This window comes from Vombatus ursinus, unplaced genomic scaffold (genome assembly GCF_900497805.2).
Source record: "Vombatus ursinus unplaced genomic scaffold, bare-nosed wombat genome assembly UNPS02014832.1, whole genome shotgun sequence".
In the NCBI taxonomy this organism is placed as follows: Eukaryota; Metazoa; Chordata; class Mammalia; order Diprotodontia; family Vombatidae; genus Vombatus; species Vombatus ursinus.
In genome coordinates this window covers 22319817-22391905 of record NW_020954610.1, presented here as the reverse complement: position 1 = coordinate 22391905, position 72089 = coordinate 22319817, and positions in this window count along the sequence as shown.

Here is a 72089-nt window from a genome sequence, read left to right as displayed (position 1 = left end):
GTCCTGATTACTGTGTCAGGTGGGGATCATACTCTGTGGTCAAAACACACACACACACACACACACACACACACACAATTAGGGCAGCTAGAGGGCACAGTGAATAGAGCTCTGGTCTTGGAGTCAGGAGAACCTGAGTTCAAATCCAGCCTTGGACACTTAACACTTACTAGCTCTGTGACCCTGGGCAAGTCACTTAACCCTGAGTGCTTCACCAAAAAGCAAAAACAAAACAAAACAAAACAAAACAAATGTACAAAAGCATCTTCAAAGATGATCCCATTCACCATTGGCACATGGAATGTGCACACACTTATAACAACACAAAATACAATAGACTTGAGAGAAGAACAGCACTTGTTGCAAGAGACCTCAGCAGGTATCACATTAAAATAGCAACCCTGAGTGAAACAAGACTGGCAAATGAAGACCAGCTTATGGAACCTAAAGCCAGACTCACACTTTTTTTCTGGAGTAGCCACAGTGAAGGGGAGCACCATGAGGCTGGTAAAGGTTTTGCAATCAGACCTAATCTAGAGAACAAGGTTATATGCCTAACAAAAGGAGTGAATGACAGGCTTGTGACAATGTGATTTCCACTTGCAGGAAAACTACCATCATCAATGCCTATGCTTCCACTATGATGAGCCCTGATGTGGTCAAAGAAAAATTTTATGGAGACCTGAAGACATTTATCATCAATATGCCAAAAGGAGACAATTTTATAAATCTGGGAGACTTTAATACTAGAGCAGTATCAGACTACCAGATTTGGCAGGAAGTCCCAGTGAGGAATGGAGTATGAAACCGAAATAGCAATAGTCACTTACTATTGAAGACTGATGTATCTCATGATCTTCTCATCACCAACACTGTCTTCTATTTACATTAATGCAATAAAACTTCTTGGATGCACCCTCACAGCAAACATTAAAATTTAATAGGCTATGTGATTGTAAAGAGAAGAGACAGACAGGATATGATAGTGACAAAGGCAATGTGTGGCACAGAGTGCTGGACTGGTCATAGACTTATCCTCTCCAAGTTAAATATTCACATTCAACAAAAGTGACAGCTCCAAGGCAAAATGACTACCAGAGGAATTAATATCTACACATTAGAGCTCTTCTCTGAGTGGGAACAGTTTGTTGCTAACTTGGAGGGAAAGTTAAGCCAACACACAGTTGGCAAGAGTGGAGCAGAAAAGGAGTGGGAGGCTTTCAGAGATTTGGTGCACAGCACTGAATTTGCTCATTTGGGTCAGAATACTTGCAAACATCAAGACTGGTTTGATGAGAATAATGGAGAAATTGAGAAACTGCTAAATGAAAAATGAGAATTCCACAAGGTTTACCAGCAAGGATAGTTCTTCCATTTCTAAGAAGGCAGCATTTAATTCAATCAAAAGAATAGTATAAGCAAAGTTTAGAAAGATTCAGGATTCTTGGCTCAGTAAGAAGGCAGATGAAATTCAGTTTTATGCTGATAGTAAGAATCCAAAGCTCTTTTATGATTCCCTGAAAACTATTTATGGGCCAAATGTCTATGGAATATATCATCTACTCAGTGCTGATAGAGCTACATTGATTAGCAATAAGGATATGATCCTGGATAGATTAGTTGAACACTTTCATAGTGTTCTCAACAGACCATCATCAATCAATGCTGAAGCCACTGACCACTTACGTCATGTTAAAGTCAATCCCTCTGTAGCTGAAGAAGAGGTTTTGAATGCCATTAGGCTCTTTTTGTGTGGCAAAGCAGGTGTTGATGATTCTATTCTAGCTAAGATTTACAAGGTAGGGGGTCCACTGCTCATACAAAAGCTGACTGAAATTTTCCAGGTTATATGTCAAGAGGAGGTTATCCCACAGGAGTTCAAGGATACCTCCATTGTTCATCTCTATAAAGGTAAAAGAAATAGATTTTTCTGTGACAATCACAGAGTGGTCTCTCTCTTAGTCATTGTTGGCAAGATTCTTTCCAGAGTCCTCCTTAATAGGCTGATCCTTCACCTGGAAGTTGGTCATCTACCTGAGAGCCAGTGTGGCTTCAGAAAGGGCTGAAGAATACTCAATGTGGTGTTTGCTACCTGACAACTCCAAGAGACAGGCCAGGAGAAGAACGGATGTCTGTACACATTTGTAGATCTGACCAAGTCCTTTGATATTGGGAGGGCTTATGGAAAATTATGTCAAAATTTGGTTACCAGAGAAGTTCTTCGTCAATGTATGTCAATTTTCTTGACAGAATGTTTGCCCATGTTCTGGATAATGGATAATGCTCTCATACTTTCCCCGTCACCAATGGAGTGAAAAAGGGTGTGTGCTTGCTCTCATGCTTTTTAGCATGATGTTTTCAGCCATGTTGTCAAATGCCTTTGATGAGGAAGAACATGACATCAAGGTCAGCTACCATACTGATGGTAAATTCTCCAACTTGAATAGACTAGAAACCAAGACCCAAGTTAAGGGATTGTTGGTGCATGATTTTCTGTTTGCAGATGTCTGTGCACTTAATGCAGCCTCTGAAGCTGAGATACAACAAAGTATGGATTGATTCTCTGCTGCTTGTAATAATTTGGACCTAACAATTAACACCAAGAAAACACAGGTGCTCCATCAGCCACCACCATGCCATTCATCCATTGAACCATTGGTTACAGCAACTGGAGAAGTTTTGAATGCTGTGGAGAAGTTCACTTACCTTGTCAGTGTACTTCCCAGGGATGTATACATTGATAATGAGGTTGAGGCATGCATTAACAGAGCTAGCTCAATGTTTGGGAAGTTCTGAGTGAAAGTGTGAAAGAGAAGAAGTATTATACTGCCTGCTAAACTGAAGTTCTACAGAATCATTGTGCTGACTTCACTGCTGTATGACTGTGAAACCTGGACAGTATACCAGCACCATGCCAGGAAACTGAATTGTCTTAGGAATTTGAGTTGTCTTAGGAAGATTCTAAAGATCCCTTGGCAGGTTAAGATACCAGACACTTAGGTCCTTTCTTGAACTAAACTGCCAAGTGTTGAAGTTCTACTGCAGAGAGAGTAAGCATGATGGGCCACATTGTTTGAGTACAAAATGTACACTTGCCAAAAAGACTATTTTATGGAAAACTCACAGAGGACAAGTACTCCATTGGTGGTTAGAAGAAGCAATATAAGGACATTTAAGGTCTCTCTTAAGAACTTTAGAATTGAATATGTGACATACAAGATACTGGCACAGGACCATTCTATGTTGGGCCCTTTTTGGCAAAGGTACTGTGCTCTATGAGAGAGCAGAATTGAAATATCTAGCATACTGATGTCATTTTGGTCCTCTTTGATAACCAATAACAACACCAAAAAATCATTGCCATCATACACTTTCTCTTGAAAAAATATGGTCATTTCACTCTTCTGCTCAAAATCCTTGGTCATGCTCTATTATCCAAATCAAATTCCAACATTCAGATTCTTTACCAAATAGTCAAGGCCCTCCACAAACATGCCACCCCAATTTTCATGCATTCTCTGTTCCAGCTTAATTATCCCCTAACCACCCACTGTGTTGTCATGATTCTTTACCTTCAGGCACTCATTACTGTACATCCAGAACACCTTACCTCCTCTTCTTTGACTAATGCATTTCTGTCATTTCTTTGAGGTCAACCCAAATATCATCTTTTCTATGAACTTTTGTGGATATCTTTGTTGCTAACAAACTCCTCTTCACTTAAATGTCACTTAACCCTTTGGCTTACAACATTCTAATGAATTTAGGTAAAGTTAATTATAGAACACAATAATTTTCTAATGTCTATAAGTTCATAGAAGATAAAGGCTGAATATTTTCAAAATATTTCCCCTCTATTCCCTAATACAGTAGTCTCCCCACAGAGGAATGTTTGATAAGTTTCTTGTTTGTTACATTTCTCAGTCAATCACCATGCTATCAAGGAGAAATTGAACTGAAGATGTCTCAAGTATGAATCTATCAGATTTCTAGAGATGAGGTCAAGATGTTGGAATAGAGGAAACACTCAGCTAAGTTTTCCTAACATAACCATCCAAACAGCTTTAAAATAATGATTCAAATTAAATTCTGGAGTCAACAAAAGGTCAGCTCTAGACATTCTTACAGTCCAAACAATGTAGGAGGTCAGAATCCAAGATCTGTGATATGGGAGTGGGGTTGCTCCAGAGTTTATGTGGAAGAAATACCTGGTAGGACAAAGTGCTGCTCTAGAAGGAGCAGCAGCTTTTGGAGCTCTCAAGCCAGAGACAACAAGGGAACATATTAGAGTGCACTCCTTTTGTACCACTGGATGAAGGATCAGGTGCTGTTTGGCAACTCTATTGTCTATACCCAGTTCTGGGTTACAGTTCAAGAACACAGAGGAACAGTTTCAGTCAAGAGGGAGCAGAAGCCCACTGAAGCAATATTGCTTGAAGTTCCAATGGAGCAGGGATCTTGAGAAGCAGTATCAATTGTAATCCTATGGGATCAGGGACTCTTTCTGGATAAAGAGCAGAGTACAGACCAAAAGAGAAATAACCACACCTCTCACCATATCATATCACCTTAAAAACAGCAAAAACTTCCAAATTCCCAAAACTAGCACTTAAAAGAAAATTGTGAAAAAGCCTAAAACTTGAGATAGTTCCCCTTCCTGGGTCACCCCTCCCCCTTCAGGAACAGAGCCTAATTTTAACATAAAGTTCCAAGTGAAGAAATTGTCTGAAAAAAAGAAACAATGAAAAATAACCAAATCATAAAAGTTACTATAATGTCAGGGAAGATCAAAGCACACTCAGAAGAACACAAAAATTAAATAGCTACAGGCAGAGTCTCAAAGAAAAAAAAATCCATGCATAGGACATAAGCTGAACAAGAATTCCTGGAAGAACTGAAATTTATTTTCAAAATCAAACAAGAATGCCAGAAAAAAGGCGGTAAAAGAAATTAGAGCAAGGGAAGAAAATGATGAAAAAAATTAACAGCTCGGAAAGAGGCATAAAAACATAGAAGAAAATAGCACTTTAAAATATCGGTTAAATGTAAAAAGCAATGCAAAACTTTACTGATGAAAAGAACTTCTAAAAAACTGGAATTGAAAAAAGAGGTACACAAGTATACTGAAGTAAATAGTTCCTCAAAAAGTACAATTGTACAAGTGTAAACTATTGACTTCATGAGACACCAAAGAACAATAAAACACAAATAAAAGAATAAAGAAGAAAATGTGAAATTTCTCATTGGAAAAAATACCCTGGAAAATAGAAGAAAAAAATTAATAATTATTGGACTACATGAAAGCCAAGATCAAAGAAAAAACCTAAACATCATGTTCCAGGAAATTATAAAACTGTTCTGATATACCAGAACTAGAGGGTAAAGCAGAAAAGTGCAAGTAATATTATAGCCCAATCCAAAGCTCCCAGATCAAAGAGGAAACAATTCAAGGAGCCAGAAAGAAATAATATAAATATTGTGGAGCTATAGTCAGGATCACATAAGATTTAGCAGGTACCAGGTTAAAAGAGAAGAGGTTTGGAATACAATAATCTGGAAGGCAAAAGAACTGAGATTACAAGCAAGAATAACCTACTCAGTGAAAATGAACACAAGCCTTCAATAGAAAGAATGGATATCTAATGAAATAAAGGAGTTTTAATCAGTGCTGATGAAAAGACCAGAGCTGAATAGCAAATCTGACTTTCAAGAGAAGTATAAAAAGGTAAACATGAAAAAGAAATCATAAGGGACTTAGTATGGTTAAGTGCTTTACATTGCTATATGGGAAGATGAGGTGATTTCTAAGAACTTTCTAATTATTAGAACAGTTAGAAGGATTCTGCACAGAGAGGGCATAGCGATAAGTCAATTATATTGGGGTGACATTAAAAAATGATAGGAAAGAAAGTGGGATGCCCCATGAAAAGGGGAAAGAGAAAGAATGTGGAAGCATATAAAAGAGGCATGCAAGAAAGAGGTTTTTACAGTGGAAGGGAAAATAGTTAAGGTGGGGTTAAGCAATATGATCCTCATTTTCATTTATATATTTAAAAAAGATTTTATTAATTTATTTTGATTTCTCAAAAATCACTTCAATTTTGAGTTTTAAATTTTTCTCCCTCTCCCTGCCCCCTTCCCTCCCCAAGACAGCACACAATCTGATATAGGTTACATATACATTCCCATTAAATATATTTTCACATTAGTGATGTTGTAAAGAAGAATTACAATCAATAGGAAGAACCATCAGAAAGAGAAAACAAAACAGAAGAAAAAAATAACAAATAGAATGCTTCAATCTACATTCAAAATCCATAATTCTTTCTTCTTTGTGGATAGCATTTTCCATCAGGAGACCTTTGGAGATGTCTTCGATCTTTGCATTATTGAGAAGGGCTAAGTCTATCTACATTAGTCATTGCACAACATGGCTGTTACTGTGTATAACATTCTCCTGGTTCTGTTCACTTCACCCAGCATCAGTCCATACAAGTCTTTCCCGGTTTTTCTGAAGTCTGCCTGTCATCATTTCTTATAGCACAATAGTATTCCATTACATTCATATACCACAACTTGTTCAGCCATTCCCCAATTGATGTACATACTCTCAATTTCCAATTCTTTGCCACCACAAAAAGAGTTGCTGTAAATACTTTTGTACATGTGGGTCCTTTTCCCATTTGTATGATCTCTTTGGGATACAGCCCTAGAAATGTTATTGCTGGGTCAAAGGATATGCACATTTTTATAGCCCTTTGGACACAGTTCCAAATTCCTCAGTAGAATGTTTGAATCATTTCCCAACTCCACCAACAATGTGTTAGTGTTCCAATTTTTCCACATCTTTTCCAAAATTTATCATTTTCCTGTTTTGTCATGTTGGCCAATCTGATGGGCTAGATGTGATACCTCAGAGTTGTTTTGATTCACATTTCTCTAATCAATAGTGATTTAGAGCATTTTTTCATATGACTATAGATGGCTTTAATTTCTACCTCTGAGAACCACCTGTTCATATCCTTTGACCATTTATCAATTGGAGAATGACTTGTATTTTTATAAATTTGACTTAGTTCTCTATATATTTTAGAAATGAGACTCTTATCAGAGATGCTGGTTGTAAAAGTTCTTTCCCAATTTTTTACTTTTCTTCTAATCTTGGTTGCATTGACTCTGTTTTTGCAAAATCTTTCCAATTTAATGTAATCAAAATTATCCATTTTGCATTTTGTAGTGTTCTCTACCACCTGTTTGGTCCTGAATTCTTTTGTTCTCCATAAATCTGACAGGTAAATTATTTCTTGCTCTCCCAGTTTGCTTATAGTATCAGCCTTTATATCTAAATCATGAACCCATTTTGACTTCATTATGATATATGGTGTGAAATTTTGGTCTATGCCTAGTTTCTGCCATGCTGTTTTCTAGTTTTCCCAGCAGTTTTTTTTTTTTCAAATACTGAGTTCTTATCCCAAGAGGCTGAGGTTGTTGGGTTTATCAAAGAGTAGATTACTATAGTCATTGACTACTATGCCTTGCATACTTAACCTATTCCACTGTTCCACCATTCTATTTCTTAGCCAGTACCAGGTAGTTTTGATGATTGATGCTTTAAAATACAATTTAAGATCTGGATCAGTTAAGCAACCTTCTCCTGCATTTCATTTCATTAGTTCCCTTGATAATCTGGACTTTTGTTATTCCATATGAATCTTGTCATTATTTTTCTGACCTCTATAAATAATTTTTGGTAGTTTGATTGGTATAGCACTGAATAAATAAAGTAGTTCATATGGAATTGTCATTTTTATTATATTAGCCCTGCCTACCCATGAGTAACTGATTTTTTTCCAACTATTTATATTATTTCAAAGATGCTGGAATAAATATATACAAATTCAGTATGCTATAGAATTTTAGCTTACCCAAAAGTGAAGTGCAAGTGGAAGGGTTTCAGAGAAAGGTGGAAGATGAAACAGAAGGTGGATAAAAGAGGAAAGCAGACAGAAGCAAAACAGACTGAAGATAAGGGAGAGAAAGAGAAAGAAGGATAAGCAGAAGGAAATAAAATGAAAGAAATGCACAGTTAGTCATAATAACAGTGAATGGGAATGGAATGAATTTACCCTTAAAACAGAAGAATATAGCAGAATGGATAGAAAATAAGAATCTAACAGTATGTTGTTTCCCGAAAAAAACATGACTAAAACAGAGAGACAGGACAGAGCAAGGATGGTAGCAAAAAGGCAGGGAATCACTTGAGTTCTCCCAAATTTCCCTCCAGAAAACTTTAAATAATGAGTGAGAGAGCCCAAAAAAGAAGAGATTGAAATAGTTTTCCAACTCAAGACAACTTATAAGGTCAGCCAAAAATGCTTATTGCATGGGTTTGAGAGTGAGCACAGGCTTTGCCAGTAGAGATGGTATCCAAGCAAACCAATGGTAGTTCTTGAGGCAAATGAATCAACAGCCACAGTAGCTGCTTCAGAGCTCTCAGTGCATAGATAACAAGAAGTCAGACAATTGATCAGAAAGAGATTACAGGGTCCCTTTGCTGAAACTGGGTGTAGAAATCTGTTGCATTGTCCATACTCAGATCTGAGTCACAGTCCCAAGTCACAGTTCCAGGGCAGGGGAAGCATTACCATGCCAGAGCTTGTGGCTGAACCCACATCTAGAAACTCAAAAGTGAATATGAACTGGTCCAAAGCCCAAAAAGCATTCTTAGAGAGCTCAAGAAGTATTTTAAAAGTCAAATGAGAGAGGTAGAAGAGTTCTTAAAAATACAATTGGACAACTGCACAAAAAGTAAACTGAAGAAAACAAGTCCCTAAAAAATACAATTGGCCAAATGGGGAAAAAGGTACAAAATCCAATAGAAGAAAACAATTTGTTAAAAATTAGAATTGGGCAAATAGAAGCTAATGACTCTATAAGAGTGCAAGAATCAGTCAAACAGAAACAAAAAAATGAAAAAAATACATGAAAACATAAAATTCCTCATTGGTAAAACAACTAACCTGGAAAATCAATCCAGGAAACACAATTTAAAAATTATTGGTCTACCTGAAAATCACTATGAAGAAAAGAGCCTGGACAGTATCTTTCAGAAAATCATCAAGGAAAATGGCCCTAAGGTCCTAGAACCAGAAGGCAAAATAGCCATAGAAATAATCCACAAATCACCTCTTGAAGGAGATTCCAAATTGAAAACACTAAGGAATATAGTAGTCAAATTTCAAAATACCAGGTCAAAGAGAAAATCTTACAATCATCCAGAAAGAAACAATTTAAATATCATGGAACAACAGTCAGGATTACACAGGAACTAGCAGCTTCTATATTAAAAGACAGTAGGTCATGGAATATAATATTCCATAAGCAAAGGAGCTTGGATTACAACCAAGGATCAACTACCCGGTGAAAATGAGCATGATCTTTCAGGGGAGAAGATGGATATTTAACAAAATATGGGACCTCCAAACTTTCCTGATAAAAAGACCAGAGATCAATAGAAAATTTGATCTTCAAATACAAGACTCAAGAGAGACATAAAAAGGTAAAAGGGGCAGAAAGATACAGTATATTGTTAATAAGGGCAAACTCTTTACATCCCCACAAAGGAAGATGACACTTGTAACTCTTGAAAACTGTATTGTTATTACACCTTGTTAAAGGGGTACACATAAAGGGGGTGGATATGAGTTGACTTTATTGTAATGATAAAAACAAAAATCTAATCAAGTGGGTTAAATGGATCCAAGTAAGGGGATTAATCTGATCTAAGAAAATGTACTGAGAGAAAAGGAAAGGAGGAGGCAGACAAGGTGAATTACATTATAGGAAAAGACAAAAAAACCTATTAAAGCAGGGGGAAAGAAGGGAGGGGGATGAGCATTGTTTGAACCTTACTCTCATCAGATTTGGCTCAAGAAGGAAATGAGAGAATCAGTTAGCTATACAAATCTAACTTGCCATATAGGCAGTAGGAGGCAAAAAGGAAAAGAAAGGGGTGGGGGGATAAAAAGGAAGGAAGAAACAGTAAGGGTAAAGGGGAAGAAAAGGGAAGGGGCTAATAGAAGGGAGGCAGGACTCAGGGAGGTGGTGGTCAAAAGCAAAACACTAGAGAGGAAGGATAAGGAGAAAGGAGAAAGAAAATCATTAATGGGGGGAAAAGGATGGAGAGAAAGACAAAGATAGAAATCATAACTGTGAATATGAATGGGATGAACTCTCCCATAAAATGGAAGTAGATAGCAGAATAGATTAAAAATCATAATCCTACAATATGTTGTTTACAGAAAACACATTTGAAACAGAGGAACACACACAGTATAAAGGTAAAAGGCTGGAGCAGAATATATTATGCTTCAGTTGAAGCAAAAAAAAAAAAAAGCAGGGGTAGCAATCCTGATCTCAGAGAAAGAAAAAACAAAAATAGATCTTATGGGAGGAAACTACATCTGGTTAAAAAGCACCACAGACAATGAAGTAATATCATTACTAAACATACATGCATCAAATGGTATAGCATCCAGATTCTTAGAGGAGAAGTTCAGGGTGTTACAGGAAGAAATAGAAAGCAAAGCTCTACTAGTGGGGTACTTTAACCTCCCCCTCTCTGAACTAGATAAATCTAACCACAAAATAAACAAGAAAAATATTAAGGTGAACAGAACATTAGAAAATTTAGGTATGATAGATCTCTGGAGAAAACTGAATGTGGATAGAAAGGAATATACTATTTTCTCAGCAGTACATAGCACATACACAAAAATTGACCATGTACTAGGACATAAAAACCTCAAAATGCAATGCATAAAGGCAGAAATATTAAATGCATTCTTTTCAGATCATGATGCAATGAAAATTATATGTAATAAAGGGCCATGGAAAGATAAACTAAAAAATAATTGGAAACTAAATATCTAATCCTAAAAAATGATTGAGTCAAACAATAAATCATAGAAACAATCAATAACTTCATTCAAGAGAATGACAATAATGAGACAACATACAAAAACTCATGGGATGCAGAGAAAGCAGTTCTTAGGGGAAGTCTTATATCTCTAAATGCTTTCATAAATAAAACAGAAAAAGAGGAGATCAATGAATTGGGCATACAACTAAAAAAACTAGAAAAAGAACAAATTAAAAATCCTCAATTAAAAAACAAATTAGAAATATTGAAAACCAAAGGAAAAATTAATAAAACTGAAATTAAGAAAACTATTGAATTAATAAATAAAACTAGGAGTTGGTTTTATGAAAAAAACAATAAAACAGATAAAATTTAGGCTAATTTAATTTAAAAAAGCAAGAAGAAAGCCAAGTTACCAGTATCGGGAATGAAAAGGGTAAATCCACCACCAAGGAAGAGGAAACTAAAACAATAATTAGGAACTATTTTGCTCAACTCTATACCAATAAATTTGACAATCTTATTGAAATGGATACATATTTATAAAAAATATAAATTGCCCAGATTAACAGAAGAGGAAGTAAAATACTTAAATAACCCCATCTCAGAAAAAGAAATTGAACAAGCCATTGCTGAACTCACTAGGGAAAAATCTCCAGGGCCAGATGGATTTATAAGCAAATTCCATCAAACATTTAAATAACAATTAATTCCAATACTATATAGACTATTTGGGAAAATAGATGAAGAAGGAGTCCAACCAAATTCTTTTTATGATACAAATATGGTGCTGATACCTAAACCAGGAAGAGTCAAAACAGAAAGAAAATTATAGACCAATTTCTCTAATGAATATAGATGCAAAAATTTTAAATAAAATATTAGCAAATAGATTACAGCAACTTATCAACAAAATAATACACTATGATCAGGTAGGATTTATGCCAGGAATGAAGGGCTGGTTCAATTTTAGCAAAACTATCAGCATACTTGATCATATCAACACTAAAACTAAGAGAAACCATATGATTACCTCAATAGATGCAGAAAAAGCTTTTCACCAAATACAACACCTATTCCTGCTAAAAACACTAGAGAGAATGGGAATAAAGTAGTAAATAGCATCTACCTAAAGTAATAAATAGCATCTACCTAAAACCTTCAGGAAGCATCATATATAATGGGGACAAGCTGGAAGCATCTCCAATGAGATCAGGAGTGAAACAAGGATGTCCATTATGATCACTGTTGTTCAATATCATACTGGAAACATTAGCTTTTGCAATAAGAAAAGAAAAAGAAATTGAAAGTATTAGAATAGGCAAAGAAGAAACAAAGCTATCACTCTTTGCTGATGATATGATGATATACTTAGAGAATCCTAGAAAATCAAGTAAAAAACTACTTGAAATACAACATTAGCAAAATTGCAGGCTATAAAATAAACCCACATAAATCATTAGCATTTCTATACATTACCAGCAAAGCCCAATAGTGACACAGAAAGAGAAATTCCATTTAAACTTCCCATAGACATTATAAAATATTTAGGCTTCTACCTCCCAAAACAAACCCAGGAACTCTATGAACACAATTACAAAACACTCCTCACACAAATAAAGTCAGATCTACTGAGCTCAAAGAGATTATACAAATGGGAAAAGGACCCACATGTACAAAAATATTTACAGCAGCTCTTTTTGTGGTGGCAAAGAACTGGAAATTGAGGAGATGCCCCTCAATTGAGGAGTGACTGAAAAAGTTGTGGTATATGAATGCAATGCAATGCTATTGTGCTATAAGAAATGATAAGCAGATGAATTTCATAAAAACCTGGAAAGACTTACATGAACTGATACTGAGTGGGGTGAGCAGAACCAGGATAATATTGTACACAGTAACAGCAACATTGTGCATTGATCAACTATAAGAGGTTCAACTCTTTTCAGCAATACAACTATTCAAGACAATTCCAAAAGATTCATGATGGAAAATGCTCTCCACATCCAGAGAAAGAGCTATGGAGTCTGAATGCAGATAGAAGCATACTATTTTCACTTTGTTTTTGTTTTCTCATTCCTTGAACCTAGTGTTAATATTCTACTACTTTCTGAACTGAAGGCTTCAATACAAACAATTATTAAAAAAAAACAAAACAACCTAAATAGAACTTCATAAAGAATAGAAAGTATTACAAAACTTTGTACTACATATGTAAAAGTCCATGGAATAACCAAGCAATTGGTACCCAAGTAGATTAGTTCATTGATATTTTATCAGACAAGTAAACTAATTTGTTGATATAAGTTCATTATGAGGTTAAGAAATAAATCCATTTACAATTCTATATTAATCTGTAGGGAAAGAAGTCAACCATAAGATATATGTGAACATGACCAATTTTTTTCAATTATTTCATATATCTCTCAAGGTTAACAGTAAAATTTAAAAAAGGAGGAGAGGGTGTGGATATAGGCAAAAATTGTGTTTTTCTTTAAAAAAGTAAAAAGACATTTCTTTGGTCCTCACATGTGGACGCTAGATATATCATTTCTTACCCCTCCATCATAGAATCCCATCTTCCTTCAACATGACATTCAATCACAAACTTCTACTTGAAACCATTCCTAATCCCTCCAACTGTTAGTATTCCTCTTAGTCTTTGAATACCTTTTCTTCATTCTATTTATATTTATTATATGTATATGTGTGTAACTGTTTTTCCCAGTAGAAAGTATACTTTTTACATAAGGACTGTTTCATTCATTGTATTTGTATCCCTAGTAAATACCACATGATGCCTAGCATATAGAAGATACTTAACAAATATATTTTATTTGTTGAATTTAGGAGAGATAAATGTAAAGAAACATAGAGCTTGTATTTAGAATCCACATTTGAATTTTTAAATCCTTTAACGAGAGCCATGATTGCTTTAAATCACTATTATAATGTGGACAAGATTATATTTATTATCATAAAATAATATTCTTTGATTTAACCACTAGTACATTACTTATATTAGAGCATCTAGGTGTCACAGTTGAAAGACTGTGAGGCCTGGAGCCAGGAAGACATATTTTCCCAAATTAAAAATCTGGTGTCAGACACTTACTAGCTGTGTAACCCTGGGCAAGTCATTGAACCTTTTTTGCATCAATTTCCTCATCTGTAAAAAGAGCTGGAGAAGGAAATGGCCAACCACTGTAGTATCTCTGCCAAGAAAATTTCAAATGGAGTCACAAAGAGTTGGACATGACTGAAACAACTGAACAACAATACTGTTAAGTTGTTATGGTAGCACTGAAAATTTTACATGTGTAAATTAAGAAAACTGTATTTTATCATCCCATCAAATATTAAAAGAAAGCATTTTTACCTAAAATCATACTTTACATAGAGTTATCTTTCTCTGACTATGACAAGAAAAATGCTAAAAGGTAAAACAAAAAAAAAAAGAGTTAATAAAATGAAAGTTTTTTTAAGCCTCTGAATTTCTACTAAGTACTATACTTTATGTACTTTACGGGCACATCAAATTCAATGAGGAATGAGTAGTGTATATTTTCTATATTAAGATCTTTTTTTTGTTGTTTTACCAAATTGGAGTCAGTTTTTATATTTCCTATTGCAGATTCAAATAGTTAAAAATAACAAATTCAAATATATCTAATCTCTTAAGAATTTAATCTCTGTGATAAATGAGGAAATGTTTACTCAAATAGTTTCTGCCTTGAGGTTTATAACACAATCAAAGAAGAAAGGGATAGTTTAATATACAAATTTTAAAATGACAACACCCCAAACAAGTAGAAAACAAAGAAACATTTAGACTTACTTTCAACTGCATATATGTGTATACCTATATATATACACATCACTTCACATCACATTTTTTATAAATTTAAATTATAGCCAATTTTCTACTGCTGACATTTCTTCTTCCATTTTCTAGATCTGTAAATTTAATGAACTTAATAGAATTTCAGTAAAAATAAGAATAAAATAAAATTTAAAATGCTTTGTGTATCTGCTAATAGAAGATGAATGGATAGATAGAAAATACTGTAAATATTAGTCAACTTCTGATTACATATAAATTATCCATCCTCCATGTCAGTGGTCTCCAAAGTTTGGACCTTAGTCTCCTGGGGAGGAAGGTGTATGTAGCATGACTCCACAAGACATGTGTTCAACCAAAGAGGTGGAAGAGGGAGGGGCAGAGCCAGGATGGCAGAGTAAAAGCAGTGTCTCCCTTGAGCTCTCCCTCAAACTCCTAGAAATACCAGGAAAAAAAGACTCTAAACAAATTCTAGAGCAGCAGAACCCAAAAAAAGACAGAGTGAAACAAATTTCTAGCTAAAGACAATCTGGATGGTTGATAGGAAAGGTCTGTTGCACTGGCCTGGGAGAGGGACACAGTTCAGTGTGGTCCACATGGGCAAAAATGGGTCACCATCCCAAAAAATATTGAAGAAAATAACACCTTAAAAATAGCCTAACCCAAATGGCAAAAGAGATCCCAAAAGCCAATGAGGAGAAGAATGCCCTAAAAAGCAAAATCGGCCAAATGGAAAAGGAAGTCCAAAAGCTTACTGAAAAGAAAGTACTTCCTTTAAAATGAGAATGGAGAAATTGGAAGCTAGTGACAATTTGAGAAATCAAGGTACTGTAACACTAATCCAAAGGAATGAAAAAAAAATAGAAGAGAATGTGAAATATCTCATTGGAAAAACAACTGACCTGGAAAATAGATCCAGGAGAGAGAATTTAAAAATTATTGGACTACCTGAAAGCCATGATCAAAAAAAGAGCCTAGATATCATCTTTCAAGAAATTATCCAGGAAAATTGTACTGATATTTTAGAACCAGAGGGCAAAATAGAAATTGAAAGAATCCATCATCTTTCACCTCCTAAAAGAGATCCCCAGAGGAAAACTCCTAGGAATGTTGTAGCCAAATTCCAGAATTCCCAGGTCAAGGAGAAGATATTGCAAGCAGGCAGAAGGAAACAATTCAAGTATTGTGGAAACACAATCAGGATAACACAAGATTTAGCATCTTCTACATTAAGGGACCAGAAGGCATGGGGTAAGATATTCCAGAGGGCAAAGGAGATAGGACTACAACCAAGAATCACCTACTCAGCAAAACTGAATATAATCCTTCAGGGGAAAAAATGGTTATTCGATGAAATAGGGGACTTTCAAGCATTCCTGTGGAAAAGACCAGAACTGAATAGAAAATTTGACCTTCAAATACAAGACTCAAGTGAAACATGGAAGAGGTAAACAAGAAAGAGAAATCATAAGAGACTTATTAAGGTTGAACTGTTTACATTCCTGCAGGGAAAGATGATATTTGTAACTCATGAGTCCTTTGTCAGTATTAGAGTAGTGGGAGGGGAAAAAATTATATGTATGTATAGATAGATAGAGGGCACAGGGTGAGTTGAAGATGAAGGGGTGATATCTGGAAAATAAAATTAAGGGGTGAGAGAGGATTATACTGGGAGAAGGAGAAAGGGAAAAGTAGAATGAGGTAAAATATCTCACATGAAACAGACAAAAAAAGGCTTTTACAGTGGAGGGGAAATGGGGGAAGGTGAGAGGGAATGAGTGAATCTTATTCTCAAAGAATTTGCCTTAAGGAGGGAATAACATACACAATGGGGTATGGAAATCTATCTTACCCTATAGGAAAATAAGGGGGGAATGGGACAAGAGAGGAGGGGGTTGATAGAAGGGAGGATAGAGTGGGGGAGGGGATAATCAAAAGCAAACACTTCTGAGGAGGGACAGGGTCAAAAGAGAGAATAGAATAAATGGGAGGTAGGATAGGATGAAGGGAAATACACTTAGTTTTTCACAACAGGACTACTATGGAAGTGTTTTGCATGACTACACATCTATAACCTGTATCAAGATGTTTGTCTTTTCAATGAAGGGTGGGTGGAAAGGGAGGAAGGGAGAAAATTTGTAACCCAAAGTTTTAAAAACACATTTTAAAAATTAAAAAAAAACCATTTAAAAAATGGGTCTCCAGCAAACCTGAAGAAGGTCTTAGGAGACTAAATCAAGGGCAGCTGTGGCAGATTCGAGACTTTTCAATGCACAAATGCCAAAGACCACTTTGAAGGTCAGTGGGGAAAAATCTGTCTGACCTGGGTCAGAGAGGAGCACCATCCAGTCCTGGCTCCAGTGCAACCCTTGAGTGGTAGCTACAGTGGTAGCAGTTGCTTCAGGAGCTCTCATCCCACAAATGGAGAGGGGCATTGAGTGGCTGATCAGAGGGTGATTATAGGGATCTCTTTGCTGGCACTGAGACAGGATTCTCTTGCTTTGCCCAAGCTTGGACCTGGATCACAGTCTTGGGGTGTAGTCCTAGGGCAAGGAAGAACCCTGCTGTGGTGTAGTTTGTGGTGGCAGTTGAGAGGGAATCCTCATAGTTCCAAGGCCGAAAAGAGTGCTTATGATCACTTATAGACCAGAGCACAGGGCAGGAAAGGAATAAACACCTCATCTTTGATCATACCACCTTGGAAGAACTGAACATTTACAGGTCTTTAGAAGTATCTCTGAAAACAACTGCGCAAAACTCCTGAAGCATGGGACAGTACACCCTCCACACTGGAAGCAGATCCCTACCTTAACAAAGATTTTAAAAGTCAAGTAATTGACTGGGAACATGAGCAAACAGTGCAAAAAAAACTCAGACTATAGAATCTTACTTTGGTGACAAAGAAGATCAAAACATACAACCAGAAGAAGAAAACAAAGTCAAAGCTCCTACATCCAAAGCCTCCAAGAAAAATATGAATCAGTCACAGGCCATGGAAGAGCTCAAAAAGGAGTTTAAGAAGCAAGTAAGAGAAGTAGAGGAAAAACTGGGAAGAGAAATGAGATTGATGAAGAAAATCACAAAAAACATATCAACAGCTTGTTAAACGAGACCCCAAAAAGTGCTGAAGAAAATAACACCTTAAAAATAGCCTAACCCAAATGGCAAAAGAGGTCCAAAAAGCCAATGAGAAGAAGAATGTCTTAAAAAGCAGAACTGACCAAATGGAAAAGGAGGTTCAAAGCTCACTGAAGAAAATAATTCCTAAAAAATTAGCCTAGAGCAAATGGAAGGTAATGACTCTATGAGAAATCAAGAAATTATAAAACAAATAGGTGCAGGAGAAGTCATAACCCTTCCCATCACACAATAGGCAATGATAGAGTATATATCCAGCATAATCATACTTCTCCTTTTCTTAGTTTCTCTCAATACTAATTCAATCTATCCTCTCTTGCCTCTGAAAACTCCTGAACTTTACCATTCCACTACAGTATTGAACTCTCACAACAACTGTAACCTCAGAAAACTCAGAGGTTGTAAATAGTGGCTTTGTAGGTATAAATGGGAAAAATCCTCTTTCCCCACCAAGCATGCCCATTCCTGTTTCTTAGGCTGCCTAGTGGCTATGGAAAGAACCCCTCAGAGAATGGACTCTCTACTCTAAGAGAAAAGACAACAAATACTACTGCTCCTATTTTTCTTGTTAGGATAGACAAAGTGAGTGGCAGAATAGTCAAGAAGAAATGAACTGTGCCTATCACAAATATTACATCATCCCTTGAGGGAGGCAGTGGTCAAAACCAAAACATTAGTGAGGAGGGAAAGGGAAAAAGGAGAAAGAAAAGCATAAACAGGAGGGAAATAGGATGGAGAGAAAGATACAGATAGTAATCATAACTGTGAATGTGAATGGAATGAATTCTTCCATTAAATGGAAAAGGATAGCAAAATAGATTAAAAACCATAATCCTACAATATGTTGTTTACAGGAAACACATTTGAAACAGAAGGACATACACAGGGTAAAAGGTAAAAGGCTGGAGTAGAATATATTATTCTTCAGTTGAAATAAAAAAAAAAGAAAAAAAAGCAGAGGTACCAATCCTGATCTCAGACAAAGCAAAGGCAAAAACAGATCTTATCAAAAGAGATAAGGAAAGAAACTACATCTTGCTAAAAGGCACCATAGACAATGAAGTAATACTGTTACTAAACATATATGCTACAAGAGGTATAGCATCCAAATTCTTAGAGGAGAAGTTCAGGGAGTTATAGGAAGAAATAGCAAAACTATATTAGTGGAAGACCTCAAACACCCCACCTGTCGCCCCAATATAGAGAATTCTAAACACAAAATAAACAAGAAAGAAGTTAAAGAGATGAATAGAATATTAGAAAAGTTAGATATGGTAGACCTCTGGAGAAAACAGAATGGGGATAGAAAGGAATATACTTTTTCCTTGGAGGTACATGGCACATACATAAAAATCGACCAGGTACTAGGGCATAAAAACTTTCCAAGCCAATGCAAAAAGGTAGAAATATTAAACGTATCCTTTTCAGGTCATGATGCAATAAAAATTATATATAATAAATGGCCATGGAAAGATAGACTAAAAATAATTGGCAAATAAATAATCCTAAAGAATGAATGATTCAAACAACAAATAATAATAACTTCATTCAACAGAATATAAATAATGAGAAAACATACCAAAACTTATGGGATGCAGCAAAACCAATTCTTAGGGGAAGTTTTATATCTCTAAATGCTTACATGAATAAAATACATGAAGAGGAGATATGAATTGGACATGCAACTAAAAAAATATAGAAAAGGAACAAGCTAAAAATCCAAATTAAATATCAAATTAGAGATACTGAAAATCAAAGAAGAGATTAGTAAATTGAAATTAAGAAAACTATTGAACAAATAAACAAAACTAAGAGCTGGTTTTAAGAAAAAAACAATAAAGTAGATAAACATTTCCTTAATTTAATTTAAAAAAGAAGAAAACCAAATTACCACATTCAAAAATAAAAAGGGTGAATTTAAGAGGGAAGGAGAAAACTGGAAAAACTTTTACAACCAGTGTCTCTGAGAAGTCCTCATTTCTAAAATATGTAGAGAAATAAGTCAAATTTATAAGTATACTAGTCATTCACCAACTGATAAACAGCCAAAGAATTTGAAGAGGCAGTTTGCAGATGAAGTAAGCTATCTATAGTCATATGAAAAAATGCTCTAAATCACTATTGATTAAAGAAATGAAAATCAAAACAACCCTGAGGTACCACATCACACCTATCAGATTGGCTAGCATGATAAAACAGCAAAATGAGAGATGTTGGAGAAGATGTGGGAAAATTGGAACACTAATGCATTGTTGATAGAGTTGGGAAATGATCCAACAATTTTGAAGAGCCATTTGGAACTATACCAAAGGGCTATAAAAATGTGCATATACTTTGACCCAGCAATAGCACTTCTAGGACTGTATCCCAGAGATCATACAAATGGGAAAAGGACCCACATGTACAAAAATATTTATAGCAGCTCTTTTTGTGGTGGCAAAGAATTGGAAATTGAGGGGATGCTCATCAATTGGAGAATGGCTGAACATGTTGTGGTATGTGAATGTAATGGAATATTATTGTGCTATAAGAAATGATGAGCAGCAGACTTCAGAAAAACCTGGAAAGACTTGTATGGACCGATGCTGAGTGAAATGAGCAGGGCCAGGAGAACATTGTACACAGTAACAGTCACATTGTGCAATGACTAACATTGATAGACTCAACCCTTCTCAGCAATGTAAGGATCTAAGATATATCCAAAGGTCTCATGATGGAAAATGATATCCACATCCAAAGAAAGAACTGTGGAGTCTGAATGCATATCAAAACATGCTATTTGATATTTTTTTCTGTTTTATTTCATTTCCTCTTTCTGTTGGTTTCTCCTATTGGTTGTAATTCTTCCTTAGAACATTACTAATGTTAAAATATGCTTAATAGGAATGTATATGTATAACCTATTTTAGATTGTGAGCCATCTTTGGAAGGGGGGGAAGGGAGGGGGAAAAATTTAAAACTGAAAAGCTTATGGAAGTGATTGTTGATAAATTAAAATAAATTTAAAAAATGAAATGATGAACAGGTGGACTTCAGAAAAAACCAGAAAGAGTTATGTGGGCTGATGTTCAGTGAAGTGAGCCTAACCAGGAGAATGTTATACACAGTAACAGCCACCTTGTGTGATGTATAGCTTTGACAGACTTAGCCCTTCTCAGTAATGCAAGGATCTAAGCCATCTGCAAAAGTCTTATGATGGAAAATGCTATCCACATCCAGAGACAGCACTACGGAATTTGAATGCAGATCAAAGCATACTATTTGTTCTTTTTTTCCCCTTCTGTTTTGCTTTGTTTCCTCTTTCTTGTGATTCCCCCATTGATTCTAATTCTTCCTTACAACATGACTAATATGAGAATATGTTTACCATAAATGTATTTATAGAGCGTTTATCAGCCAGTCAGGAGCATGCCTTGGGGGTGACTGAATCACCGGTGGCAGCAACAGCTGATGTTTCCTGAGTTCTCAGCCCACAGACAATAAGGATGTTGAACAACTGGTCAGAAGGAGATTACAAGGGTCTTTTTGCTGGCACTGAGGCAGGATTCTGTTGCATTGTCTGCACTTAAATTCAGTTCACAGTCCTGGTGGCAGTCCTAGGGCAAGGAGGAGCACTAGCAAAATAGAGCTTACGTTAGCAATGGAGAGGGGAATCCCCCTCACAGTTCCAGGGCAAAAAAGAGTGTTTGTGGTCACTCACAGAGAAGAACACAGGTCAGGAGAGTAGTAAACACCTTTTCTGGGGCAACTAGGTGGCACAATGAGTAGAGCACCAGCCCTGAAGTCAGGAGGACCTGAGTTCAAATCTGGCCTCAGACCAATCACTTGACACTTACTAGCTGTGTGACCCTGGGCAAGTCACTTAACCCCAATTGCCTAAAAAGGAAAAAAAAAAGAAAAAAAGGAAACACATTTTCTTAGATCATATCATTTGGGAAGAACTGAAAATTTACAGGTCCCTAGAAGTATCTCTGAAAACAACTTCACAAAATCCTTGAAGCTTACAACAGCACACCTTCCACGCTGGAAGCAGAGCCCTACTTTAACAAGGAGCTAAAAGTCAACTACGTAGCTGGGGAAATGAGCAAGCAACAGGAGAAAAAAAAAAGCTCTGACTGTAGAAAGTTACTGTGGAGACTAGGAAGATCAAAACATACACTCAGAAGACAATGAAGTCAAAGTTCCTACATCCAAAGCCTCCAAGGAAAATATGAATTGGTCTCAGGCCATGGAAGTGCTCAAAAAGTAATTTTGGAAAAAAAAAAGTAAGAGATATAGAGGTAAAATTGGGAGGAGAAATGAGAGTGATGCAAGAAAATCATGAAAGACAAGTCAACTGCTTGCTAAAGGACACACATACACACACACACACACACACACAAACGCACAAAAAACTGAAGAAAATAGCACCTTATAAAACAGATCAGGTCAAATCGTAAAAGAGGTCCAAAAAGCCAATGAAGAAAAGAATTCCTTAGAAAGCAGAATTGGCCAAATGGAAAAGGAAGTTGAAAAGCTCACTGAAGAAAATAAATCCTTAAATATTAGAATGGAACAAATGGAAGCTAATGACTTTATGAGTAATCAAGAAACAATAAAACAAAACCAAAAGAATTTAAAAAAAATAGAAGACGATATGAAATCTCTCATTAGAAAAAAAACTGAACTGGAAAATACATCAGGGAGAGATAATTCAAAAATTATTGGACTTCATGAAAGCTATGATAAAAAAAAAGACACTGGGGATTATCTTTCAAGAAATTATCGAGGAAAACTGCCCTGATATTCTAGAACCAGAGAGCAAAATAGAAATTTAAAGAATCCAATGATCACCTCCTGAAAGAGATCCCATGATGAAAATTGCCAGGAATATTATAGCCAAATTCCTGAGTTCCCAGGTCAAAGAGAAAATATTGCAAGCAGCCAGAAAGAAACAATTCAAGTATCATGGAGCCACAGTCAGGATAACACAAGATTTAACAGCTACTACATTAAAGGATTGAAGGGCTTGGAATATAATATTTTCGAGGGTGAAGGAGCTAGAATTACAACCAAGAATCATCTGCCCAGCAAAAATGTGTATAATCCATGAGGGGAAATAATGAATATTCAGTGAGATAGAGGACATTCAAGCACCTTTAATGAAAAGACCAGAGCTGAATAGAAAATTTGACTTTCAAATACAAGACTCAAGACAAGCATAAAAACGTTAACAGAAAAGGAAAATAGTAAGGGACTTATAAAAGTTGAACTATTTGCATTCCTACATGGAAAGATGATATTTGTAACTTAAAAGAACTTTCTCATTATTAGGGTAGTTAGGAGTATATATAGACAGAGGGTACAGGTGTGAGTTGAATTTGAAGGGATGATACATAAAAAATGAAATAAAATTAAGGGTGGAGAGAGCAATGTATTGGGAGAAAGAGAAAGGAAGAGTTTAAATAGAGTAAATTATCTCACATGATAAAGGCAGGAAAAAGCTTTTACAGTGGAAAGGTAAGAGGGAGAAGGTGGGGGAAATGAGTGAAACTCTCATCAGAACTGGCTTAAAGAGGGAATAGTATACACACTCAATTGTTCATAGAAATCTACCTTATTCTACAGGAAAGTAGGAGGGGAAGGGGATAAGAGAAAGTGGGGCAATAAGGGAGAGAAGACGAGGGGATGAGGTAATCAGAAACAAAACACTCTGGGACTCTACAGTCAGGTAAAAGGAGTGAGAAGATGGAATAAACCTGTGGGGGGGGGGTAGGATTGAGAAATACATTTAGTAATAGTAAGTGTGAAAAAAAATTGAAGCACGTTTCTCTGATAAAGACCTCATTTCTCAAACATACAGAGAACTGAGTCAAATTTATAAAAATAAGAACCATTCCTCAAATTATAAATGATCAAAAGATATGATAAGTTTTCAGATGAAGTTATCAAAACTATCTATAGCCAAATTAAAAAAAAATACCGTAACTCACTCTTGATTGGAGAAATGCAAATTAAAACAACTCTGAGCCCATGTGCTACTAAAGTGTGTTGTGGCTGCCTCTCTCAAGAGAAGCATAATAATGGCTTTCCTTTGCTCACTCACTGTAGTAGATTTCTTGTTTTAGATTTTTCTAACAATTTGTGCAATGGGAATCCACATTGATAGTGGACCTGGAAAAGAAGGAACCCAGAGAAGAGTGCTCCTGCTTCATTTGAGCAGTCTCTGTCTTCCCTCAGTGCCTGTGTCCAGATTGACCAAGGACTCTGGAGCATCCAATTGGGAAGGAGTGAATGAACGACTATCTGCCCTTGTTAGCCCAGGTAACCCACCCCTCTAACCAGGTCAACCCTAGTTTGGGTTCTCAGAGTGAGATTTCAGGGGTTTTAGGTGAGGCCAGTCCAAAAGGACCATCAGAGTATAAGTCCTAGATCTTAGGCAAGGCCAGTCCAAAGAACTGTCACAGTAAAAGTCCTAAGATGGAGGCAAAAGGCTCTAGAATAAAGGTACCTAAGGAGAGCAAAAGATTGCCCCCTGAGATTCTCCAAAACAATCCAGTGGGAAGAAAGTTAGTTAGTCTACCTGGAATAATAATAAGATGAAAATGCTAGCACCACTATTAGCGGGGGGAAGCCAGACTATGGAAAAACCTCAGTACCCATTCAAAAGAGATCCCAGGACAAAATGAATTTCTTTTGATCCATCAAGGTTAAAGTTAGAATCGTGTGCATGTTGTCTGTCTGTCTGTCTCTCTGTGGATGTTTTGTGTCTGCCAGAAAAAAATTTTGGGTAACTTTTGAGGTCTGATATTGGAGAAGGAACAGTGAGAAAGAGCTCCAGTGTCTTTTAGCAGGAGATTGAGATTAGAATAAAAAAGCAGGGAGAGAATCTCTCAGAAATTAGTGGAAGGTGCAGCAAGTAGTCTTTACTGATATAGATCTAGAGCATACAGTCCAAATTGACTAGGGCCAAAAGAGGGGAAAAAAAGGCTGAGAAGAATTTGAATTCAGGTTTAATAGGATCCTAAGGTTAAGAGTTTGAATTGCTGTCTTTGTATCCCTCCTGCCAATATATCTGATATCAAGGCAATGTGTTTGAGTTGGAAAAAAAAATAAGGATTTTTCTGTCTTTTAATGTGATTACTTTAAGATTTCAGTGATTTATTTAGAATGCGTTGTAAAGTTGTAAAAGCTATTTGGGAGGAGAGAGGGAGAAAGAGAGGGAGATGGAGAATGCTGTTCTCTGGATTTGTGATCCTTATCTCCCTTCAGATTTTGGAAAATTTGGGTGAGGGTAGCCTTAAGTTCCCCACCCTTGGATGGTTATTGGGAAGGTGGCTTTATCTGATAAGCCTTTAAGACATAGAGGGGACTTTTTCTTTGCTCCCATAAGGAAGTAGGAAAGAAAAAGGGAGAGAATTGTTTAAAGCAGGAATTATCACTACATGTCTTTTTAAGGGAATATATAATTTTGTGAAGAATATTTCCTTTTAAAGGGCCAAGAATATTGGATTTAAAACAAGAATGTTTTTAAATATTTATCATTAGTGATTATAAATTCGGATCTGATTAGATTTAGGTTTACTGTTCTGTAAAGGAAAAAAAAACAATGGTTGTTATGGGACAAAAAAGATATGATTGTAAATACAATGGCATATGTTAGAAGTAGCATTATTATTATTTAATATAATTGTTAAAAGTACTAAGAGTAATAAGAGTGATAATTTCTATATATGATAATCTAAAATGCAATTAATATTATCTGAAGTTTATTGTTTAAGTTATTACTATTTTCTAAATTGTATTGTATTTCCACAACTCTTACATTGTAAAATTTGAGGGACCATTGTGAGGTAGAAATGGTGTTAAAGTAACTCTTGACCTGGAATGGGTCTTTTAGTGATAAAAGTGAGATAATTTAAAACTGTTAAATATCTAGTGAGGTATATTTGGTTATAAGATGATAGCAGATCTTCATTTAAAATCTTGACTATTATAAAAAATGTATGGTGGTTGAAAGTTATAGTTTTAACATATTAATTATAAGATGAATGATTTTTTTTGTACAAAGTGAATTAGAAGTGCATTCATCTAAATTGATAATGGGTTGTTTCAAAGTTTATTACTATTGTGGAAATAATTTTATAATGTATGACCTGTTGTACAAACATATTTTATTGTGAACAACTTGAAATGCATTGTTTTGGAATTAATGAAGTATATATCATATATCAGGGTCTCAATCAGAAATAAAATATTTTTTTTCAACCTATGTCTTCTTTAGGCTAAAGTCCGGGTTTATTGGGGGATGGGCCATATGGGCCAGGCTCTTAAGGCAGGGACTAATGGTCCATCTACCAACTGCCTTGATTGGGAGTGTCATTAAGGTTGAATCTAGATGTGGCCTGAGGCTATCATACCAGTAAAAGACTATGAAGGGATAGCATAGATAAGAGAAAAGTTGGTCAATAGGGGTGGGAGTGGCCCCAGGAGATGGTTGGACCTACTAAAGGGGTTCAGAAAGAAAGAAAAGTTTCTTTTCTGTTAATAATTAATTGGGTCTGTTTCAAGCTTTAATATACTTCTTACATATTTCTGAAACTTCTTATATGATGTAATCTGGTAAGTAATTGTATTAGCTATGTTGTTGGAAGGGCAATTTATTTTATAATCTAGAATGTTGATTAGATTAAGAATTGTGCCTTCAGAGAAAGAAAAAAAAGGAATGGATCAGGGTGTTGGGTTTTTCTATATGATCCCATTTTGTAACATTTCTTTTTAAGTACTGTAATTTAAGAAATGAGAACTTCCAAGTTTTGTTTGTATTTAAAGGGAAGTTTTAGCTGGGATTATCTGGCTCTCACTTATGAAGTTTAAAATTGTTAACTAAGCTATTTGGAGTTATTGTTTTAGTCATGCACTGGTAAAAGTATTGTGTGTGTGTGTGTGTGTGTGTGAAAAGAAACTTGGTAATTATGCAAAAAAAAGAGATTTTGTAAAATCTCATAATTCTTATACAGATACCTTTTGACTAGAGAATTTAGGTAACTAGGAATTTTATGGTAATTAGGAAACTGTAAGCTGTTTTTAAGAAAGGGATATACTTTTATGAAAAAAAAGTTTTGATGAAATCTCTGATATTCTTTTAGAGGGCCTACTAAATGTTTATTTGTGAGAAAATTATGTCCAAAGCTACTATGAACTTCTAACAGTTTCATTCTAACAGTTTCATTCCTGGGTTTGTTCTGTCCTTGGATTGGACTTAACTGGGTGCTTTTCGAGAAATAGTTTAAATGGAAGCAGCATCAGAGATCTAAGGCTAAGCATCTAAATTTCTGTAATAAGCTCTAAGTAGGAAAAATCTTACTGTTTTGATCTGAATTTATTCCATGGCCTAGCAAGAGTTAAAATTACTGTTTGAACTTATCATATGTATAGGATTCAAGCCCTAAAAGTGTCTCATTCCTTCAGATTAAGAATGGTTAGAGAGGCATAAATAAGTTTGAGAAACAGAAAGGCAGATTTATTTAAAGTAGCAACTTATGATATTAATGGAAATTTTATTTTACTCAGGATGTTCTTAGGAACCAGAACATGTGTAGGAAGTTATGCAAACTACTTAGAGCTCACTTCTGAGATGTTTCCTAATTAATGTGAAACTATAGTCCCACCTGAAACACTGATAAGGGGAATTTGCTATCTAAGACCTTGGGGACTGTTAATGGGCTATTATTCTGAGTCTAACTCCAGGTATGGTTAATGAGGAACTGATTGAGCTACTGACCCATGACATCAGCAACCTGCAAAGAGGTTTGTGAGCTGCATCTATGAGCTGCAAGAGGGTGTTCTCATGGGAAGGTCGGGAGAACCACTTTTCTGCATGGCTGAGGTAGGATTCTCCTGACTCAATTTCCCCACTATGACACCTGGCAGACTTTAATACTGGCTCAGTTCAGTTCATCATTATATAACTTCTGCCTGAAATTGACTTGAATCTAGGGAAGCATTGTTCCCTTACTTTAGTTATGTCCCTGTTCTTTCATGGCAAATTCTTATAATCATAAGTTCTGTAAGCATAAATATCTAATCTATTAAACAATAGATTGATGCAGGAACATCTGAGGTTATTGTAATAAGATGCAAGTATAAGATTGAGTTATTTGGCCTAGAATTTCAGAATTAAGTATTCATCTGTTACTAGTATATTCCTATATAAGTCAGGATCCTTTTATTTCTCATAATGGTTATGATGAGGTCTAGAGGTTTGGGGGTGCTGGGACCCCAAAGGAAGTTTGTTGTAGATAAACTAGATAGGCCAGTTGAGAGAAGTAAAAGGATTTTCTGGGGCCCATAGACAAATGAGAACCAGATCCATTTTGGGGCAAGGGGCAAGGGACCTTGGAGGGCTTGCATACTTTGTCATTATGGGGATAATAAGGCAAGAAGATTGTGAAAATAGGATATTATTTTGTTACTTGGTTAATACTTAGTTAATGTTAAAGTTGTCTCAGTTTGTTAGAGTTAATTAATGTTAAAAGAGGAATAGCTTGTGACTTATCTTGTCTGAAAGAAGCACTCATTTTAATTAAGAATTATTTATCCGTACATGACCAGAAGTTGAGATTGTTTTATTACTTGATATGTGTTGGTTTTAAATCGACTACTGTGTATTGGAATCTGTTATTAATTTCTTAGTGGAATATTATCCTCCTGATGGGAGAATATGAATTGGAATGAATAATGAATTAATGCAAGGTATAAAGCTAGAAGTAATGCAGAGTGTAAGGCTAGGCTCTAATTTTTCTAATTTGAGTTCTTAAAATATGGCAATTGGTCAACATTCCAATTTTGACCTTGTAATAGTGGAGACATGAGGGTTGAGTTAACTTTCTTTATTTACCCTGGTTATTGGCAAAGTAATTTAAAATTATGTTGAGATCAATCGTGTAGGAGAGTGGACACAAGAAAGAGGATCTCTACAAGAAGAGAGTCTGCTGGACACTGTTTGAACAGCACTTAGACCAGAAGACTTCACCAGATGATGTCCAGAGTGTCAGACAGCTATATGAGAAGAGACTTCCGAAGCCTTTAAATGGACAATTTATTGTTGCTTTTGGGCCTCTGTATCTGTACTTAATAAGGGGACTGCCCCCTTTTTAATTTGTCAATGCATTGGGCAATTTCTCCCTTCCTTCTCTCATATTGTTCCCCAAAATCTGTTGATGAAATGTTGCCCAGCAGCACAGTCCCAGATAGAACCATCACTAAGGCATCGCAAGGTTTAACTACTTTAGCTGAGGAGTTGGCAGAGAACTCTGGGATAGATAATTTATTAAAGGGATGGTTAGAATCCTGGTTTGTCAAATGGAAAAGGAATGACTGTATCCATTATTGCTAACTAACTGTGGCTGAAATGCTGTAGGATGTTGTATAGTTCCATGCATTAGAGGACTGGTACAATGATTGGTAGAGATATCCCTCACTAAGATTATCCCAGTATAATCCACTGTGGGACTTCAGATGGCAAGCTCTGGCAATATAAGGATGATGATTGAAAGTACCAATGAGACTTTCCCTAATGATGGAGAATGGGAAATCATGTTAAAGAGATTGAAGGACAAGGAAATTGGGAATGTGTGGAAGCCAAATCCTTACTAGAAAAGAAAAAAGGGGGAATTGTAAGAAAGATTTTAGGGAGTTAAGCTTCCACAGTAGGATAAGAAATTCCAAGATCTTGTGGATAGTCCCTCAACCAATCAGAAAGAGCTCCAAACTTTTCTGTAAACAACTAGTTCCTTAAGAAAGAGACCTAGAGACTAAAGCAGATGCAACCTGTTGGGTTCAAGGATGGGGCTTTGACAAGGCAAAGACTTTTCTCCACTGTGCTTGCTTAATAAGCTTATTGAATATGAACTGACACACCCCAAGGTCAGAGACAGCCACCATTTTGAACATGGGACCCATGAAGTGGGTGGTGTTAACAGAACATGGACAAACACATGATGGGCTGTCCAGGAAGGGTATAACTCAGATGAACTAGACCAATAGGAGCCCTGAGGGGTGGAGTAGCGATCTGACTAAGGGTTTGAAAGTTGATTCTACCACTGAACCAATGCCCACATGCTACTAAAGTGTATTGTGACCACTTCTCTTTCGAGAAGTATAATAAAGGCTTTCCTTCACTCAAAAACAAACAAACAAACAAACAATTCTGAGGTTCCACCTCATCTCTATTAGATTAGCTAATAAGATAGAAAAGGTAATTGACAAATGATGGAGGGGATGTGGGAAAACTGAGACTTTATGTACTGTTGGTAGAGTTGTGAACTGATTCACTCATTCTGTATAGTAATATGGAACTATACCCAGAGGGATTTAAAACCATGCATACTCTTTGACCTAGCAATACCACTACTAACTCTGTATCCCAAAAGAGACAAAAAAAAAAAAAGAATGAGGACGAATATGTACAAAAATATTTATAGTAACTTCTTTCTGGGGGCAAAGAATTAGAAATTGAGGGCATGCCCTCAACTGGGGAATGGCTGAACAAGTTGTGGTATGTGATTTTGATGGAATACTATTGTACTATAAGAAATGATGAGCAGAATGCTCTCAGAACAAACCTGGAAAGACTTGCATGGGCTCAAGCAAAGTGAAATGTACTCTATATAAAGCAAGAGCAATACTGTAAGATGACCAGCTGTGAAAGACTTAGGTATTCTCAGCAATACAATGATCCAAGTCAACTCTGAAGGACTTATGATGAAAAATGCTATTCATCCTCAGAGAAAGAACTGATGGTGTCTGAATATAGATTGAAGGATACATTTTTTTTACTTTATTTTTCTTGTATTTTTTGTCTGTTTTTTTTTTCTACAACATGATTATTATGGACATGTTTTGCATGACTACACGTGTATAATCTATATCAAATTGCTTACCTTCTTAGTGGAGGGCAGTAGTGGGGAGGGAGGAAGGGATAGAATTTTGAACTCAAAGTTTTTTTTGAAATGCATGTTAAAAATTATTTTTACATGAAACTGGGGAAAAATAAAATTAAAGTTAAAAAAAAGAAAACCACATAGTAACATTTTAAAAAAAGAGTTTCACATTTTTGGTTATATGTGAACATAAATGAGTCAGATACCAATCTGCAGATCAATGAATTCTAATTATTAGAATGAAAAATCATTAACATTGCCAAAAGATCTGATTATTTTTTCCACTGGAAAAAAAATGTATTGCTTTTAATTTTTTGGTGCAATTGAAAAAAATAATTTTGATAAAAATAAAAGCTTTTTTTTTGCTTATACAAAATATTAGTATGTTCTAATGGCAGATGTCTAATACAACATATGTAGATTGTGCTGTCAATTTATTAAAAAGTGAAAAATGGTTCACATATGTCATTTTAATATAATCATACAAAAAGTCATTTTTTCTTTACAGAGATATGAAAAAATGTGGCATGAGAGAAGATTCTAGTCAGAGTTTTTTAATATCTTTTGTTTCATCCCCCCACCTCACCTTGAGAATCTTGTGTAGCCTATACACCTCTTACCTTAATAATATTTTAAAATACAAAATTATATTCATACTATTACACAAGAAACTATTTGTATGGAAATATTTTCCAATCCAGGTTCACAGACCCTCTGAAATGTGTATACCCCAGATCAAGGACCTCAGTTATAGAGACTTTCTAGTAAAATACAGTTTTTCAAGTCTTTTCAAATTTTTATTATTTATTAGCTTAAATGAGCTTAAAATTGTACTAAGAATTTTGAGACACTTTATATTTTAGTCTTTTCCTTAAATCATCAACTAAAGCTTCTTGGAAGTAATAACCATTTTACTTTTGATCCTCACATTTAACCCATTATTCTATCATTTCCCCCTTTTTATAGATGAAAATGGTCAGTTTACAAAGATATCAATAGAGAAATGAGTGAGCGAGAGAAAGAGAGAGAGAGAGAGAGAGAGAGAGAGAGAGAGAGAAATAATTAAGGTGAATCTGCTTAAGCCAACCTAAATTCAAAAGAAGAAAACAACATTCCTTCATTAAGCACATGCCATATGTATCAGGTAATGTGTTAAACACTGGAGATAAAAATAAAAGCAGGAAAATATTTTTATTTAAGGAAGTTGTATTTTGCTGAATGGAAGCTACACAAAAACTGGTAGATGAATGTGAAATATATACAAATAAATTTGGGTGCCAAGGTAGAACATCAACAGTAAGGAAAAGCACAAAGGTATTTGTAGAGGCATAACTTGAGTAAAGTGTTACAGAGAACTAGGGATTTTAAGGTATAGAGGGAGGGAGGGTAAACATTCCAGACATGATGGACAGCCTATAAAAATGTAGTCAGAATTTGAAATGTCTTGTTGAGGAAGCACCAACGTTTGTTTGACTAGATTGTAAATGGAATCAAGGTGAAGAATGTGAAACCAGTTTGTAAAGATAGGTTAGAAAATGACTGTGAAGGATTTTAAATGTCTAATGAAGCAATTTATATGTTATTCTGTAGTCAAAAAGGAACCACCAAGGTTTCCTGAACTAGTGTTTGGACATATTTATGTTTATATTCATATATATATATTCATATTTATGTTTCCTACATCTTCAAAGAAAAAAAAACTCACTTGATCTATCATACCTGCTAGCTATTGTTCCATATCTCTCTTCTCTTTTGTAGTTAAATTCCTTGAGAAGGCCATCTACAACAAATGCCTACAGTTGTTTTCCTCTCACTCTCTTAATTCTCTGGAATCTGGTTTTTTGACTTCGTCAAGCCAAACTTAATGATTTTTTTCCCCTCAATCTTCATCATTCTTGATCTCTTTGAAGTCTTTAAAACTATCAATCACACTCTTCTCCCTGATACTTTATTGTCTTTTGATTTTAAAGATACTATTATCTCCTACTCCTTCTCAATCTTTTTGCTGGATCTTTATCAAGGTCACATTTGCTAACTATGAGCATCCTATAAGACTCTGCCACCTGAATCCTCTTCTTTTGTCTCTCTATACTACTTTACTTGATAATTTCATCAGCACCCACAAATTCAGTTATTATCTCCAGGATGATGATTTTCAAATCCAACCCTAAGCTCTTTGCAGACCTCCAATATCACTTCTGTAACTGCCTTTGTCATATTTTAAGTCTTAGGAAAACAATAAATACTTTTTGGTTAGAACAAAGAGTTCAAGAAAGCAAATAATATATAATTGGCAAGAGAGCCAAAAAGAGGAATTTCTATTTTCACCCAGAGGCAATAAGGGAACAAACGTAGTTGGTAAAAATGAGAGTTAAATGGTCATACCTCTGCTTAAGTAAACTAATTTTGGTAGGTATGTGAAGGATACTTTAGAGTCTGGATGATCAAAAAGGCAATATACAGGAAAAGAAGGGAGTGCCTGAGATGAAAGACATGTGCAGAGGGGTTGGCCTTTGGTGTGAGGAAGGTCTGAAACTAAAGGAGGAGGAAGTGCAAGATTATGTCTAAGACTTTTGATATGATGGGAAGGGGAGAAACAAAGTTCACAGGAAATGGCCCTTGTTTTCTTAGTAATGTATCTGGCAATATTCTCAAAGAAGAGGGTGAATGGAAGAGGAAGTATGGAAAGCTTAAGTAAAGAAGGGAAGGTTTCAAATAACCTCCTAGGGGAATGTTATTGTAAATCAATTAGGAAGGGGTAAAAGAACAACCTTAATGCCCTGAGAGCCCAGATAAAAAAAAAATTGTAGTGGATTTAGTCAATCAATCCCTACTTTAACTTTTTATTTAGCCACCATATTTACAGGCTCAGGAAAAAAGCTGCATCACTGATAAGTACATTTTAAGGTCATTTCTTCCTTCAAGGCCTAAACATTGGGATTAGGAAGCAGACATTTGAGGAAACTGTGTTGTTGTTTTTTTTTTTTTTTAAGGAAGATGGAGATATTATTGATATATTATTGAGATATACCACTATCCTCCAGACAAGTTCTGAATTAAGCTTGTTTCTCTTCTATAGCCAAATTCAGATGAGAACACTTCTATATACACAACAATTCTCTCTGTGCACCAATATTCAAATATAATATAAGGAAGACACTGAAGTTTAAATATAAATAAAGAGTTATTTCAACATTGCTCCTTTCATTATTTTTGTTTAGGAAAGGAAGAGAAAAAGCAAAGCAATGTGGATTTCTTGAGAAATTGAACAGGAAGCCATTCAGACTACTGTTGAAATTATTTATTGACATAAAAGAAGTATGCTCTAGAGCAGGAATTTTTTGGTTACACGAGTTTCTTTCTTGCTTGAAATAAAGAGCTCAGAGATAGAAAATAACACCAACATTCTTTCCTATTTTTCACTTCTCCATTAAAATTTTCTCCTCCCACAAGTCACCCTTCCCACTTACAGGTGCATTAAAAGTGAAATATGGGCAGAGGCCAAGATGGTAGAATAAAGGCAGTGATGCAGCAGAACTCTCCTAAAATTTTCCTCCAAACATATTTAAAATAACACCTCAAATAAAATTCTGGGGTGCAAAGCCAAAAAAGGTCAGGGTAAGATATTTTTCCAGTCTAGGACAACTAAGGAGGTCAGGAGGAGAGGTCTGTGACATCTAGATACAGGCCTGTCTGGAGCACATGCAATGAGTGGTAGTGGGTCTTGGAAGTGCCTGGATAGTGGCAGAAATAGCGTCAGGAGTTCTCAGTGCAGTGATGATAAGGTAATGAGACAACTTGTCAGAAAGAGATTACACAGAATCATTTACTTGCTTTGGGTGCAGGACTAGGTTCTGTGGCTACTATTGCCCATTCACAGTTCTGGCTCACAGTTGCAGAGAGAAAAGGATCACTTATGGTTCGGTACAAGGGGACAGGAGCCCTGACTCCAAGGCAGAGAGGAGTACTGGCACTTGTGGCTACAGGAAAGCAGAATAGTTTACCTGGTCACAATTCCAGGGCCAGGAGGAACACTAGAGCTTGCAGCTACAGGGAAATGCTATTTCTGGGTAAAAACCAAAATGAAGACCAATAGAGAAATAACCACACCTCTTTATGTATAACATCACCTTGGAAGCACTGAAAACTTGTAGAATCCCAGAACTAGCTCTGAAAACAGCAGCATGAAAAAGCCTGAAGCTTGGGATAGTGAATAACCACCCCCAGGTGAGCAGAACCCAAATTTAATATAAAGTTGAAAGTCAAGAAATAGGCTGGAAAAATGAGTGAAGTTGGTAGGCCTAACTGCTTTTCAGTAGTAATATAATAGAGGGCCACTTCTTGGAGCTAATGGCTTCTAAAGCCTAACAGTCAATTTATTTGGTCACATATTATAATACACTAAGGCTTTCACTCATCCTCATCTTTATAGACAAAGACATTTTTTGATTCCCTGCCAACATGAGATTTTAGTTTGCTTGACTGTGGAAATGGATAGTTTACTTCATCATTGGTTCTTGTGAAGCACTCATGATCATTGCAGTTATCATAGCTAAAAAAGTTTTTTTTTCATTTTTATTATGTTATTTTCATTGCAAAAATTGTTCTCCTTGTTCTTCCCACTTCACTCCTTATCAGTTTATGTGGGACTTCAGTTTTTTTTATAATATTGAAGTTTTGTTAGAAATTATTTTTTTTTTCTAGTTCTCATTTCACTGTGCATCACTTTATACAAATTGTGGTCTCTTAATGTAATGGAACACTACTGGACTGTATGAAACGAGGAAAAATAATTGAAAATACATGAGTTTTCAAGCACTATCAATCATAAGCTCCCATATGACTTGTCCTATATTAGCTCATCTATCCATAGCAATTTCTACAATATCAATTGACAATCAATATTTTAATTTAATCAATTTAATCAATCTTTTGCAAACAGATTTTTTTCCATAAAAAATGAATCAAAGTACAACAAACTCTCATACTGAAAGCACACGCTCATGTACCACCTTAGCCTTGAGGAAGGGTGAATTCAAACTCAATGTGGTGATTACAGAATATTAATCCTACCAACTTCACTTCTGGTATAGCATAGCCAGTGGAAGAATTGCTCCCTTGCTTGTAAGACATGAGCTTCCAGGAGCAGCCTGGTTGAGTCAAACAATTTGCTCCTTAGGGCTAACATCATCCCTTGACTTATCTCTTATGGTTACAGATAGGATCTGTTGATGAGGGGACCTACTGGCCATTCCAACATTTAAAGTTTATAATCTCAGAAAATTTTCTATTCCATCTCTCACATTAATTTATATAAAGTCAGGAAAGAATAAACATAAGATAAATCAAGAGGATAAATCAATAGAAGTGCCAAGCATTCATGGCACTACTTATTACTAAAGACTTGTACATGTCATAACCTTCTCGTCACCAACAATGTCTACCATTTACCTAAATGCAATATAACTTTGTGGATGCACATTCACAGAAAACATTGGCATTTAATAGATTATGTGATTGCAAGAAGAGACAGACAAGATGTGAGAAGGATGAAGGTGATGTGTGGCATAGAGTGCTGGACTGATCATAGACTTATCCTCTCCAAGCTAAATATTCACATTCAACAAAAGTGGCATTCCCAAGGCAAAATGACTACCAGAAGAATTAATGTCAACACATTAGAGCTCTTCTCTGAGTAGGAACAGTTTGTTGCTAACTTGTAGAGAAAGTTAAGCCAACACACAGTTGGCAACAGTGGAGCAGAAAAGGAGTAAGCCACTTTCAGAGATTTGGTGTACAACACTGGATTTGCTCATTTGGATCAGAACACTCACAGACATAAAGACTGGTTTCATAAAAATTATGGGGAAATTCAGAAGCTGCTAAATGAAAAATGAGAGCTCCACAGGGTTTACTTGTAGAATAGTTTCTCTATCTCTAAGAAGGCAGCATTTAATTCAATCAAAAGCAAAGTTCAAGCAAAGCTTAGAGAGATGCAGGATTCTTGGCTCAGTAAGAAGGCAGATGAAATTCAGTTTTATGCTGACAGTAACAATCCAAAGCTCTTTTATGATTCCCTGAAGGTTATTTATGGGCCAAATGCCTATGGAATACATCATCTACTCAGTGCTGATGGAGCTACATTGATTAGCAATAAGGATATGATACTGGATAGATTAGTTGAACACCTTCATAGTGTTCTCAACAGACCATCATCAATCAATGCTGAAGTCATGTCCATTTACCTCAGGTTGAAGTCAATCCCTCCCTAACTGAAGTTCCAAATGAAGAAGAGGTTTTGAATGTCATTAGGCTCTTTTTGTGTGGCAAAGCTGGTGTTGATGATTCTATTCTAGCTAAGATTTACAAGGTAGGGGGTCCGCTGCTCATACAAAAGCTGATTGAAATTTTCCAGGTTATATGGCAAGAGGAGGTTATCCCACAGGAGTTCAAGGATACCTCCATTGTCCATCTCTATAAAGGTAAAGGAAATAAATTGTCCTGTGACAATCACGGGGGGTGGGGTCTGTCTCTTAGTCATTGCTAGCAAGATTCTTGCCAAAGTTCTCCTTAATAGGCTGATCCTTCATCTGGAAGATGGTCATCTACCTGAGAGTCATTGTGGCTTCAGAAAGGGCTGAAGAATAGTCAATATGATGTTTGCTACCTGACAACTCCAAGTGACAGTCCAGGAGAAGAACAGAGGTCTGTACACATTTGTAGATCTGACCAAGTCCTTTGATACAATCAGCTGTGAGGGCTTATGGAAAATTATGTCAAAATTTGGATGCCAGAGAAGTTCTTCAGCATTATATGTCAATTTCATGACAGAATACTTGCCCATGTTCTGGATAATGGATAATACTCTCATGCTTTCCCAGTCACCAATGAAATGAAGAAGGCTGTGTGCTTGCTCCCGTGCTTTTTAGCATGATGTTTTCAGTCATGTTGTCAAATGCTTTCGATGAGAAAGAACATGGAATCAAGGTCAGCTACCACACTGATGATAACTTCTTCAACTTGAATAAACTAGAAGCCAAGACCCAAGTTAAGGGATTGTTGGTGCATGATTTTCTGTTTACAGATGACTGTGTACTTAATGAAACCTCTGAAGCTGAGATGCAGCAAAGTATGGATCGATTCTCTGCTGTTTGTAATAATTTGGGTCTAACAACACCAAGAAAACACAGGTGCTTCATTAGCTGCCACCATGGCATCTATCCATGGAACCATTGGTTACAGCAACTGGAGAAATTTTGAATGCTGTGGAGAAGTTCACTTATTTTGGCAGTGTACTTTCCAGGGATGTACACATTGATAATGAGGTTGATGCATGCCTTAACAGAGCTAGCTCAGTGTTCTGGAGGCTCCCAAGGACAGTATGGGAAAGAAGAGGTATTAGACTGACTATCAAACTGAAGGTCTTCAGAGCCATTGTGCTGATGTCGTTGTTATATGCCTGTGAAACCTGGACAGTGTACCAGTGCCATGCTAGGAAACCAAATTGCTTCCATTTGAATTGTCTTAGGAAGTTTCTGAAAATCACCTGGCAGGATAAGATACCAGACCCTGAAGTCATTTCTTGAACTAAACTGCCAAGCATTCAAACTCTGGTTCAGAGAGTACAACTCCAATGGGCTGGTCATGTTGGATACACATTGGATACACGAATACAATATGTACGCTTGCCACAAACACTATTTTATAGAGAAGTCACACAAGGCAAGCGTTCACATGGTGGTCAGAAGAAGCAATACAAGGACACTTGTCTTTGCCAAGGTCTCTCTTAAGAATTTTGGAATTGATTGTGTGACATGGGATACACTGGCACAGGACCACACAGCATGGCATGCCCACATCAGAAAAGGTGATGTTCTCTATGAGCAAAGCAGAATTGAAATAGTTCAAGAGAAACACAAGCTATGCAAACTTGGTGAATCCAGCCCAAAGGTTCACATGGACTTTTTGTGCCCAACCTGTGGTAGAACATTCCAAGCTCTTATTTGTCTGATAAACCACAGTTGGACACACTAAAACTTGACTCTAGCATGGTGATGTCATTTTGGTCTTTTTCAAAAATGAAGCACAACAGCGAACCAGTTGTGCCAGTTTTGGCACAGATTAGTGAAATCATTTCTCTGTCTCCTCCCTTTTTCAATTTAAAAGCCTCTGGGTCAGATTTGTAAAATCCTTGTTCCTAGGTTTTTACTAGACCTCGTTTAAGTGCATTTCATGCATGTCCAGGGGACATTCTTTATTTTAATCCATGGTCAAGAAACTCAAAACCTCTACTCAAGGATGGTTTTCTTTTTTCTTTTCTTTTCTTTTCTTTCTTTCTTTCTTTTTTTTGTAAATAATATTTTATTTTTTCCAATTACATCTAAAGATAGTTTCAATATTCATTTTGAATTTCAAATTTTTTCTCCTTCCCTTTCTCCCATTCCCCCTCTTTAAGACAGCAAGTGATCTGATATAGGTTATGTATGTGCAATTATATAAACATTTCCACATTAGTCATGCTGTGAAAAAAAAAAGAGAACAAAATGGAAAAGCCACAAAAAAGTCACAAAAGTGAGAACAGTATGCCTCGAGGTATATTCAGACTCCATAGTGCTTTCTCTGTATGTGGATAGTATTTTTCCATCATGTGTGTTTAAGAATTATTTTGGGTCATTTTATTACTGAGAAGAGCTAAGTGTGCCATAGTTGATCTTTGCATATTGTTGCTGTTACTGTATATAATGTTTGCCTGGTTCTCCTCACTTCACTCAGCATCAATTCATACAAACCCAGAATTTTTTTTCCTGAAAACCACCTGCTCACCATTTCTTATAGAACAATAGTATTCCATTACATTCATATAACATAACTTATTCAGCCATTCCCCAATTGCTGGGTATCCCCTCAGTTTCCAATTTTTTATTACCACAAAAAGAGCTGCCATAAATATTTTTGTACATGTGGATTATTTTCCAATTTTTTTTGTTGTTTTGTTTTATTTTGTTTTGTTTTTCATCTCTTAGTGGTACAGAACTAGAAGTGGTATTGCTGGATCAATGAAGACTTTGAATGAAGGTTATGAAGACTTTGATAGCTTTTTTTTTTTATCATAGTTCCAATTGTTCTCCAGAATGGTTGAATCAGTTCACATCTCCACCCACAAAGTATTAGTGTACCAATTTTCCCACATCTACTCCAACATTTGTCATTTTCCTGTTTTTTTCATTTTAGCCAATCTGATAGGTGTGATGTGGTACCTCAGAATTATTTTAATTTACATTTACAAATCAATCGTGATTTAGAGCATTTTTCATATAACAATAGATAGCTTTAATTTCTTCATCTGAAAGCTGACTCTTCATATCCTTTCACCATTTATCAATGGGGAAATGACTTATATTCTTATAAATTTGACACAATTCTCTATAGATTTTAGAAGTGAGGCCTTTGTCAGAGACACTGGCTGTAGAAATTGCTTCTCATATTTCTCCTTCCCTTCTAAACTTGGTCATAATCTTGGTTACATTCATTTTGTTTGTGTCAAATCATTTTAAATTAATGTAATCAAAAATATTCATTTTGCATTTCATAATGTTCTCTATTCTTATTTGGTCATAAATTCTTCTGTTCTCCATAAATCTGACAGTTAAACTATTCCTTGCTCTCCTAATATGCTAATAGTTTCACCTTTTATGTCTAAATCATGTAGCCATTTTGACCTTGTCTTGGTATACAGTGTAGGATGTTGGCCTATGTCTAGTTTCTACCACACTGTTTTCTAGTTTTCCCAGCAGTTTTTGTCAAATAGTGAGTTCTTATCACAGAAGCTGGAGTCTTTGGGCTTATTAAACAGTAGATTAGTATAGTCACTGACTACTGTGTCTTGATCTAGCACTCTATTTCTTAGCCTGTACCAAGTAGTTTTGATGATTGTTGCTTTATAATACAATTTTAGATCTAGTATGGCTAGACCACTTTCCCTTGCATTTTTTTTTCACGAATTACCTTGATATTCTGGATCCTTTGTTCTTCCAGATGAATTTCATTATTATTTTCCTAGCTCCATAAAATATTTTTTGTAGTTTGATTGGTATGTCACTGAATAAATAATTTAATTTAGGTAGAATTATAATTTTTATTACATTACTTCAGTCTACCCAGGAGAAACCAATATTTTTCCAATTATTTAGTTATGACTTTATTTGCATGAAAAGCATTTTGTAATTGTGCTCATATGGTTCCTGAGTTTGTCTTGGCAGGTAGACTCCCAATTATTTTATATTGTCTATATTTACTTTAAATGAAATTTTAGTTAGCTTTTGTATCTCCTTTTTGCATTTGGCCAATACTACTTTTTAAGGAACTATTTTCTCCAGTCAGTGTTTGTCCTTCCCTTTTCAGGCTTTTGACTCTCTCCTGTATAACTCTCGTTTATTTTCCCAATTTTTCTTTTACCCCTCTTATTGGACTTTTAAAATCTTTTTGAGCTCTTCCAAAAAGATTTTTGGGCTTGAGATCAATTCATATTTCTCTTTGAGGTTTTGCATGGAGCATTTTTATCTTCTTGTCATCTTCCAAATTAATGTTTTGTCTTTCTATGATCAGGCTCTTTTTTTATTTGTTTTTCATTCATTTTTAAAATTTGAGCTCTGTTCCTAGGGTACAGGGGAACACTGTCCCAATCTCCTTGCAAGGGGTGCCAGAGGCCTGGTCACTGGCTTTATGTGCTGGGGCCTCAAGTGCTAATGCCTTGCCTCCTGTGTTAGGGTTGCCGAGCTTAGTCCCTCCAATTGTGTCGTGGGTTCTAAGACTGGTAATTTGCTTGCCGTGCTGGGGCTGGAGGACTCATAACTGACCTTCTTTGCACTGGTCTGTTAAACCAACTGAGATGCTTCAGTTGCTCATCTTCACCTTGTCTAAGAACCTCCCATTAGCTTGTACAGACATCACCTACACTGGGCTCCACTCCCTTTTTACCCAAGTGAGACAGACCTTTTCTGAAATCCTTCTAAGTTATCTTAGGTTGGAAAATTGATTCTCACTGTCTTTCTGTGGATTCTGTCACTCCAGAGTTCTTTTAGAGGCTTGATTTAATGTTTTTTCTAAGACAACTTCCTGGCTTCTCTCCACCATCTTTGACAGGAACTTTTAATCACATATCTTAGAAAACCAAAATAAAGAGCTTGCTGGACATAGCCCAGTTTATCAGGGCCCCACTTTTCTGGATTCTGAGAGGATAGAGTAAGGATGGCTTTCTTAATCAATTCTTCACTTGTTATATCTGCTTTTTTCTTCTGAATTCACTGCTGTCATTTGGTTATAGGAATACATCTTTATACAAGCTGGCTCTAGTACACTCCTGGAGTTATCCCAGTCATGAAACACTTAGGATTCCATCAAACTCTCCGAACTTCTCCTAACTGATGGGTATAATAACTTGGTCTTTTGTCACCTCCTATGGTGAGCCACTTGGCCATGAAGGCAAAGGTTATGGGTTTTATAAGGAGGGAGAGGAATATTGTTAGTGAAAACTTGTTTCCCATCTGTGTTATCACAGGCAAGTAGAAGCTAGAAATTTGAAGGCAAAGCCTGAGAATTGAAAATTTAATTTTTAAATTTTTTTATTTTGTTATATTATGGTAATTTGTTTTTGTTTTCAACATTTACTTCCACAAGATTTTGAGTTCCAAATTTTCACCCCATCTCACCCCTCTGCCCACCCCAATATGGCAAGGACTCTGAATAACCCTCCCTTCTACCTCTTCCCCACTTCTCCTATCCCCTTCCCCTTCAATTTTCCTGCAGGGCAGGATGGATTTCTGTACCCCATTTCCTGTATTTCTTATTTCCCAGTTGAATGTGAAAGCATTTTTTTAAACATGTGTTTTTAAAACTTTGACTTCAAAATTTTCTCCCTTCCTCCCTCCCCACCCACCCTCATTGATAAGGCAAGCAACTCAATATAGGTTATATATGTGCAGTTATGCAAAACACCTCCATAGTAAACATGCTGTGAAAAACTAACTCTATTTCCCTTAATCCTGTCCCCCCCATTTATGCTATTCTTTCTTTTAACCCTAACCCTCCTCAGAAGTACTTGCTTCCAATTATCCCCTTTCCCAATCTGCCCTCCTCTCTATCATCCCCCTACTCTCTTGTTCCCTTCCCCCTCCTCCACCTATTTTCCTGTAGGGTAAGACAGATTTCCATACGTAATTGAATGTGCATGTTATTCCCTCCTTAAGTCAAATTCTATGAGAATAAGATTCGCTCATTCCCTCTCACCTCCCCCCCTTTCCCCTCCACTGTAAAAGCCTTTTCTTTTCTGTTTTTTTGTGAGATAATTTACCCCGTTCTACCTTTCCCTTTCTCCTTCTCCTAGTATAATCCTCTCTCACCCTTTAACATTATTTTCCAGATATGACCTCTTCATTATCCACTCACCCTGTGCCCTCTATCTATATCTATATATACGTACATATAATTTTTTCCCCTTCAACTATCCCAATACTGACAAAGGTCTCATGAGTTTCAAATATCATCTTTCCATGCAGGAATGTAAACAGTTCAACCATAATAAGTCTCTTATGATTTTCTCTTTCCCGTTTACCTCTTCATGTTCCACTTGAGTCTTGTATTTGAAAATCAAATTTTCTATTCAGCTCTGGTCTTTTCATCAAGAATGCTTGAAAGTCCTCTATTTCACTGAATGACCATTTTTTCCCCTGAAGGATTATACTCAGTTTTGCTGGGTAGGTGATTCTTGGTTGTAATCCTATCTCCTTTGCCCTCCAGAATATTATATTCCATGCCCTGTAGTCCTTTAATGTAGAAGCAGCTAAATCTTGTGTTATCCTGATTGTGTTTCCATAATACTTGAATTGTTTCTTTCTGGCTGCTTGTAATATTTTCTCCTTGACCTGGGAACTCTGGAATTTGGCTACAATATTCCTAGGAGTTTTCCTTTGGGGATCTCTTGCAGGTGGTGATTGGTGTATTCTTTCAATTTCTATTTTGCCCTCTGGTTCTAAAATATCAGGGCAGTTTTCCTTGATAATTTATTGAAAGATGATGTCTAGGCTCTTTTTTTTATCCTGGTTTTCAGATAGTCCAATAATTTTTAAATTCTCTCTCCTCGATCTATTTTCCAGGTCAGTTGTTTTTCCAATGAGATATTTCACATTGTTTTCTAATTTTTCATTGTTTTGGATTTGTTTTACAGTGTCTTGATTTCTCATAAAGTCACTAGCTTCCAATTGCTCTATTCTAATTTTTAAGGAAGTATTTTCTTCAGTAATCTTTTGGACTTCCTTTTCCATTTGTCCAATTTTGCTTTTTAGGGAATTCTTGTCCTCATTGGCTTTTTGGATCTCTTTTGCCATTTGGGTTAAGCTATTTTTTAAAGTGTTATTTTCTTCAGTATTTTTTTGGGTCTCCTTTAGCAAGCTGTTGACTTGTTTTTCATGATTTTTTTGCATCACTCTCAGTTTTTCCTCTATTTCTCTTATTTGCTTCTCAAAATCCCTTTTGAGCTCTTCCAAGGCCTGGGATTGATTCATGTTCTTGGAGCCTTTGGACGTAGGAGCTTTGGCTTCATTGTCTTCTTCTGGTTGTATGTTTTGGTCTTCTTTGTCACCAAAGTAAGATAATATAGTCTGACTCTTTTTGCTTTGCTTACTCATGATCCTGGCCAATTACTTGAGTTTTAAACTTTTAAAAAAGTCACTATTTAAAAGTGACTAAAGTGACTTTTAAAAAAGTCACTATTGACTGAGTTCTGGGAGAGGGAATACTGAAAATAAGTAAGATAGATACAGCTGTAAATATATACATAAGATACAAAAATATACAATTTCAACTATATATTGAAGCAAAAAATACCATAGTTTTTTTGGGAGGGTTGTTTTTTGGGTTTGTTTTGGTTTTGCTTTTTTTTTTTTGGCTATATCATGAAACTGACAGAGTGAGTTTCCAGGTCTTGAGATCAAACCACTATCTAACAACATCTATTTCATTTTACACTTAGAAAGCTGATTTTTTTTCTGTACCTAAGTATAAGAGTTTAAATTTATCTTTATTAAATTTCATCTTATTAGAGTCTATCCAGTACTCTAGGTGGTCAAGATCTTTTAGATACTGACTGTCATTTTGGGTGCTAGCTAGCTATTACAGATTTCTATCACTTAAAATTTTGGTAAATATGCTACTTCTCCCTTTATCTGTCATTTATAAAAATGGCAAACAGCACAAGAAAGTGAATGGATATCTTAAGCCTGTAATGAAAATGTAGTGATTAGAGAATTATATAAATGCAAAATCTAAAAAGAGATGTGAATGAGTTATGGGTTTGAGTTGGTGAGGATGCCGAGTGGGTTGATTTTACTTCTGAGTGAGCCTCAGATTTTGGAGAATGTTAGAGAAAGGACTAAGATGTGCACTTGGCTTGAATAAAAATAATGATATAATTTAAGGTTTATAAATTACTTTATCCTTTGATCTTCACTATAACCTCATGAAATATGTGCCATTATTATTCCCAATTTAACTGTTGGAGAAACCAAGACAGAGAGTTGGAAGAACTTGCTCCGAGTGAGAGAGCTAGTAAGTATCTGACTTAAAATTCAGGGCTCCATTAAATTAAATGTATTTGTGTGCTATTGCCTTCACACCATGTGATTACAGAATTTACATGGCATTGAAAAGAAGTCCTTAACCACCATTTTTCTTGAATTGCATAGCAATCTTCATGTGTAGAATAAAAGTGCATGGGCTATGAGTGAAGGGAGGGGAGGGTACAGGGAAGAGGGAAAATGAATTCAGAATTTGAGAAATAGAGAACATCCATAGCACTCTCCATACTTCATGGCAGCAGGAACCCTGTTTTTTTGGTTAGATCCCTTGGTCAGCTGATATGAATTCTTGCCATAACAATCTGCCTATTTGCTACCCCAGTTCACTGTGCTGAGAATTTGGTCCCTGGGGAGTTCTGTGGAAGGCATATTTATTTAGTTCACACTTCCTAGTTTTTCTGGCAATAGCATGAGTTTCTTAAATTTCCATTGAAAAGCCATTAATTAAATCGCCAATAGCTATTAGTTATAATAGTAATAGCAAGCATTTAGAGATGCCTTTTTAAGTTTGTAAAGCACTTTAAATAAAATTGTTAATTTACTCCTCACAACAAACCTATGATGTAGATGCTTTTGGTAAACCCATTTACAGTTGAGGGAATTGAGGATGAGAGATAACTTGACTTGCCCAAAGTTACTCAGTGATTCAGGTTTGAAACTGTGTTTATACTCACTCTGAGTCATGCATCATATCATTCTTTTTACCTGATGACTTAGTTATTTTTGTTGTTATTATTGTCATTTCTCCCTATGGCGACAAAGCTGAAAGTACAGTGGCTACTCACAGGTCTGATTTCACTATGAATATTCATGGAAGCTTTTGCTTGCTTCTTTTCTAATTTGTGACATTTTACCCCTTCTCAGGCAGCTTGTTGCCTCTCTCCATTCCTTTCTCAGGGATTTACTATCATGGTGCTGGACTTAATGCAGGCACTTGATCGACTTAGCAGATTGAAGCTCAGAACTCCAGAGCTTAAGGATATACCAGCATCAACCTTCATGGTAACAGGAATCACAGGTATGTAACTGGCTTATTTTTTAATTTTTAATCTTTTTAAAATTTTAATGAACTTGTTTTACTACAATAAACTTTCAGGCATATTATTGACAGAAGTAAAATATATTTAACCCCCCCCCTTTAAATTTCACCTTGATTGTTGTTGTAGTGCTGATTCCTAGGATTTTCAAGCTTTCTATTCTTCCTATTTTGCAGTGGAATACATACTAGCATATGTACTTATTAACTACCTAACTTTACTCTCCCTTCTCATTCCTACTGTCCATCAATATGTGGACTAAAAGCCAGATAAACTTTTGTGTCAAAAAATATACAAAGAACAGTGATTCTCACTTTTTCTCCTCATTTAATACTTTATTTTGTGACACACTAGGAACTGAAATAATCATCACAGATGAATGTTACTAGAGAATCTTATTATAGTCCTATGGTGATTTCCTTACTTTAAATGATTACACATTGAGACAGGTTCTGACTTGAGAATTTCTGGGACTCAAAATGGATCAAACCACCATATATTATAAAATTTAGAGCTGGAAGGAACTTTGGAGGTCATTGAGCCCAATCTTCATATTTCAAAGAAGATGAAAATAAGATCTAGATGAATAAAATGATTTATCAAAGGCCTCACAGGTAGGGAACAAGACAGAGAGGCTCTTAAAATAGGGTCCTCTGTCTCTAAAGCTTTGTTAATTTTTGCTGATCTAGGAATTTTTCATGAATTCTAATTTTCCTTATAAAGTATTTCAAAAATGAGAAACAAATGTTTTTGAAGCACTTTTAAAATAATATAGGCTACTAGATAAAGATATTAAAATATATGCATATAATTACAAATACATACAAATATGATATATACATCCATAACTTCACATAGGTATATATTATTATATATACTATATATGTACACACATATATAGTATATATATTTATGTATATATGTGTGTGTCTAAATATATACATATGCATAAATATGTGTATATATAAATATAACACATATTATGGATATATTTATATACACAAAGATGTGTGTAGAAATATGCATTGCAGGATCCTGACAGACAACATATAATCAGAGATATGCACATAGAATGGACCAGGCCACTAGCTCAACTACTCATTTTATAGATGAAGAAATTTAGACCTAGGAAGCTTAAGGACTTGCTCAAGATGAAAAAAAAAATAATCATAACAGAAATTCTTTGAATTCAGGTTATCTGACTACAGACACGGTGGTCTTTCGTGTAGGCTTACATATTAACATAGGCAAATGGAAAATCAGAGCAATCTAGTAACCTGAATCCCTGTCAAATGATTTCTTTTCCTTTTCTATTAAGTGATAATAAGAAAAAGAAGGAGGAGAAGGAGGAGAGGGAGGAGAAAGGAAGAGGAGTAAAAAGAGGAGAAGGAGGAAGAAGAAGAGGAAAAAGAAAAAGGAGTAGGAAAAAGAGGAGGGGAAGAGAAGTATTTGTATATGTCTTTAAGCTATGTGAAGTGCTTTGTGAATATTATCCCATTTTAGCATCGCAACAACCCTGGGAGATTGGTGCTACCACTTTCTGCATGTTAATGAGAAAACTAAGGCAGGTAAAGGTTAAGTGACTTGTCTATAGTTACATAGCTAGTAAGTATCTGAGGCTGAGGATGAAATTAGGTATTATATATGAAGAAAGCTTCTGCTTTCAACACTCCAAGTTCATATACATGTATGTATGTGTATATATATATATATATGTATGTATATTTATATGTGTATACATATATATGTATATATACACACACACATTTTAATACATCACTTTGGTTCAATAGCAATATTGGCTGTGTAAATGACACTAACACTAAAATAATATTTTGACTACTACGTTACACATACCTCTATTTTAAGATGTTCATGTGCCCTTTGATAGGTATGCCTTTTATTCCACAGCATTGTATCTTGATGGAAAAGTTGGGGATTTATACACTTTGGGAAATGATTATTCAGATACTGATATTGAAATTGAGTGTGATGCTGAGATATAAGCCTAACAAGGTAAATATATGATGCTTCTGTATTGTCATCTGTGAAAATTACGTTAGTCGAAATCACATTAAAATCCTATGAATTATTCTCAGACAACTGTTGATAACTAATAAGAACCACTAAGAATATGTTCAAATCATAAATTTGCAAAAATTCTGGTTTATTGAACAAATGTAGATTCTTTTATGAGCTGCTGGCGGTGTACTGGATAGAGTACCAGGACTGGATTCAGGAAGATATTTTCCTGATTTCAAATCTGGCTTCAGACACTTACTAGATATATCACCCTGGACAAGTCACTAAACCCTGTTTGTTCAAGAGTTTTTCTATCATACTTGACTCTCTTTCTGTAAAATGAGCTGGAGAAGAAAATGACAAGTCACTCCATTGTCTTTGCCAAGAAAACCCCATATGGGATCACAAAGAGTTTGTAACAACTGAAAAAAAATGATTAAACAATGACATCAACAAAAGAATCTCTTATAGAAAGAATCTGTATACTAAGAATACTCTTGGATAAATCACTAAAGGACAGATAGTGTACAAAGACTGGAGAAGATGCTGTCTATTATAGCAATCCAGGGATGAAGTAAGAAGATTTAAATAGGAATGGAAAGTAAATAGGAATGGAAAGGAAGAAAGAACAAGTCAATAGTTAATCAGTATAACTGATAATATTTCCAAACCTCAAATTATACAATTAAACGTCAATCATCAATGTATTGTGGTTCATATTGTTGTTATTATTATATTATTATTATTATTATTATTATTATTATTTTGGTGGGGCAATTTGGATTAACTGACTTGCCCAGAGTCAAACAGCTAGTTAGTGTTATGTGTCTGAACTCAGGTCCTCCTGACTTGAGGGCTCGTGCTTTCTCCACTGTGCCACCTACCTGCCTCCAGTTCATATTATTATTAAGTAGATTGAGGGGCAAACTAGATAATGAAGAATCCAAAACATTGATTACTTGCTACACAATATTCAATAAATTTTAGTTCAATTATATTCAATATTCAATAAAAGCAAAAGCATAAGGAACTGCTGAGAAAACCAGAAATTGGTTTAGAGAAATTTGTTTTAAATGAATCTCTTATGAGAAATATCAAAATACTCACAAAATACATACATATTTTGAAATAAATAGTATTCAGTTATGCATAATTATACATTGTTGTCTAATTAAAATGACCAAAATTATTTTCAAAGAGGAGAAAATTCCTCTACCTCTCTTTTTTTCAGAGGTGGGAAAGATAGGTGTATATTATTCCATATATGATCAGATTATGTTTGTTAGCTTTGTTGAGTCACTTCACCTGTCCTCTTTCTTTTGTTACAAGAAAATATTGTATTATTTATTGTTTCATTCATTTATTTTAGTTTGTTTAAATATTTGTTATAAAGAATGGCACTTTGGTTATGAAAGGAGACATCTCTGTGTAAAAATAGTAGTGGAATGAATACAAAAAAATGTGAATGAAAATATTTTTTAAAAAATACTCTGAGATGCTCCGTAAGAATTCGGATAAGGTGATCCTTGGGTGCACTTCATTATATTTTAAAAAGTATATAAGGCGAAACTACATAGCACAGTGGATAGAGCTCTGGCCTTGGAGTCAGGAGGACCTGAGTTAAAATCTGGCCTCAGACACTTGACACTTCCTAGCTGTGTGACCCTGGGCAAGTCACTTAACCCTGACTGCCTCACCAAAAACAAAACAAAACAAACAAACAAACAAGCAAAAAACCAAAAAAGTGTTTATTGGGTCAGCTACATGGAACAATAGATAGAGCACTGGTGGAGTCAGGAGGACTCGAGTTCAAATCCAGCCTCAGACACATGACACTTAATAGTTATGTGACCATAGACAAGTCACTTAACCCCAATTGCCTCACACATACATACGCACCTAAAAAACATATATAATTGCTCGATTTGTGAGACCATGCACTTAGCCTATATTGAACTTCTCTGGTAGAGAACACAGAAGTCTTTATGAATTATAATTGTAATTGTAAAAATTCATTTAAAAAATGAAAATCTAAAGGAAAAATAATGGTGTGTCTGAGTCCAAAAAGGATCATAGCTAAACATATGTATTAAATCACACATCACCTCATAAATATTAAATAGTAGGTGTAACTAGGAACCCACCACTGATTGAGTCAATGTGAATTGTTCTTTCAAGTGTGTGTCCCTGAAAGTTTATGGATGGATTTGGGTACAGTTTCCAGAAGATTCATTTTGATCCAAGGATGAACATTTATTTAAATGTGAGGATTGTAGTTGTCTAAGAGTTTTTCTCTCATGCTTGACTCTGTGATCTCATTTGGGGTTTTCTTGGTGAAGATACTGGAATGGTTTGTTATTTCCTTCTCTAGCTCATTTTACAGATAAGGAAACTGAAGCAAACAAGGTTAAATGACTTGCCCAGGGTCACATAACTGGTACATTTGTGAGGCCCCAGATTTGAACTCAGGAAAATAAGTCTTCCTGACTACAGGCCAGCATTAAGGTGGCATAAGTTCACAGGCAACTCCAAATCCTCTAGCTGTAAGAATTGAGTGTGAGGGTCTTAGCGGCCTTTCCATGGAACAATTTTAGTATTTTGAGGAATGATCAAAACTCTTTTGTAAAGTGTGATCTTTAAACAGCATAGTTCTGAGCACAAGGTATTCTCCATGAAGGAAAAGACAGTGTGTGGTGGGGCGTGGGGGAGTGGGAGGTGGAATTTAGAAGTGATTGCTGGGTCATAACCTAAGTAAAATCAGTGTGAATATGAATGGATTCTTAAGAAAACAAAACAAAATGAAGACACAAAACAATGAAAAACAAAACAAAAAAGAAAGAAAGAAAGAAAAATTATTTAGAAGCGTGTTAGACATTGAGAGGGTGGAGGATCACTATGTATGGTTCCTGACTGATACTTTCTATGTCTAAGCTGGCAAGGTAGATATTTCTGATATGTGTAGAGATAATTACCTATCTCAAATTGTTCCTTCAGTTAAATACACTACTACTTAGGTACTACTACACTTTGTGAATTCTTGATTATTTTTTGATTATATTTCTATAGAAAAAGGAAGAAATACCCAAGAGATGTCCTACAGGAACAAACCTTCTTTTACAACAAAATTCCTTTACAACAATACCAGCAATGTAGCTACAATGTACCAGAGATAGGAAAATGGTTCCTTTTATATTTGCTTTGCCCCCATTAGAATGTGAGTTTATTAATATCAGGGATTGTTTTTGCCTTTCTCTTTCCACTAGTGCTTAGCACAATACTTAATTCATAGTAAGTGCTTAATAAATGCTTCTTGAGTCTGACATATTTGATAAACATATAATATCTGCTATTGAAGAAGTCCAAACTGGTGGATCACTTGAGTTCAGGAATTCTCAGCTATAGGGAGCTAAGGAAAGATGGTATATAAGTCTTGCACCAATGGCTAACTCCTTGGAGTTGGGAGGACAAGTTAAGGGTACTAGACAGCCTAAGAAAGAAAGAACTAGCCCCAAACCAATAAATGGTGAGTTGAATATTGATCTGAACAGGAAACTTTGCTACACTTATAATAGCCCAGAGAAGATGGGGACACACAGCTTCAAAAAAAATGAATAGATGAATGAGTAGATAGATGGATGAATGAATGAATGAATGAATGAATGAATAAATATTTCTGGACCCCTTAAATGAGTGATAGAACATCTTTGAGTAGCTAAGTGGTTGGTTTGTTGAGCAGAAAAAGAACAACATTTATTTAAAACTATATAAAGAAATGATATAATGGTATTCTGGTGTTGTTTGGAGGTAAGAGGAGTTGCTCAGAAATTACTCACTCTACTTACTCTCTTAAGAGAGGTTATGCATTGTGCAACTTATCCTTTGAAGATTCAAATACACAACTAGGTATGCACATGTATGCTATAATATTGCATGTAGGATATATATAGAGGAGAAGATGTTTTATATTTAATATCTAATGATGGGGAGGGGAGGGTAGCAGATGCCAAAATGAGGAAGGTGGTATACCTGTATAATATCTCAAAGCTGTAATCATCAAATCAATCTAGTACTTTTCAAGAAATAGAGTAATGAACCAGTGGAATATATTAGGTACACAATACACAGCAGTAAATAATTATAGCAATCTAGTGTTTGATAAATGCAAAAATAGAAGCTTTTGGGATAACAACTTACCATTTGACAAAAACTGCTGGGAAAACAGTTTAGCAGAAAATAAGTATAGACAAAAGTAGGTATAGACCAACACTCCCATTATTCACCAAAATAAGGTCAAAACAGATGTAAGATTTAGACATAAATGGGGCTATCATAAACAAATTAGACTCTTATGTTTAATCTCCCCATAAGATCATAGATTATAGATTTTGAGCTTGTTGTTTGATGGATTGAATGATAGAATTTCTAGTGGACTGACAGCTCAGTATGAATTAAAATGTTGATTAAGACTTGAAATAGGTGCTATTAATAGAAGTATAGTCTGTAAACTGATGTTAAGTTTATTCTTCCTGTACTCTACCTTGTACATAACACATCTCAAATATTTTACCCACTTCTAAGGTACTACATTTTAGAAATGTCATTAGGAAGCTTGAATATGTCCAAAAATGTGTCTAAAACAGCAAGGCAACCTCAAACAATTTCATACAAAATAAGCTAAAGACTCGAAGTCTTCTTAGAATACAGTTGAAAAAAATTAGAGGAAACAAAATAGAAGTCATCTAGTATTTGAAAGTTTCTTATGAAAAAGTGGGATTAGACTATTTTTGGCCTTAGAAGGCAGAACTATAGACAGATTTTGAGGGAGATTTCAGGTTAAGGTAAGAAAAAAAAGTCCTAACAAATTCAGCTTCCCAAAAATTGAACAACTAGGTGGTGCACTAGAGTGGCAGGCCTGAAATCAGGAAGACCTGAGTTCAATCCAGTATTTGACTGTATTTGACAATATTTGACAATACATCAGTAGACATTCCAGAGAAAAACACATAGCTTTAGTGGTGTGTAAGCAGGCAGAAAACACCCAAGTGACCCAGCTTCCTAGCTCAATCTTCCCTTTTCTTTGCTTAATTATAGTTCATTTGTAGTGATGTGGTCTAATTTAAGATACTGTATATAATTGTTTCATCAATGCTTGTTACTTTAGAATGGAGGATGTTCATGAAACTGAGGCACTCTCCTGATAACTGTTTTGTAGCTCAACAACACTGCCTTCCTCATTGTGTTAAAAAATAAAAAAAAAAAACCAGGGGCAGCTAAGTGGCACAGTGGGTAAAGCACCAGCCCTGAAGTCAGGAGGACCTGAGTTCAAATCCGGACTCAGACCAAACACTTGACGCTTACTAGCTGTGTGACCCTGGGCAAGTCACTTAACTCCAATTGCCTAAAAGAAAAAAGAAAAACAATAAAAATAAAAACAATCTCATACACATAGGTTGACATTCAAGTAATTAACATGTAGAAGGAAGGCCTCTGAAGGTTAAATAGGTGGGAAGATGTTTTGTATTGTGCCCCTTCTCAGAGGAATAATAGAGAGAAGATTATATATAGTTGCACTCTTTTAGGATATAAGAATACATATGTAAACTGATGGTGAAACTATGGATCTGATTCTGTGTGAACTGCTGGAAATTGTCTTTAAAATGTCAAATATGAGTAATTTGAGACAAATATTCAGAAATATGTGGTTGATAGGATCAATTTTTCATACAGCATCCTATAGCTACAATCATAGCCCTTGCCCTGAGGGAAACAATCTTAAAGCAGACAGCTCTGTTGTTGACAGAAACAATTGAGAAAATGATGAATAAATGCATGAATTAAACACACACATAAACTGTATCTTATCATTCCTAGGTAGACAAAAAATAAAATCTCACATTTTTTATAATACCTGATGGGGTTTGCAAAGCACTTTATATGAATTCTATTTAACCTTACTCTTTTATATTAAGAAAAGTCTTCTAAACTAAGGTTGCTTTAAGTAATGCAGGTCATGGTTTGATAATCTGCCATAGCATCAATTTGCTTGTTCTGCTGAGTAGAATAAGCAAGTGAATAGAGATAGGAACCACGCCTGTAATTGTATTGATTGATAAAGGGAAGGACCAGATTATGAAGAACTCTCTAATATTTTCAGTTGTCACCTTCTCCGTAGTTTATATTTTAAAGAGTCACTTGGTGGGAATTGAAAGTTCAATGACTTGCCCATAGTCACTTGCATGTATGTCACATTATTTTAACACTTGAATCCAGGTAGTCTATCCACTCTCTAGACTTCCATCAACAAAGTCATGCTGTCTGCTAAACAGAAACAGAAATACAATGAGCAATCTTGTGAAGTTACAATAATAATCTAACTATATTTCATTTTCCAAATTTCATATACATGTGTAAGATATATACATATACACAAATGTGCATATATGCCTAAATATGCATATATACACAAATATACACACAAGAGTAAATTAATATGTTGACACTAAACAACCATTAATACCATGATTATTTCTGTAAGCAAAAGAAGAAATGGGAGGTAAAGGAGATGTAAGTGACATGAGGAAGTGCACAATTTATTAGGGGAAAAATCACATATCCAATAAGGCAATAACTCTATGTCTATACATATATGCTCATAGTCATCAGAATAATTTTAGTCTCTTTATCAGAGCAAACAAACATGAGATTATTTACCAGTAATTTGGCTGCTTCAGAAAAAAAAATGAGATTTCCTTTAAGGTGTTTAATATGGCATTTCCCTCTACTCTACTTTTCAGTTTAGTGCACATATATGTGTGCATATCAGGAAAGTCAATTCATATTCATGATTTTACACTAAAATAAGGCTTTAATGCATTCATTTGAAATCCTATATTTTCTGTAAAACAAACATTTGCAAAGTCAGTGGCTTACTTGACTTCTGACATTTTTTGGAGAGGTGGTTGGAGGTTAAATTCCTTTTGCATTGTTATTTCCTTTTTTTTCCTAGTTTCTTCTCTCAAGAAACTTTTATTTCATTGGTGTCAAAAATTTTGCCAATGGCACAGGCCACAAAACTCTTTGCCAAACTTAAAACCATTCTCATGAGTATCTGTAACCAATAAAATTCAACATCTTTTGCCTAACTTTCTTTTCTTTCTTTCTTTTTATAGTAATTATTTTGATTTATAAACAATCACTTCCATAAGCTTTTGAGTTTTAAATTTTTCTTCCCCTTTCTCTTGATCACCCTCCCCAAGACAGCACACAATCTGATATAGTCTATACACATACATTCCTATTAAACATATTTTCACATGAGTAATTTTGTAAAGAAGAATTAGAACCAATAGGAGCAACTACAAGAAAGAGAAGACAAAACAAAATAGAAGAAAAAAAAGTAGCAAATAGTATGCTTCAATCTGCATTCAAACTCCATAGTTCTTTCCTTGGATGTGGATAGCATTTTCCTTCACGAGACCTTTGGAGATGTTTTAGATCCTTTCATTGCTGAGAAGGGCTAAGTCCATTAACATTAGTCATCAAACAGTGTGGCTGTTATTGTGTACAGTAGTTCCTAGTACTGCTCACTTCACTCAGCATTAGTCCATATAAGTTTTTCCAGATTTTTCTGAAGTTCACCCATTCATCCTTTCTTATGGCACAATAGTATTCTATTACATTCATATACCACACCTTGTTAAGCCATTTCCCCAATTGATGGGCATTCTCTCAATTTCCAATTCTTTGCCACCACAAAAAGAACTGCTATAAATATTTTTGTACATGTGGGTCCTTTTCCCATTTGTATGATCTCTTTAGGATACAGCCTTAGAAGTGCTATTGCTGGGTCAAAGAGTATGCACATTTTTATAGCCCTTTGGACATAGTTCCAAATTGCTCTCCAGAATGGTTGAGTCATTTCCCATCTCCACCAACAATGCATTAGTGTTCCAATCTTCCCACATCTCCAATATTTATCATTTTCCTGTTTTGTCATGTTGATCAATCTGATGGGAGTGATGTTATTTTGAATTGCATTTCTCTAGTCAATAGTGATTTAGAGCATTTTTTCATATGACTATAGATGGTTTTAATTTCTTCATCTGAGAACTGCCTGTTCATATGCTTTGGCTGCTTATCAGTTGGGGAATGACTTGTATTTTATAAATTTGACTTAATTCTCTATATATCTTAGAAATAAGGCCCTTATCAGAGTCACTGGTTGTGAAAATTCTTTCCTAGTTTTCAATGTCCCTCCTAATCTTGGTTGCATTGGCTTTGTGCAAAAACTTCTTAATTTAACATTATCAAAATTATCCACTTTGGGGGCAGAGTCAAGATGGCAGAGTAAAACCAGTGACTAGTTTGAGCTCTCCCCCAAACCCCTCCAAATACCTGTAAAAAAATGGCTCTAAACAAATTCCAGAGCAGCAGAACGCACAAAAAGACAGAGTGAAACAAATTTCCAGTCCAAGACAACCTGGATGGGTGATCAGAAAGGTCTGTCACACCTGGCTGGGAGAAGAACACAGTCTGGAGTGGGCACACAGGCAAAACAGGCCTTAGTGAACCTGGAGCAGGACTCAGAGGACTGAATCTTGGGCAACTATGGCAGTTTCCAGATTTCTCAACCCACAAACACCAAAGACAAATTAGAAGGTCAGTAGGAAATGTCTGTGACTGCAGGGAGAGAGTAGCACCATCCCAGCCCCAGCGCTGGCTGTAGACCTGGGGTGGCAGCTGCTTCCAGAACTTCTGGCCACAGACTGAGGGGGAATTGAGTGGCTGATCAGAGGGCAATTGCAGGGATCTTTTGCTGGTGCTGGGGCAGGATTCTCTTGCTTTGCCTGTGCTTGGATCTGGGTCACAGTTCTACGTGGCCATCCTTGGGCAAGAAGGAGTGCTGGCATGGTGGAGCTTGTAGTGGTGGTGGAGAGGAAATCCTCCTCCCAGTTCCAAAGCAGAAAAGAGTGCTTGTGGTCACTCACAGACCAGACCAAAGGCAGGAAAGGAGTAAACACCTTGCCATTCATCATACCATCTTGGGAGAACAACCAACAATTTCCTACCCATCAAAACTGAGTATAATTATTCAGGGGGAAAAATGGTCATTCAGTGAAATAGAAGACTTTCAAGCATTCTTGATGAAAAGACCAAAGCTGAACAGAAAATTTTTCTTTCAAAGACAAGACTCAAAAGAAACATAAAGAAACATAAAGAGATAAGCAAGAAAGAGAAATCATAAGGGACTTATTAAAGTTTAGTGTTTTCATTCCTGCATGGAAAGATGATCTTTGTAACTCTTAAGACCTTTGTCAGTATTAGGGTAGTTGGAGGGAAAAAAATCATATGGATCTATAGATGGATAGATAGATAGACAGATAGATAGATAGATAGAGGGCACAGGGTGAATTGAAGATGAAGGGGTGATATCTGGAGAATAAAATTAAGGGGTAAGAGAGGATTATATTGGGAAAAGGAGAAAAGGAGAGGTATAATGGGGTAAATTATCTCACATAAAACAGACAAGAGAAGGCTTTTACAGTGGAGGGGAAAGAGGGGAAGGTGAGAGGGAAAGAGTGAATCTTATTCTCATTGGATTTGACTTAAGGAGAGAATAACATGCACACTCAATTGGGTATGGAAATCTATCTTACCCTACAGGAAAATAGGGGGAGAAAGGAGACAAGAGAGCAGGGGGATGATAAAGGGTGGGCAGATTCAGGGAGGGAGTAATCACAAGCAATCACTTCTAAGGAGGGACAGGGTCAAAAGAGAGAATGGAATAAACAGGGGGTGGGAAAGGATAAAGGGAAATATAGTTAGTTTTCCACAGCATGACTACTTGGTAGTGATTTGCATGACTGTACGTGTATAACCTGTATCTAATTTCTTGCCTTCTCAATGAGGGTAGGTGGGGAGGGAGATAGAAAGAAAATTTGGAACCCAAAATTTTAAAAACAAGTGTTCAATAAAATTATATTCACATGCAACTGGGAAATAAGATATAGAGGAAATGGAGTATAGAAATCTATCCTCCCCTACAGGAAAATTGAAGGGGAAAGGGATAAGAGAAAAGAAGGAAGAGATAAAAGGGAGGGCAGACTAGGGAACGGGTATTCAGAATGCATTCCATTTTAGAGTGGGGGGGATGGGATGGGGAGAAATTTTGGAACTCAAAATATTGTGGAAATGAGTGTTGAAAACTAAAAATAAATAAATAAAAAATTTTTAAAAATCTATTTTGCATTTTGTAATGTTCTCTATCTCTTATTTGGTCATGAATTCTTCTGTTCTCTGTAAATCTGATAGGTAAACTATTCCTTGCAGTAAGTGTTTGCTTAAAGTATCAGCCTTTATATCTAAATTATGAACTCATTTTGATTTTATTTTGGTATATGGTGTGAGATTTTGGTCTATTCCTATATGTGCCGTACTCTTTTCCAGTTTTCCCAGGAGTTTTTGTCAAATATTGAGTTCTTATCCTGAAAAACTGGGGTCTTCGTGTTTGTCAAATAGTAGATTACTATAGTCATTGACTACTGTGTCTTGCATACCCAATCTATTCCACTGATCCACCACTCTATTTCTCAGCCAGTAAAAGTAGTTTGGATGATTGCTGCCTTATAACACAATTTAAGATCTGGAACAGCTAGGCTACCTTCCCCTGCATTTCTTTTCATTAGTTCCCTTGATATTCTAGACTTCTTATTATTCCAAATGAATCTTGTTACTATTATTTCTAGATCTATAAAACAATTTTTGGTAGTTTGATTGGTGTGGCAATGAATAAGTAAATTAACTTAGGTAGAATTGTCATTTTTATTCTATTAGCTCGGCCTACCCATTAGCAACTGATATTTTCCCAGTTATTTAGATCTGAATTTATTTGTGTGGAAATAGTTTTGTAATTGTGTTCATATAGTTCCTGGATTTGTTTAGTTATGTAGAATCCTAAATATTTTATAATTTATATACATAATATATAGTATAATATATTGTTATATATAATATTGTATATATAATTTTATAATCTCTAAAATAATTTTTAATGGAATTTCTCTTTCTATCTCTTGCTGTTGGGCTTTGTTGGTAATATATAGCAATGCTGATGACTTATATGGGTTTATTTTCTGAGATGGGGTTATTTAAATATTTTACTTCCTCTTCTGTTAATCTGGGCAATTTATATTTTTGTAAATATTCATCCATTTCACTAAGATTGTCATATTTATTGGCCTACAATTGGGCAAAATAGTTCCTAATTATTGTTTTATTTTCCTTTTCCTTAGTGATGGAGTCAACTTTTCATTTTTGATACTGGTGATTTGGTTTTCTTCATTCTTTTTGTTTTTTAATTAAATTAACTAAAGGTTTATCCAGTTTATTTTTTTTTCATAAAACCAGCTCTTACTTTTATTTATTAGTTCAATAGTTTTCTTAATTTCAATTTTCTTAATTTCTCCTTTGGTTTCAGTATTTCTGATTTGCTGTTTAATTGAGGATATTTAATTCATTCTTTTTCTAGTTTTTTTATTCTAGTTTCTTGCTCCATTCATTGATCTCCTCTTTCTTTATTTTATTCATGTAAGCATTTAAAGATATAAAACTTCCCCTAAGAACTGCTTTTGCTGCATCCCATAAGTTTTGGTATGTTTTCTCATTATTGATATTCTCTTGAATGAAGTTATTGATTGTTTCTATTATTTGTTGTTTGTCTCATTTATTCTTTAGGATTAGATTATTTAGTTGCCAATTATTTTTACTCTATCTTTCCATGGCCCTTTATTACATATAATTTTTATTGCATCATGATCTGAAAAAGGATACCTTTAATATTTTTGCTTTTCTGCATTGGCTTGTGAAGTTTTTATGCCCTAGCACATGATCGGATTTTTGGGTATATGCCATGTACCCCCAAGGAAAAAGTATATTCCTTTCTATCCTCATTCCGTTTTCTCCAGAGGTATACCATATCCAACTTTTCTAATATTCTATTTATCTCCTTAACTTCTTTCTTATTTATTTTGTGGTTAGATTTCTCTAGATTGGGGTGGGGAGTTGAGGTCTTCCATTAGTATAGTTTTGCTGTCTATTTCTTCCTATAACTTCCTGAACTTCTCCTCTAAGAATCTGGATGCTATACCACTTGGAGCATGTATGTTTAGTAATAGTATTACTTCATTGTCTATGGTGCCTTTTAGCAGGATGTAGTTTCCTTCCTTATCTCTTTTGATAAGATCTATTTTTGATTTTGCTTTGTCTGAGATCAGGATTGCTATCTGCTTTTATTTTTTTTAAACTTCAGCTGAAGCATAATATATTCTACTCCAGCTTTTACTTTACCCTGCATGTGTCCCTCTGTTTCAAATGTGTTTCTTGTAAACAACATATTTTAGGATTAAGGTTTTTAATCCATTCTGCTATCTGCTTCCATTTTATGGGAAAGTTCATTCCATTCCCATTCACAGTTATGATTACTATCTGTGTCTTTTTCTCCATCTTAGTTCCCCCCATTTATGCTTTTCTTTCTCCTTTCTCCCTTTCTTTTCTCACTAGTGTGTTGCTTTTGACCACCTCCTCCCTCAGTCCCGCCTCCCTTCTATTAGCCCCATCTCTTTTCTTCCCCTTTATACTTACTACTTCTTCTTTCCCTTCTATCTCCCCTCCCTTTTCTTTCCCCTTTTCCCTCCTACTGACTATAGGGCAAGTTAGATTTCTATACCTAACTGATTATGTTATTCCCTCCTTCAGCTGAATCTAATGAGAGAAAGGTTCAAAAAATTCTCCTCTCCTTCCCTTTTTTCCTTCTACTGTAACAGGGTTTTGTGCCTTTTCCTGTAACATACCCTTGTCTGCCTCCTCCTTTCCTTTTGTCTCAGTACACCGTCTTAGTTAGGTCAGATTAAACCAGTTACTTAGATCCATTTAACTCACCTGATTAGATTTTTTTTATCATTACATCAAAGTCAACTTATTCCCACCCCTCTCAATGTATACCCCTTTAAAATGGCATAATAACAATACAGATCTCAAGAGTTACAAGTGTCATCTTCCTTTATAGGGATATAAACAGTTTGCCCTTAATCCTTTTGTTACTATTGTCCTTTTTTCCAGTTTAAGGTCGTTGCTTTTATAGGATATGATAAAATGAGTAAAATTCCAAAAGATCCTTAATTGAAAATTTGTATAAAAATCATTAAATTAAATCCACAGGTCTAGAGAAACAAAACTGTTTTACCATCAAAGAAAGGAAAATAAAGCACCCAATCAAGAAATTACACAATTGTAAGAAAATTAAATTATTATATTGTGCATTTAACAAACATGAACATTTTAATAGATAAATAACAGAAATATTGCACGTAAAAAGTTCAATGTTATTTACATACACCTTATTTATGTGTGTTTATTGAATATAACACCATAATAGCAACATGCATTGGCTTGTCTGTCTCCTCATGAACTGCCTTCTGTATATTCTTTGAATTACTTAATATTTCTTTAATATTCGTGTCTCTTATAACACAATCATTATCCTCCTACTCCAAACTCCAATAATTCCTCTGAGTCCAAATAGGACCTGTTGTTAAAAATAAATGTACTCAAACAAGACAGATCCACACATTGGCTGTTTCAGAAAATGAATGTAGTGTTCTTTATCACTAATTTATCACACATTTGCCAAAATATGAGAAACATATTCATCATTAATCTTTGGAAATTGTAATTGGTCTTGGCACCAATCAGCTTTTAAGTCTTTTATTTTCCTATCACTCTACCTTTTATATAAATTCTTCTTCTGTTTCTGCTCACTTAATTCTATATTACATAAATCTTCCCAGGTTTCTCTGAATCTGTCCTTTTTGTCATTTCTAACAACACAATAATATTCCATTAAAATAATTTATCAAAAAATTTAGGAATTCAAAAATTGATTGGCACCTACTTTTTTTTCTAATTCTCTACAACAAAAAAATGTAATGGTATAAATAATTTACTCATCTTTTGTATCTCTTTTTCTTTGTTTTTGCCCTCTCTGGGGTATATGCCTAGTACTTATTGTGTCTTCAGCTTAAGATATCATGAAATATTTTATCTGTGACTTCTATCAATTATGTATTCTATAACTATATAATTTTAATTTTATTTCTACTTAGCAGTAGTGAAATAAAAGAAAATAAAAAATCCAGTGAACACATGACTGATAGTACTACTTTGCAACTGCTTTTCTTTCTGATTTCAACTCAAAGATGCCCCCATTAGCTGAGCACCCCATTTTCCTTACTCCTTTTATGAGTTGTCTCCCCCACCCCATCATACTGCAAGTTCCTTGAACTCAGGGATTGTCTTTCTTTTGTATTAACTGTATCACCAACACTCAGTACAGTGTCTGGCACATGGTAGGCACTTAATAAATGTTTATGGGACTTATTTTTATTGGATGAGTAGCATCAGGATTTTTAAAGTTTAGTAGTTTTTTTTCCAGATAGTTTCAAATACATTTCCAGAATGACTGGCCAAAGTGACAGCTCCACTCCAACAGTCCTTCCAGAGGGTCTCCAATAATTGCCCTTTTCATTCTGTAATATTTGCCTCTAGGTGGAAGCTTGAGGTCATTTTAATTTGCATTTGTCTTATTATTAACACACTGCAACTTTTCCGTCCCAAGTGATTGTTGATAGCTAGTATTTCTTCTTCTGAACACTGCCTATTCATACCATTGGACCATTTTTCTTTTGGGGAAATGCCATATATTTGTCAAGTTTCTGTTACTGAATCAGTGTCTGCTTCCAGGCATCCTTAAAAAAATAATTTTTTGAAGACACAGAATACATCTTATAGTTACTAGTAATGAATCACTGAGAACTTAGAAATATACCATGTTAACTGACTCCATTCATCTCAATAGTCTTAGGTGGATGGCAGATATGCCCCAGCTGGAATGGACTAGTGTCCATTTCTCAGCTTCTATCTCTACTTAGCTGTTTAGAGAATGTTATGTTTAATAACCTGGGATTGACAGTAGAGAGGTGTTTTTAAATCATGATTCCTTTCTCTTAAATTTTGATACATTTTTCCACAGTATTTTATTTTATGCACATGCTATTGAGAAATAAGGTAGGACAGCAGGAAAACAATGAGGTCTAATAGATTAGATCTGCAGTGGAGATTCACTATGGAATGAACAAAGAGTCCTCAATTTGAAGTAAGATTATGTTTTCAAACCCCCTTTTTCTCACTGACTGAATAATCTTGAGCTAATCACTTAAGTTTTTGTGACCTCAATTTCCTCACATAAAATAATAGGCTTGGATTAGATGACTTTTATGATCTCTTCTTGTTCTAAATCTATGATCATATAATATACAATTGTCTATAGCTTGTCTCTTTTTACTAAACCCAGAGACATATTAAATCTGTATCGATTTGGGTCTTGATGTGAAGCAATAATTCTAATGTAAATATATGTAAATATTTCACCTTTAGCTATCATAGTGATTGACAAATGTTACAAAGTAGTAATAGATATAGTAAGAGGTATTGTGTATATGTGGACATAAGGCTAAAACATGGATAGAAGACCCAGGTTAAATTCCCACCCCTACACATAGTTTGTGTTGCCCTGGCCAACTCATTTATCCTTATAGAGATCCAGGAAATCCATTGAGACTACAAGTAGTGGAGTTGGACTAGCTGTGTGACCCTGGGCAAGTCACTTAACTCTAATTGCTTGCAAAAAAATCTCAAAACAACAACTAAAGTAGTAGAGTTGGTGGTAGAGGGCATTTCCTGATAAGGAATTCTTCTGCACCAGTAAAATCACAGATCTGGTTCCTTAAAATGTAATTTATTATAATACTTTTAATTTGTTAAAACCCTTTCATATCTATTTTATCCTCAGAAATGTCCATTGCATTAAGTAGAACAAGTATAACCATTTCCATTTTGTAAATGAAGTCAAAACATAGACAGGAACACTTTTTGACAGGAACAAGACAGACAGGAAAAATTTTTGTCTTTTTTTGGTCTTCCTTTAGATGGTAATGCCCAAAGAATTGAGATAGAAGGGCAAAGCCTTTCAGCTCGAAGGGGACAATAAAGCAGTCCTGGTTCCCTCTACATTTTTCTCAGGCCATCCAAAATCCTTTGGTGGGTTGCAGGTTGTACAAGCCCACAATAAAATATGGGCAGGGGGGGTGGAGCCAAAATGTCAGAGTAAAAGCAAGGACTTGCTTGAGCCCCCTCCCAAAACCCCTCCAAATACCTATAAAAATGGCTGTAAACAAATTTTAAAGCAGCAGAACCCACAAAAAGACACAGTGAAACAAATTTACAGCCCAAGACAGCCTGGATGGTTAATATGAAAGGTATATTGCTCTGGGCAGGGGCAGGGGTGAATACAGTTCAATGTGGGCACATAGGCAAAACAAGCCTCAGCAAACCTGGAGCAGGCCTCAGAGGACTGAATCACAGGCAGCTGTGGCAGATTCCAGACTTCTCAACCCACAAACACCAAAGAAAATTTAGAAGGCCAGTGAGAAAAGTCTGTGACTGCAGTGAGAGAGAGAAGGGTGGTCCCAGCCCTGGTCCCAATGTGCAGCCCCAGGGTGGCAGCTGCTTCCAGAGCTTCTGGCCCACAGACTGAGGGGCAATTGAGTGGGTAATCAGAGGAGGATTGCAGGGATCTCTCTGCTGGTGCAGGATTCTCTTGCTTTGTCTGTGCTTAGATCTGGGTCACACTTCTGGGTGGCCATCCTACGGTGAGGAGGAGTGATGGCATGGTGGAGTTTGTAGTGGTAGTGGACAGGAAATCTTCCTCACAGTTCCAAGGCAGAAAAGAGTGCTTGTAGTCACTCACAGACCAGAGCACAGGCCAGGAAAGGAGTAAATACCTTGACCCTTATCATTCCACCTTGGAAGAAGTGAAAATTTACAGGTCCCTAGAAGTATATCTGAAAACAGCTGCACAAAACCGCCGAAGCTTGGGACAGTACATTCTCCACAATGGAAGCAGACCCCTACCTTAACAAAGAGCTTAAAACTCAAGTAATTGGCTGTGATCATGAATAAACAAAGGCACAAAAAAAGTCATACAATAGAATCTTTTTTTGGTGACAAAGAAGATCAAAGCATACAACCAGAAAAAGACAATAAAGTCAAAGCTCCTACATCCAAAGCCTCAAAGAAAAATATGAATCATTCCCAGGCCATGGAAGAGCTCAAAAATGATTTTGAGAAGCAAGTAAGAGAAGTAGAGGAAGAACTGTGAAGAAAAATGAGAGTAATGCAAGAAAATCATAAAAAAAAATAAATGGCTTGCTAAAGGAGACTCAAAAAAATACTGAAGAAAATAACACCTTAAAAAACAACCAAATCAAATGACAAAAGAGGTCCAAAAAACCAATGAGGAAAAGAATGCCTTAAAAAGAAGAATTGGCCAAATGGAAAAAGGAAGTCCAAAAGCTTACTGAAGAAAATACTTCCTTAAAAATTAGAATGGAGCAATTGGAAGGTAATGACTTTGTGAGAAATCAAAATAGTATAAACAAATTCAAAAGAAGGAAAAAGTAGAAGAGAATGTGAAATATCTCATTGGAAAAACAACTGACCTGGAAAATAGATCCAAGAGAGAGAATTTAAAAATTATTGGACTATCTGAGAGCCATGATCAAAAAAAGAGCCTAGACATCATCTTTCAATAAATTATCAAGGAAAACTGCCCTGATGTTTTAGAACCAGAGGGCAAAATAGAAATTGAAAGAATCCACCAATTACCTCCTGAAAGAGATCTCCAAAGGAAAACTAGGAATATTGTAGCCAAATTCCAGAATTCCCAGGTCAGGGAGAAAACATTGCAAACTGTCAGAAAGAAACAATTCAAGTATTGTGGAAACACAATCAGGATAACACAAGATTTAGCAGCTTCTATATTAAGGGACCAGAGGGCATAGAACATAATATTCTGGAGGGCAAAGGAGATAGGATTACAACCAAGAACTACCTACCCAGCAAAACTGAGTGTAATCCTTCAGAGTTTGAAAAATGGTCATTCAGTGAAATAGAGGACTTTCAAGTATTCTTGATGAAAAGTCCAGAGTTGAATAGAAAATTTGACATTCAAATATAAGACTTAAGTGAAACATGAAGAGGTAAAAGGAAAGAGAAATCATATGAGACTTATTAAGGTTGAACTGTTTACATCCCTGCAAGGAAAGATGATATTTGTAACTCATGAGACCTTAGTCAGTATTAGGGTAGTTAGAGGGAAAAATTATATGTATGTTTATAGATAGATAGATAGATAGATAGATAGATAGATAGATAGATAGATAGATAGATAGATAGATAGATAGAGGGCACAGGGTGAGTTGAAGATGAAGGGATCATATCTGGAGAATAAAATTAAGGGGTGAGAGAGGATTATACTGGGAGAAGGAGAAAGGGAGAGGTAGAATGGAGTAAATTATCTCACTTGAAACAGACCAAAAAAGGCTTTTACAGTGGAGGGGAAATAGGAGAAGGTGAAACATCAGATTTGGCTCAAGGAGGGAATAACATACACACTCAATTGGGTATGGAAATCTATCTTACTCTACAGAAAAATATGGGGGGAGGGGACAAGAGAGAAGGGGGATGATAGAGGAGAGGGAGTAAACAGAAACAAACACTTCTTAAGAGGGACAAGGTCAAAAGAGAGAATAGAATAAATGGGGGTTGGGATAGGAAAAAGGGAAATATACTTAGTTTTTACTATGGAAGTGTTTTGCATGACTACATATGTATAACCTGTATTGAATTGCTTGCCTTTTCAGTGAGGGTGGGTGGGGAGGGAGGAAGAAAGAAAATTTGGAACCCCAAATTTTAAAAACTTATGTTATAAAAACTGTTTTCAAATGCAACTGGGAAATAAGAAATACAGGAAATGGGGTATAAAAATCTATCCTGCCCTACAGGAAAATAGAAAGGTAACTGTATAAGAGAAGGAGAGAGAGATAGAAAGGAGGGCAGGTTAGGGGAAGGGGTATACAGAATGCATTCCATCTTGGGGTGGGGGGAGGGATGAGATGGGGAGAATATTTGAAACTCAAAATCTTGTGGAAAAGATATTTTAAAAAATAAAGCATGGGCAAAATGAAAAGAATCTAAGATTAGTATGAAAAGAATTTGTTGGGCAGTTTTTGGCCTAAATATTGAGAGAGAGGCAACTTGATATCATGCATTGATCACTGGCCTTGGAGGGAGAAAGGTTTGGGTTCAACTTGTCTTTGACATATACTGGTCATGTGACTCTAGAAAGTCATTTATGCTTTCTGTGTACCAGGTAATTCTCAAAGACAATAGGTTGAAGAATAACTGTTAATCTGTATTATTAGACGGAGTTTTCCAAAGTAAGTTCAATATGTAATTGAAATCACAGGTGTATATGAACATTTTATTTTGAAAATCCATAACAATAATGAATACTACTCTCATTACTAAGAATAGTAAAATAATATTTATTTACAGCCTACTTAAGAGTCATATATCCACATATATGTGCATATATCCCCAGTGAAAAGTTAGTCAATCAGTCACTAAGCATTTATTAAGCACATACTATGTGCCAGGCACTATGTAAGAGTTTGGAAAACATCAAGGGTAAAAGACTTTTCCTACTCTCAAGAAGCTCACAAACTAATGAGGGAGAAAGCATGCAAATAAATACATACAAAAACATTTTATACATGATTTTTAGGAAGTAATTAATAGAGTGAAAGAACTAGAATTAAGAAAAATTGAGAAAGGCTCCCTACGGAAAGTGAGATTGTAGCTGAGACTTGAAGGAAACTGGGGAAACCTGGGTGTATAGATGAAGAGTAGGGACATTCTAGGTAGGAGAGACAGTCAGAGAAAATATTGGGAGTCAAGAAATGGAGTGTCTTGTTCAAAGAACAACAAAACTTTTCACTGGATTGAAGAATATTTGGGGGTCATTTAAGTTGTAACAAGACTGAAAAGATAGGGTCCAGGACTTTGAATGGTAAACAGAAGATATTTTATTGATCTAGGAGTTTATTGGATGGGGGTGAGGGGCTGACATGATTGAACATGTTCTTCAAAATATTACTTCGGTTACTGAATAGAGGGTGTGCTGGAGTAGGGAGAATCTTGTGGCAGGATGATTAAAAAGTGGGTTATTGAAATGTTCCAGGCATGAGGAGATGAGAAACTGCACCATGATGGTAGATGGAGAGAAGGGAGCATATTTAAAAGATACTATAAAGGCTAAATCCACAGACTTTATATGGGGGGGTGGTGAGAGACAGTGAAGAGATGAGGATGACACTTAGGTGCAAAATGGACTGGGGGACTGCAAGGATAATTGTGCTCTTTATGAAAATAGAGTAGTTTTGAATATGTTGAGTTTAAAATATCAGCTGGTCATCCAGTTTGAGATGTATGAAAGACAGATGGAGATCCCTAAAGGTGAGCACAGAAGTTAGAAATAGAAAAATATGGTTGAGAATCATCAACATTAAGATGACAATTAAATCCATGGAAGTATTTAATTAAGAAATATGAGCAACTTAAAAGTGACAAGAAAGAATCAAGTAGTAGAATCACTCTTTTATTCCATATTTAAATGTGTATGTGTATGTATATATATGTATATTTATGTATATATGTATGTATATGCATGTGTGTGCATGTCTATATGTTTCCTGAGAGAAAAATGTTTTAATCCTCACTCATTTCCCCAACATATTAAGGAAAGAACAAAATTTCTTGAAAACTCATGACTCAGTGGTAAGTAGCTTAGTAGAAATGCTAACTGCCTAAAGAAGTTTTCAGGAAACCTTTTAAGATAGAATGGGATATGCCTACTTACTTTATGATGCCACCACTCTATGACCCAATAGAAAACATTCTAAAATTTTGACTTAGTAATTTCTCTGAATAAGGGTTGTTCTTTAAGCCCTTTGTATTGCAGGATATGAAGTCCTGGAGATTTTTATCATAAATAGTACCTACTATAATATTTTCTGTATGTTTTGTGAAAAAATTATTTTTCTTAGTAATCATTATCTTGGAGACTCAGAGCTTCCCCCCCTCTCCCCTCTTCTTCTAAAGTTCAGTTTCCTGCTCATTGTGTTGCCCAGGCAGGTCTGGGAAAATGTCAATTCTTCCCTATTGTCAAGACAGGTGATAGGGAAATTGGTATCTCTTTGACCAAGATTAAGTGACCTAAGTCATGTACTCCAAGACCTTCATTTTAATATAGCCTACCTCCCAGTGTGTTGACCAATCAGTGTTGACTGGCACCCCTTGGGAATACCTACTCTTCTAAGGGTATATAATTCCACACCCCCAACCCCCAAATCGAGCCAGGTCTGGACTGGTTCCCTTCGGGGGGGCCCAATTCCACAATGTAACTCCCATGCAATGCATATCGCCACGTTGAGATAAATTAAAAACATGGACACAACCTAATTTCTTTTGACTTTTCTTAGAACAAATTCGGAGAATGGTTGACAGTTTTATCTTAGTGACGTGTAGTTCTCTTAATTCTCATAAAACCACTAAACCAAAAAATTTCCATCAACATATCGATGAATTTGCATGACCTTATGTAAAATTTAATCAAAATATAAGCACAAATATTTACGAAGTTTTTACTATGATCTTTTGTACTGATGTAAAAGTGATCTTTGGTTCTGGAAGGCTGTTGGTACAATTTCTTGGAAATAGCTATTTTTCTCAGGATGAATTTATGTAAAGTTTGAGAGACATCACCAAAAAATTATTCAGTCATTTGGTCACAATTATTCTTGACAAGTTACTTATTCTGTGAAAGGTTTTCATTCGGTCCTGCTGGACACAGTAGCTAATATTTAAAGTACTCCTTCCAACACATGTATGTATGCATGCATGTATACACACATATGCATAGATGTATACTAACACATATACACATAAACACATGTAAGGTATGTAAGGTATATATATAGACAGTATAGGTACAGCTCATTACTAATCAATACAGAGATTTACTTACATGGGTTTTACAATCTTCTTTCTAATATATTAGGTTTTTTCCCAGAAGCAACCACAAAAGTTTTTCCTCTTTAAATTTAGTCTATATTTTTAGTGTGTTTATCTATTTTGGGGGGAGGAGGAGAATGATGATCACTCACTGCAATTCATCTCCATTCATCCTTAAATGGTTATTGTGTTCTGTCGAGGGATAGCTCTTGCCATGTAATGTGGACTTTTCAATGTAATTCTTCTTAGCTCTTTCACTTTCCATTATCTATAAAAATATTTTCAGAGGTAAAAACCTTACAGTTAGCAAGAAGGAAAAGGCAACTCTTTGCACAGATGAGCAAAATGATAAATAAACATTAGTTGCAATTGCTGCTTAATGTAGATAATTGTGAGGTCACTCTTGCTTAAGTCAATTTAACAATAACAGAAAAGTGAAACAATTTTTATCCTAATAATCAATTATTTCAAATGAGATACTGAATTTATTCAGTTTCTTCAATTAAAATCTATTTTGAATGTACAAATGCTGCAACTTATAACATTATAAGAGTTGAAATAAACTTATCTTCCCCCCGCCCTTTTTCTTTTTCTCTTTTTCACAAAAACCTGAAAAATCTTTAGATTTCTATATTTTGGAATACTTAATATACCTAAGAAATTCAACTTTTATCATTTTAAAATGGAAGTTCCTATGCATATTCCTTTATCCAACCTGGCTTAATTTATGCTGTCTTTCCAATTCATAAACATCTAAATATGGCCAAAATAGTACTAAGAAGCAAGAGACTACATAGTATAGTGGCTAGAAGTCCAGCCTTGGATTTAAGGAGAACTAGGTTCAATTCTCACAACTGACATATTAGTCTTTTGACCATTGGCAAGTCACTTAACTTCTCTATCCCCTGTTCCCCCACCCCTCAGTCAACCATAAGTCTTAAAGTCTAAAAGGATATTTTACAAGAGAAGTTACCTACCCTGTTGATGAAACTCCAGAACATATCCCTAAAGAAAGCAATAAGTTGTTGAGGGCCGAGAGATGGAGTGCGTTCCTAAGTCCTTCATTGAATCCTGTTCCCCTGTGAATGTCCTCATAATCATCTGTAGCCGGCCCTCCATGACCCTGAAAACATGCTGTACTTGTAGATAAAGAGTCCCTAGAATTGGGAACACAGTTGGAAACACAAAGCCTGAGAAAGCAGGAACATACCCACGTCACCAAGAACAAGGCTAACAAGTTCTTGCAACAAGGTTAACAGCTTCTTGCCACGTTCACCCTGATATCAAGCAGGAGTGTATGCTAGAGGTCACGTACTAGGGCTACCATAGAAAGATTGTCCCATGGAAATGATTCTTTGAAACAATGTAGTTTTGTATTAAGGCTCTATATAAACTCTGACCCTCAGATGAATAAACGGACTGCGCGCCTGCATCCCGCCTGACCCGTGTCTTTTCTTTCTCTGCGTCTCCGAGCCATTTCGGGAGCTCGGGCCGCTCCCGATAATTACTGGATGTTTTCTGTTACACATAATTCATACTACTTCATAGTGA